Below are 70,169 nucleotides of genomic sequence, written 5' to 3' on the forward strand. Positions count from 1 at the left end.
ACCATAACAGTGGCAGACATACAGGAAAGAGTGTCAGATATGAAGACGTGGACAGCACCAGGCCCGGACATGGTCCACACCTACTGGCTAAAGAAACTCACAGCACTCCATGAGCGTCTAGCAGCACAAATGAACCAGCTGCTGTGATCAGATACCCTGCAGGAATAATGAGGTGGCCAAAGGAAGAGATTCAGACCACGGACGTTAAGACACGAAAGCTCCTAACCATGCATGGAAGGTTCCATCCCAAATCCAGCACCCTGAGACTCTACGCAAGCCGAAAGGAAGGAGGCTGGGGACTAGTGAGTGTGAGAGCCACTGTCCAGGATGAAACATTCAAGCTCCATGAATACATCAAGGAGAAGGCTCCAATGGATGACATATTCAGAGAATGTCTCAGACAATGGGGAACAGAAGACGAGGCACTGGAAGATGGACCATCATGGGAGGACAAGCCCCTACACGGGATGTACCACCGGACCCTAACTGAAATGGCCGATCTCAAGAAGTCCTATCAGTGGCTAGAGAGGGCTGGCCTGAAGGACGGCACAGAAGCACTCATCCTGGCTGCTCAGGAGCAGGCCCTGAGCACCAGAGCCATTGAGGCCCTGATATACCACACCAGACAAGACCCAAGGTGTAGGTTGTGCAAAGAGGCACCTGAGACGATCCAACACATAACTGCAGGGTGTAAGATGCTGGCAGGGAAAGCCTACATGGAACGCCATAACCAGGTGGCTGTCATAGTCTACCGAAACATCTGTGTGAGTATGGACTGGAAACCCCAAGGTCAAAATGGGAAACACCTCCGAAGGTGGTGGAGAATGACAGAGCGAAGATCCTGTGGGACTTCCAGATCCAGACTGACAAGATGGTAATGGCGAACCAACCAGATATCGTGATCATAGATAAACGGCAGAGGAAAGCCGTTGTAGTGCATGTAGCGGTCCCAAATGATGGCAACATCAGAAAGAAGGAACACGAGAAATTGGAGTAATACCAAGGTTGAAATAGTTGCAAATCTTATTTGGATTGTAAAATGTCTTCTGAGGCTGCTGGATAGGTGTCACATTAGTCTGATCGATTGTGGTTTTCCCACTTTGCAAAAGACATCCGTCTTGTTGCTGGCAGGAGCACTCTCTAATTTTCAAAACAAACACCTCCTTAGTCTGACTCAATTATTCACACTTATTATCATGAAATTAGAGCCAAACTTAAATGATCCGCATGCAGCGAACCAAGTATGTCATTTTATCGCATGTGGCATGTGCAGTCAGCTGTCAACTTGAATGAAAAAAAAAGGCTATTTCCCATCGCAATGAAAAATATACGGTACGTTTGCAAAATAACGGCATATTAGAAGATTTATTTTAGGATACAGCGTCGGCACATCAGGGCTGTCGTCGACATCTTCGTTTTCAAGCTGTCATCTGTGTGTCATGATTCGGTTTAGGGACCAACAGGTGGCACTGTAGGGCTCCCCCGGCAGCTGAACACCTGTTGGTCATTTGGTAATTACGGTAGTTGTATAAAAGGACTCCTGCCCGAACACTCGGTGTCGGGTCATTGTTTGCTCTTGCTACTGTTTGTTTGCTGTTTGTTTCAGTCATGTTTTGGTTGCTGTTATGTTTTATCTTCAGTCATGATTTTTGTTTGCTACTTTGGACTTTGTTTGCTTAGGATTTAGTTTTCTGTGTTTTATCAATACACTTCTTCAAATACACCCTGCTCCTCTCTCCTGCCTGCTTTTTGAGGTCCATAACCACCACGCAAACGTGACACTGTGAGGTGCGAATGAAAAATAATCATGTATAACATGAAGCGTTATGTGTTTGTTAACACCTTTTTTTTTCTTGGCGTTATCTACGGATTGCCTTGCAGGGGTTGAACAGCTCAATAAATCTTGGCTCCAGGTGTTGCACGTCAGGTGTCACATATTTTGAGCATTGAATAGTGTTTAAATAAAATTGTCAAACCAACGCGTCCACTTGTAGGTAACTGTGGAACTGTAAGTGCGTAAATGTACTAATTAATTAATTAATTAAATAGTTCTAAATTATGTTCGAACGTACTCCTGAATACATTTGGACGTACTTGAAAATACATTTGAATGTACTTGTAGGCTAAATGTTACAAACGTAACATTTTTTTCCAACAATGACAAGCTTTTTTTAAAAAATATATTTTCCTAACATTATACCAATATGTTTAAATATTAAGTGAGTAAGCCTTGTTTGTTCAAAATGTTATGGTTTTATTTATTCCGGTATTTTCCTCATAATGCCATGGGGCATAGGCAAGCACAAGTCACTAGCTAAACGGAAATCATGCACGCTACACATCATAAAACCATAACAATAATTAATAAACAATGTTTACTTGCTTAATATTCCAATGTCTGCATACAATATAGTTGTTTTAATGTTAAAAAAACATTTTTTTTTACTTGCGCATGTCCAAGTCAATACCCTGCGGCATTATCGGAAAAATGCTACGTTGATAGCATTTAGCTCACAAGCACGTTCAAATGTACCCACAAGTACGTTTGAATGTATTGGCAAGTTAAAAAAAAAATCCATTGGCAGTTCTGCATCTCCAGTAGATTTAAAATACTAAACTGTAAACATTATCAACACCCCGCTGCCCTCCCCCATCTTCTTAAAGCCGGTTGTCTGGGTGGCTCTGACGTATCATCAGCTATTATTCCGGATGCCTCCCTTGGGCTCATCTTCTCCACCAAGTCCTCCCCTTCATCGAGCCCGAGCCTCCCCACACCAGCATGCTTGTTAAACAGACACTCACATTAGTTGAGCTCATGTTTCCTCAGAGACCCACACAACTGCCAAGACAAAGCAGCCGCTTATCACTCAGCCTCTGCCCCGTGTTTGAGTGTACGAGCGAGCATGTGTGCATAGCTGCTCGCACGCATTTATAACTCCTGCCCTCAAATACCCCGCCCTCCCATCCCCCTCACGCATGTCCACCTTTTACCATATTGCAGCATTTTTCCTCTCCAGTGTATTGCATGCTCGAAACTGTTAAGGACCGCACCCGGAATCCATTAGTTTGTGTAGACACATGCAAATTCTTCAGGTGATAGATCGGAGCGTACTATATATGCAGACTTCAGCACAGGTAGTGTGAGGAAGTGGTGTTTGATATACGCTTCTCCACAGGTCATATCAGTTTGAAGTCCATGTCAATGAATTCTCACGTCTTTTCCTCATAGGGGTTGAGGTCAGACACATCAAATGGCGAACAAATTTGCAGAGTGTGTTGGAAACTTCACCACTTGAAATGTAAGCAGGACAGTCCTCAGCATCTCTAGACTATAACGAGTGAGGGCCTTCAGGACGAGTCCAGAAAAGTACCCAGAGTACACAGCAGGACTTGAACCATTATGCGGCCATTAGTAAAGAAACAAACCTTTTTTTGTTGCCATTAAAACTTTGGTACTTCGCCCAATGATTTAATCTTTATGGTCTCGTTTCTGTCCAGTTGTAAGCGTAAGTGTGCATCCTGGTTGTTATTTAAAAGTCACTCTAATTGGTTTGCAGCTGTTACTTGGACATTTTAAGAGATGCGTATGTTAAAAGTAAAATGTATGTGTAATGAAGCAATTAGGCGGGATTTACACGACAGGATTCAAGTGATGCCATTCCGGAATACATGGAATTGCATATTCTCAGAACTAGATCAAGCCTCTTCCAAATGCGGATATAAATATGGAGTTTTCCCTTGTGTTAATCAGTGGGGGGGAAGGGGGGGGTTGAGTTCCCGCCAAGAAAATATGTCACATTGGTATCAAGGCGGCCTTCCTGTGTGGAGTTTGCATTTTCTTCCCGTGCCCGTGTGGATTTTCTCCGGGCGCTCCAGTTTCGTCCCGCATTCCAAAGACATGCATGGCAGTCTGAGTGAACACTCGAAACTGTCCCTGGGATGGTTGTCGTCTGTGTGTGCCCTACGATTGGCTGGCAACCGGTTCAGGGTGTCCGGAAGACAGCTGGGATAGGCCCCAGCACCCCCCGCGACACTTGTGAGGAGAAAGCGGATCGGAAAATGGATGAATGGGTTTACTTCCTGGTTTACATACGGCCCGTTGGTGATGCCTGCAGAGTTATATCCTAAAAGATCGGTTGTTTGTGTTCCATGTGTTCCTTGAATGTAGACAGGACAATCATCCATAGGGTTCAGTGATGCCGGCCCACTTTTTGCACCTACAACAGCTTTAACTCTTCTGGGAAGATTGTCAGATTCAGGAGTATGTTTTGGTCGAATGTTTTACCCTTCTTCCAGAAGCACATTTGTAAAGTCACACACTGATGTCAGATGAGAAGGCTTGTGACTCACAACCAAAAGACTCTCTATCAGGAAGTCATGCGTTGCCACGTTACTCGTGACTTTCACCACAGATATTTATACAGTCGGATTCCAAGATGCAGTTTCAAAATCCTGACCTGGGGGATGGTGGTGGTAGTGTGGGGGATGGGGGCTTTCTCAGAAGTGGTCAATACCGAACCAATATTTCAGGACAAACTGTAACTCAACTGCATCACTCAAAATCACCTCTCTCAAATCATAATCCGTACAACCCTCTCTGTAGTCGATGCAAGTCATACTGCTAGAGCTTTAATCTGTGGAGAAGCATGTTGGGGGAATCTCGACAAGCTTTGTTTTTCTCTTCAGATGCAAAGATCTGAATCAAAAGCCGTGCTGTGTAACACCGATTCCCTGTACTGACTGCCCCTTGGGAATTTAAGCTAATTTTCCTTTTGGTCCATGTGGCTCTTGTCCCACCGTTTTATATCCGGGGGCACTATCCTCATCACTGATAGCGAACTTACTGCTGTTTGATGCCGGTCATGTCTCACTGCCGACCGAGCTCATCTATCACAGTAAGTGTGAATGGCAGTCAGGGACGGCGGAGGATCAGAGGAGCGCTCCTACCAACCCCCCCTCCCTCTCCAACTATATACTTAGTAATCTGTGCCAAGGCTACTCACGAAAAGGAGAATGGAGACCTTGTGTTTTGATGCTCCAGATGGGATAAAAACGACGACAACAACAACAACAGTGCGCACAACTGCTTTCTAGTGTAAGACCGCTCGTATGCTGATGCTCGGTAACGTTGAGTCAAAAATGGTCATCGCTTCTTTTGAACAATATTCAAACAAAATTATCTCTTTTTTTTTTGCTGTATTTTCTTATTTAATACTGTTCAAGGTTGCATTGTGCTGTGATTTAAATTCAATTAAGCAGCTTCACAAGATTTTTTATGGTACACTGGCTTCTAACAGAGGTATCTTTTTTTGTCATTGCTATGGCAACTACAGATCACCTTCCTTGGTGGTCTACGATAAAAATGGTGAAATGAAGCATCACAGAACAAGTCAAACTCAGGATTTCCAGAATTCAGATTTGTTCATGTTTGAATGTGATTGATATGTCATGAATGTGGCTTGATAAGTTTCTTAGTCGACACTGACAAAAAACAAAAACAAATTGTTTCCAGAATTGCTTATAGATCAGCATGTATTGTATTGTATTGTTTTGTATTAGGTGTGCAATCAGAAGAATTTATCGGCAGTTGTGAATTTCAACCGTATTCGTATGTCAATTTCTGCTCATTTCTTTGGTGCTTGTGTTCATGTCCATTTGCCTTTCATGTTCCAATGCAGTGTTGACTTTGAAGTATAACGCTTGGCTTTTGTATTGGCTTCTGCCCGCCGTGGTCAGTTTGTCGACAAATACAACACTTGATTTCTATTTTAATTCAAGACTTCGGGAGAGGCTTTGAGCATAAAACGAAAACAATTAGGCCTTACCGTTGTTCCTTGGATGCCAGTCGAATTGGATCGAAAACCTCCCACACGCTGTGCATGGAATTGATTGAGTGCGCTTGTTTCGTAACCGTTCAATACCAGTGACGAGCACGTAATTGAAACCCAAAATTTAAACGGCTTTTATTCATAAAACTACATTGACATTAGCATTGATTTGAATTGCACACAGCTTATGTACAACAAAGCCTTGAACAACGTACCATTCACTTGACAACAAATGGATCCAGCTGAAAGAGGATGCAAGCCCGTACTGTATGCGGCAAGAAAATAGAAAACATAATAAGGGGGAGCCATTAGCTACATAGTTTAGTTGCCTCGTACTCCACATAGCTTGGTTGTCCGGCACTAAAAGTCTGCAGGGCAGTGAGGATCCTGGTCACGTCTGCACTGGAGAGTTTCAGTCTGTGGCGGAGCAGACAGGCAAAAAGATCCACGTGGGAGGCCCCTGGAGGCGAGAGACGGTTTACCCTGTAGCGCAGCTCCACCAGCTGCAACAGAGCCGAGTCCTGTGATCCCTGAGTGTACGGGTAGTCAATCTGCAGAATCAAGTCCTGGATTGCCTCAGGGTCAAAATGCATGCTGTATCCAAACAGCTGCATGCTGTTCACTTTCATATAACCCACGTTGTTGGGTGGCTCCGTCACCTCCAGAGGATCATCATCCGCCGAAGTGTTCTTGGAGCCCATTGACGTGCCGTCCTTGATTCGGCTCCTCAAGTAAAAATGCACAGTCTCAAAAAAGCTCTTCCATCTGTTTCCGAGAGACAACGTCCAGTTATAGCAGTCCAAGGGAATGTCCAGTTTGGTCCGCTCCCAGTCGGGATAGCCGTGTTGGCCTATCGGCATTGTCCAGCTCTCTGAATGGCTGCCTCCGAAGGGGTTCACAAAGAGTGAAAAAGCTGGCTCGAGGGTGCTGTTCCTGGTGAGGCAAAACTGCAAGACGACTCCAAGGAGCATGTGAACTCGATTTGACTTGACCCGGTTGCTCTTCAGGGTAAGGAGCATCCGCTTCCTCCACGACGGGTCAAACCACGTGTTTATCCGCACGTCGTTGCTTACGAACACGGCATGCAGAGTGATGCGCGGATCACGCCTCTGAAGAAGGTAGCGGAGCTCCAGGTCGTGCAAGTCTTGGTCACTTTCTAGACCCAAGTAAGGGTCCGTAGGATCGGGCACAGCGTGCCTGCAGGTCCCCTGGTTCAGGTTGAAGCCGGGATTGCAGCTGGAGCATCGCGTGCGATTCTCAGCGGAGCAAGACGAACAGCGAGGTCCGTCGCCGATGGAGCATGGGATGAGACCTTGGCATGGCGGATGACTATAGGGGCAGGAGCATCTGCGACTCTCGTCGTTGTAGACACCCACTTGGTTGTTCTCGCTGCAGTACAAGATGGAGAGGGTGTAGCTCAACCAGAAGTGCACAGACCTAGAAGAGAATCACATCTTGTAAGCGTTGGACCTGATCGAATGTGCCTGATTCTTCTTCTTCTTGCATCCCTTTTTTGTCCGTTTGTGGCTAATGACTCTGAGCTCCCTTTTGAATGGCCTCGCCTTGCCTTTTATGGTACCCTCCATTAGTTTCACATTGAGGGTTTTTCTTTTTAAATGCTCCTCAGGACAAGAAAACCATTAGGACACTTCAATCCCTGAACGGTCCCTCTAAATTACAAGGGCCACTCGTCTCAGGGCTTTGTATCTTGTTAATGTATAAAGGAAAAGGGTAATGGCTGTGCACATCGTCTTTTATGTCATCTGATCAGACATTTAACGTTCTATTTAGCATTTTGCCCCCCCCCCTCAAAAAAAATAAAGAATTCAAAGAGAACCAACAGATGGGCGCATACACACAAACTGATAATCACAGTTGACACGCTTGTCTAATTACTGCTATAAAATAAAAAAAATCCATTGGACTTTCCGTTTAGAATATGACCTGTCGGCACATGGAAAATGTCATTAACCCATAAAATAAATGCTTCACAGGGACACAAACAATAAAAGAAACAAATGTACCTACTGACCCAAAACCAATATTGTCTTATTTTATTTCACAAGCGGCACGTGTGTCCTAAACAAGTGTAATTTTCATTTCAGACTAAGAAGTTTGTGTCTTATTTTGACTGGTAAGCTGCTGGTTTGTGCAACAATTTTGTTCATGTCCCTCCAAGAAAGAGCAAACCAACAGACTGCCGTCATGACCGCAGCGGCCGTGATAAGCTACTAAATCGAGCATCTGGGTGAGATCTACGCTAAAACATCAGCTGTAGCCGGAACAAAATAAGAATAGCGATAGCAGTCATGGAGGGCAACCACACAGACACGGCTGAAATTCTTTAAAAAATGGTAAACAGTAAATGGGCGCTGCATTTCTCGAGCACCTTTCCAAATTCAGACTACTCAGTGCTTTTACGGTGTTGACTTGCTGGCACCGTCATGGTGAATGCTGGCTGGAATGGAAGTAAAGTATCAGGCTCATTTACACACTCATGTCGCAGTTTAAGCTGCAACTGTCGGCGTTAGGATCTGGCCGAGGGCTACTCTGACAACATTTGGGAACTGAACCAGGAAGACAGTTGGCAACCAGATGAACCCTTGCCCTGATGCGTTTGTGTGACAATACATGCAATATTCTTGTTAGGAAGACTCAGAGGACGGCCTTGTGGTCGACTGGTTCGCACGTTAACCTCACAGTGCAGAGGTGTGGGATTCAATTCTGACTCCGGCGCTCCTGTGTGGTGTTTGCATGTTCTCCCCCATGTCTGTGTGGGTTTTCTCCGAGTACTCCAGTTTCCTCTCATATTCCCAAAAACTTGCATGGCAGGTTAATAGAAAACTCTAAATTCTCCCAAGGTGTGAGTGTGAGCAAGGATGGTTGTTCGTCTCTGTGTGCCCTGCAATTGGCTGGCAACTAGTTCAGGGTGTCCCCCGCCTACTGCCCGAAGACAGCTGGGATGGGCTCCAGCATGCCCCGCGACCCTTGTGCAGATAAGGGGATCAGAAAATTGACGGGTGGATGGATATTGAAAGTTTTTAAATGTTTCTAATCAAATATTTAATATCTTTTATTTGTGTTCCACTGTTCGTGGTGTTTACACTCATTAATTTATGTATCAATCCATCCATTTTCTGATCCGCTTTACCCTCACAAGGCTCGCAGAGTGTGGTCAGCTTATTCCAGCTGTCTTTGGACAGTAGGCGGGGACACCCTGAACCGGTGGCCAGCCAAAAGCAGGGCACATAGACATGAACAATCATCCTCACTCACACTCACATCTTGGGACAATTTAGAGTGTTCAATCAACCTGCCATGCATGTTTTGGAACATGGGAGGAAACCGGAGTACCCAGAGAAAACCCACGCGGACATGGGGGAGAACATGCAAACTCCACACAGGAAGTCCGGAGCTGGAATCGAACCCGGTACCTCTGTGCTGTGATTGCGATGCGCTAACCATTTGCTCATATATGTATAAATAAATCAACTACATATGAATGCAATCCTTTTCTGTATCCCTTTGTGTTGTGTCTTTCCCTTGTCTGTGAAGATAACATTTTTTTGTGAGTCTCGGGGCTTTGTCAGTCTTTAAATTTAATCTATAAATGCTTTATAAGGCTATAGATAGTGCTCCCTTTGGATAGGCTCACGCCGAATACTTGGTAAGGGGCTTTGTAACTACCCGAAATAATGGATTCATGTGTTAACAAGCGTTAATGAGACATTTATTGGAGAACAAAATGTGTGCAACACGTCTGCTAACACACTCGCTAACCATTAGTACATGTCTGAATAGTTGATGTGTAAATGCATGCGGGCATATCTAAATAGTTTGGTTCACCATTTGTGTACAGTACACTATCTAAATGACCTTGTAAACTGTTGACAATTCCTAAATAACTTCATCTTCATCTTCATCTTCCGTACCGCTTGATCCTCAATAGGGTCGCGGGGGGTGCTGGAGCCCATCCCAGCCGTCTCCGGGCAGTAGGCGGGGGACACCCTGAATCGGTTGCCAGCCAATCGCAGGGCATCCTAAATAACTGATTGGTAAATTATGCAATACATAATCGAGAGGGGTTGAATCTGTCATTTATAAAGTATAAAAATGCAAATCATGGAACGCGCTCCACTGATTATTAAGGATGAGTAAAACATTTGCACCTGTGTTTATTACCCACTTATTAATGATGCTCAATGTCAGAAACATGCTGGATAAATGATGAACTCAGTATTTACTAATGCTTTACGAAGACACGTACTAATGATGAGTAAAACATTTACAGTGCTTTTTGCCAACTATATTCTACTGATTATTCACGCCAGAAACACGCTTTATAAATCATAACTCAAGATTTACGAATGCTTAACTAATGCTAATTAGTGTGTACTTTCTATAAGGATACCAAACTTCCCACCCTGATCCACTGTTCCGGCATTCACCATTTACACAGCCGTCATCCTGGTCCGTTGAAGCTCTGCTAATACTTTCAAACAGTGAATATTGGCAGGAAGAGAGGACTCTCCATTCCGTGTCAGTGCTGTTTACGCCGGTCCAAATTATAATACAAATAGGATTTCGGCTCGAAACAGTCGAGTTATATGTTTTGTGGGGAGGTTTACCTCTCCTTTGTTTGCATCAAAGATGAGTCTAATTGAAAATAACTCAAGGCTGTAGCCCCAGATGTTGACAAAAGTCACACAGTGTTGTATGCTTTATGTGGGGCGAAAAGGATTTTACTGCTGATTGCAGAAGAAATGAAAATACCAGGTATCAAGAAAATCACTGTATGAAAAAACTCTGATTCAGAAAACAATCGACCTTCAATAAGGCAGTTTTTAAAACGTCTTAGCTGATAGCAGATGCAAAAAAAAGTCATTGATGAAGTCCCAAGAAGCTCTCAATGCAGGAGCCTCCAAGGAGAAATGTTTTGCGATGGGCTGATGAAGACAAATTTTCAAAATGGTTTTGTCGACTGATAAATTCTGCACGTTTTACTTTGGACATTCCAGATGGAGTTGTCATATGAGTCTGTTCATGATGCTGTTCTTGTGCGTCTCCAGCTGGTGGCAGAGGAGGGCTTTCCCTCCAGCATGCACACCTGCTGCTAACGTGTTCATCATGCTAGCCATGTATTTAAGGACTTCCAAAGCGACCGGTCTCTGTCGGATTATTGACAATGTTTGCTGCTCATGCTCAAGTGTTGTTTTGTAGACCTCTTGATCTCGTCTTTTTTTTTTTTTTTGCTCTCGTGTCTCTCGCTGATAAGTATTTATTTTGTCTTCTGATCTTGTTCTCATTTTTGTTTCGTTAAATTGGACTCATTTCGTTCACCTTGCCTTTGCAAGCGCTTTTTGGGAATGCGCTTTTGCTAATCAATTAAGATTTTTGAACGAATTTTGTTTGTGTCTACGTTTGTTTGACCCGCCATTCAGTTTGAATATGTCAGAATCTAGTTTGCACGACTTGTTTCCATAACTTCAGTGAGTTTCTCATCAACGTGATTATAACTCGAAATGAGTTGCCACAATTCTGCACATTGTCCTAATTCTTTAAAATGGGCATGTCATCATGTGCCCGTTGTTTTGCTTTGTTTTGTTTTTGCCTTTGCCACGTCCGCCTTTGCATTTTGTCGCATCTCCTTGGATTTTTGTCTCCTCTCTTCTTCTTCGCCAACCTCTTTCCTTGTATGCTTTGCTGCACTTTCTGTTCCCAAAAACCAGCAACAATTTTCTTTTGCCCATTTCCTACCAGAAAACATTCCAAGTACTCAAGTACAGGTCGTGAGGTCATCAACTGGAATAATGGGGAAAGACATGGTAGGCCAATTTAAAGCTGCCTGATGTTGTCAAAGTGACCTCTGCCTAATGTGTTTTTCACTGACCATTTGTGGTATGGCATAAATGGAAGAACCATGCCTTCCGCAAAAAGTGTCTGTCCTGGCTTCATGTAGGGAAGAGGCTAGTTTTAAGCACAACAACATTTCCTGGAATACACTGAACACTCACACCTGATAACTAACCACAACACCAGGAAAACAGTCAACAGAGGCATCACACAAGATCTTCCAAGAAGTACGGTATATTTTTAAAATCACCAAATGAAATATCACTTGATATCCTCCAAGAAAAAGCTCTTGTTTCAAAAGAAACAAACGTTACCCATAATTAGGTAGTTAACATGAGTCCCCCTTTTATTTCCTTTTGTATTTCTCTTTCATTATTTTTGAAAATTTCTTTTGTACAGGATTTCTTTGCTCAGTGCTACCGTTTGTCGTGATTATGTTTTTGTTAAGATTACATTTGGATTTTATTTCACAGAGGGAGTGTTATGGTTGCGTTTGTGACCAATAGGTCGCATTGGAGGGCATCACACCTGTTGGCCATCAGGTCATTTGTTCTTTTCATTTAAAAGGGCTGCCACGCCGACAACTTGGGGTTGTGTTCCTGTCGTGGGATTTTTATTTGGGGGTTGTTTCTGTTGCTGTCGTGTTGCTTTGTCCTTCTGTCTTGGGTTTTGTTTTTATGTATGTATGTACTGTATGTTTGTTCGTTTGTTATATAATCACAAGTACCCTTGGTTGTCTGTTGTTCGTTGATTGCTATTTATTGTTTTTATTTGTTTACATTTACACAGGTTTATTTTTCTTTTGATAATACAGTCAGTTTCGCTGCCCTTATTTCTAGCTGTGTGTGTTTTTAATGCACTGTCCGTTTGCACTGCAGTTGAGAGGAAAGAAATTTCATTTGTGTTGTAGGTTGTACATACGGCATATGTGACAATAAACCTGATTTGACTTTGACTTTGTTACTTTGGTTTCTTGGCGTGTTCGGGATTTTATTTGGATGTAAATTTTCCACCGTTTCACTATAAGTGTTTTTTGGTTAATATCGTTTGTTCGGTACACCCTGCTTCTTCTGCCTCCCTGTTTTTTTTTTTCACATCACATCATGCACCTCCCATGACACCATTTAGTTTTTACTGCGCATATACTGTATGACAAACATCTTGACTCTGATATTAATCACGGGAATGCATTCAAATGCTTTTGACTGCTGATGTTTATGTACTCTAAATGTGGTATCTGGTCTCGCCATTACATGATTCAGTCCTTTCTGCAGCTCCCTATGAACAAGGATGAATGTGACAAAATTTGCAAGCGTATTCTAAAAGATTCAATGAGCCACAAAATACTTGACTGTGTAAAAGCAACCATTGTGCACATTCTTTTTCCAACCAGCCGGTTAAAAATTCCACCTGTTTCCGTTTTGCATCTCACCTCGGCCTCTGCAGGATGATTTTGGGCTGTTGATGGCACCTTTTGCTAAGTCTGAAGAGCTTGTTGACGTTGCGGCGAGCTTTGGTGAAGAGCTGCTGGCTGTTGGTCTCCAGTTGCCTATAGCGTTGGAGTAGGCTGGCATCTGTCCTCCATAAGTGTTCCACAACAGATGTGTTTACGGCGTAATGCGTTGGCAGCTTTCCAACAAAGCTTTGGAATTCCTCTGGAAGAAGAGAGGAACATCAAGGTGCAAAGTCGGCTGTTGGATATTATCCAGAGAATCACAATCTCATCTAAAATACTGACCAGCCCTTATTGTTTGTCCCAGAAAAACAAACAGCTTGAGAGAAATATGAATAGAAATATGCCAACAGAGTGCATATATACTGTATATATGTGTGTGTATATATAATGTGTATATTAGTGCTGCCAAACGATTAAAATATTTAATCGCGCTTCAATGTATAAATGTCATAGTCAACCCATAATTAATAACAATTAATCCCACATTTTTATCTATTCTAAATTTCCTTTGATTTCGTTTTGTCCTATTTTTTCCCATTTTAATGCTCTCATCAACATGGAATCGTGGATCTGTTTTCTTTGTACAAACTGCAAATATTTACTGAAACAACAATTTTGATTTTCAATTTTACATTAACATTTTTCACTTGGTGCAGTTATTCAAACTTGGAGCTCATTTTATTATTTTAAAGCAACGTAACATCCGCTGTGACGTGGTGCCGTATTAATCTCACGATGAAAATTTTTAATCCCGTTAAAACTGATTTAAATGAATGCCGATAACACGTTAAACTGACAGCACTCATATATAATATATATATATATATATATAATATATATATATATATATATATATATATATATATATATACACAGTATATATATTTTTTTCTCACTGTCCTGTGCAGTTGGATAGATTCAGTTTGCAAATGAGTGTTTTGGGAGCTTTCTAATGCTCTTTGGTTACCCACCGTATGATGTTGATGCCCTGATAAATAGTATACCGCATTTACTATTTAAATCAAGTTGGATTTTTCATCTGTTGGACTATGAAGTATAATTTATTTATTTTTTCTTTTAACGGACATACGGTTGACAGATGGACAGGCTGGTGAAATTTACTGAGGTCTTAAAATAGCGATAATTTAGTGATGACAGAAGCACGGTCAAAATAATGATGATGGACTGACAACATAGAGAAAAGACCAGATTTGAACCCTCAACATTGTGAGGTGTATTTATAAAGAATGATTCTGCCTTAAATCCCAACAAATCCTTGAAAGTGTTCTTCCATCATACTCAAGGGGTGGGATAACCTTGAATTTTAGGTCCTGCTTTTTTATTCATGCCCCAGAACAGATTAAATCAGATTTTCTGCAAACCTCTGGGGTAAATTGTGTGCTAAATGCCGGTTGAGGTAGATAATCCAATCAGGGACGGGTATGTTGTGTTTATGGTAATGATAGCTTTGTTTCAAAATGATGCAATATTACATTTTTAGGTCCGAGGACGCGAGCCGTGCTTTGTTTGATCAGTGGACCTTTTATTTGAGCACAAGCCAATTTGCTCAATGCAAAACTGTGGGAAATTACAAGAGAGGCACAAAATGAAGACAACCAGGCTTCCTAGTGGAGGTCACGCAATCGATTAGTAAGGTCGGCGCTGTTACAGGTATATTAGCGTTAACTGCAGCGGCACGGTCCTGACTTGATTAAAGATTTTCTCATTGAATTATTCCATGAATGTTTTGAATAGTTAGTTTCAGTAACACTTTGGTAAGACAAAAAAAAAATGAACTTGAAGTGTCCTCGCGGTCCACCGAGTCCAGGCTCAAGCCCCTATCGAGAACCACATACTGAGATCTGACACCTTGAATGGCAGATCTTTTGATTCCGACTGGCAACACTTGACAGCAAAGCGAGACTTTAGAACGGGAACAAGACATAGCCTTTCTGTTCACGTTAGCGCTCAAATCCGAGTATCAATCTGCTTCTCTCAGAACACAAACACTGAAAATTCAGCACCATTTCGAGCAGCAATGCTCCCACTGGAGCTTGTTGATTGCACAAAGTCAAGCTGACATTTTCAAATTACTCCTAAGGCCAACAATAAATCACAATTCCTGACTCACCGGATGCCTCAAACTCCTCATTGGTCCGCCTCCAGGCCTCTTTGATGCGCACAAGGTTGTTTTCCAGAGTGTCCAGGTCAGCGTGAGGACAGTTGCAGTGTGGAAATTCCACACGGCACTCACACCAGCATTCACTGTTTTGGCACATAAAATGACCCTCGGATTTACAGCCGACGTAGTTGAGAGCCGCCTGAACGAAGCGGCTCCGCAAGTAGTTCGGGAGGACGACCTGCAGCCCTGTGGAGCATGAAAGACAGGACCAAGGCAATTATTACACTTGCCCAGGAAAGACGAGAGAATGAGGCTGCTGCTTCTAATTACCGTCAACAAATCGCATGACAACTCTGACAAAGTAATTGTATGGTTACAGCAAGGCCCGATGGCTGATTTCGGCCCAATGTCTGAGAGTTCAATTCATTAGGTGTAACATGGGTACATTTACCCCATTTACACTGACCCGCTGCCAGAAATTCACACTAAAAGGTACTGACTGTTCTGCTGAAAATAGTCCGAGTTATTACCTACACTTATGTCAGAGAACGTACTTGAAGTGACTTTTAAAAAGGCAAATTATACATTAATGGCCCATTAAAAACATCAATTTGCTTTCAGTGGAATTCTCAGACTCTCTTGAATACAATGACATGACACGGTTAACCCAGGAAAAGCAGCAACACCATTTTTTTTCTCATATAATGGCCGGAAAGGTTTCTGCAGAAAGGACCAGGAATTTCTTATTCGCTGTAGGTTTGCTGTGTCTAGGTGGGGGAGTGGAAGGGTGGGCGGGGGGGGCATGTATACGCGTGTGTGTGTGTGTGTGTGTGTGTGTGTATATATACACATAAGGGCCAATTCCGTGACTTGACAGAATAAAGAACTGGTTAATTAAAAAGATTCTAAAACCACAGAATGAATAAAATATCTTCTTTTCTTTGTGCCTGACCCTTATGATAACTTGAATATCGAAGACAAACACCAATTGGTGTGTCGAATTGTACTGACCAATGCACACACACGGTATCCTGTACAGATGGACAAACGGTGTGAAACAAAATAAGAATTGTGTGGCAATGCCGTGAGCTTCCAGTGTCAGGACTCGGCCCAAAACTTTGAAGAATATCAGTGAGAAAGTTGGTAAGTCTGGGAAGGGTGTTTAATTTCTTCCAGATAACTGAGGCAACTGGAACCCTGATAGACACACATTATTATATCCACGTAATTGGCTTTTGTTGTTTTTAATATAACACAGGACATGCACTAAAACCACTTCGAAGACAGGGCAAAGAAAATCTAGCGATAGATAACCCAATCTCACTGTCATTAACTGTGCTTTTTGGTGTGGAATTGAAGTGGAAGGAAATTTAGAAATGATAAAAAATGAGTGAGTAATCCCGATTAATTATGACAGTTGCGTTTTTAATCACGATTAAATATTTTAATCTTTGACAGCATATACAGTATATATGTGTAATATACCAGTCCTCGATTAATTTTTTTCTTTTTCGGCATTCGAATCATTTCATGATCTGTGTGTCACTGCACTATATGACTCTTAGGATTTATTTCTTGAATGGAATATCTTATCATAGGCAATATTTATTTAATTCTAATCCCTTTTATTGAACCTTTATTTATCCAGGCAAAGCAAATGAATGCAAATGCTCTTTTGCAACGCCAATATCTGACTGCAAACAGCAAATATGAATATAATATAAAATACAAACATATTTTTAAAAAATAGATAACAATAAGCCAAATAAAGCAACCACAAATACATACACACTGAACTTTACAATGTGTTCTACGTAAAACTGTACATGAATCATATACACCAAACGTAAAATGATAATAACATGAATGCAATCGCAAATAATCAGATGCATTTTTCTAAAATAAATAAAAATACACCATAGGTGCAGTGTTTTATTCCCCAGTCCCTCGTGGCAGTTGTTTGAAGCTTAGCTGTTAGTAGATGAGAGAGGAGCAAAAGAGTGAAGTCTCCTTTGACCCATCCGAGGGCACCAGGATCAGAGATGTCGCGATCAGAGCGTTTATGATGTCGCTCCCGGTTTGCTCTCGGCTGGGTTTGCAAGTAAACAAGCAACGGGAGTTGTTTTTTAAATTCCACTAGTTTATCTATTGGCGAGTAACACACTACAGGAAGATTGGGTCACATTTTTCTTGTTTTTTCCTTGTCCCATCTTGCGGTCACTCATGCTTTATATGCCTTATTATTATTATTTTTTTTTTTCTTTTTTTTTGCGTCCACTCTCATTCCTCTCCATATCTCCTCCGGGATGCATTTGGCGTCACTAAACTCCTGTTATACCATTGCAGACAGTCTAGCATTGCCAACATTCTCCGCTCAACAAAAATGGGGCCGACTGCACTGGTCAACAATACATTTTAATTAGGGATGGCTTTAATATGTCCCTAAATATGTTTTTGATGTCTGACGAGTGATAACGTCGTATAGCATAACACCTACAATATGTTTACACATAGGACCCTAATTATTCATGATATAATAAAAACGGCCCATTTTCTTACCTTGTAGTTGAACCTTGTTCTCCGGACTATGAACGAGAACGGAACTGACGGTGTCCAGATTGTCATAGTTGCTGCATCCAAGTGGCCCTGTCCGGGTTTCTGTTACCTGCATGCAGTAAAAAAGAGAAAAATCAGAAACGTTTGTCACATCACTATGTATTTTTTTCACGTTTTTTTTGGTTTTGTTGTTGTTTTCTTTAAACTTCAAAAAAGAATGACAGTAGACCTACTGTAGAGCGCATAAGTTGTAACGGGACACACTAACAATCACAATGCAGAAGTCAAATACTGCCACTTCCACAAGTAGAGCATAACCGCAAGGTAAGATAACGTTAAGATGTTTGTTTACTTTGGTTCTTTGTGTACATTTGCCCTGGATTGTTACACGCGTGTTGCTTATTGAATGAAAAAAATCCGTTCAACCAGTAGTGGTTTGCATCACCGTAACAAACGTACACACCCTTGCGTAGATAATTAGGGTTATTATCTACCTCGACATTCAAATGTTGATTCACTTCGCATGTGCTTCGAAATAACCTACATAGCTCATGAAAAGAACTTCATACCTCAAATCACTTTTGAATGCAAGTACAACTGGGAAGAAATCCGAAAAAGGTCTTCAATTTACCAGCTTCTTCTCCTCAGAGTAAACCATTAGAGGGAGGAGATCTACTTTGCTCTGACCATCTAACATCAAACAGATGAGCTCCTCACTTCATTCAACCAGTAATTGACTCTGCTGTCAAATCGAGATATTTCAAATGCACAAATCTCCAGAGACTCAAGATACAAAATCCATCCCGGCATTTCCCACATTGTACGGTTTTTAATGAAAAGATATCAATGGAAGTAGCTGTTTTTCGGATCCCTCATAAAGAGCGATGTTCATTCCCTCCCCGTCTTCCTCTTCGGCTCTTCATTGAATGGAAAACAGGCTGGGTGGGAATTAATGGGATGATATCGCTAATCGATCAAGCCGACAGATAACCATAAGATGTTTGTGGGGTGGCACACGTCTTCATCAGCAGCTACTCACTTTAGCATCTATGTTTTACCCTGGGGCTGATGGATGTGTGCTCTCTAATAGCTACTTTAGATGTTAAAACGGATGATTGGTGTTTCACTGGGAGGGCCTTGAAACCGCTGCACTCGTCGTCCACTCCTCTTAAACTTTCCTTCGGGGTTGGCAAGCCCATACATATGCCTTTGAATAGAACAATGAAGCATTGCTTTCACTGTTACAGTTTAACTACGTGGCTGGAGGTTTACGGGATTGATCTGACGAACATTGTTAACTGAACTACATTATAAATCTCAGTACATGGCTCAAAAGTGTAACCGACTCATGTCAGGCACACTCAGTGAACATACATGTCTATTCCAATTGCCTTACAGTAATCATCCTTCCTAATTTTACTTGTAAAGGAATAGTTGTACTTCAGGTCTAAGATGATACAGTCAACCAAAGCGGCTATATAGTGATTTCACTGACAAATTTGATTCAAGCATGTTTTAAGTGGTCTTAGAAGAAAACGTCGGATACTTGGTTTTGTTTGCCTTGCATATATTTGATAGTTTTCGGTATACTGGGGGGAAAATAAAATAACAAAACAAAAACATGACAATGTTAGGGTTTTATTTAGCAACTATGAAGTCAGTGAACAGTTCAGGAAAAGAGCTGCAACCTTTACACATATACAAAGTAGAATCAGTAGCTTTGATTGACACTGACAGCGAGGGATTAAGGTGGAGGTCTGATACGGTTACTGAATACATTTAAAAAAGGCGCGTGGAATATAAACCCAGTTAGGTTCTCAGGAGCCCAAATTCCAAAGCAAACATGGGGCATCAACATTCAGCTGTTATAATGCACGCAAATGGAATAAGCTGCCAACCGAACTGACGTTAGCCCCAAATGTAAATGCTTTTAAATAAAAAAAATGATGCTTCCCCACCACCCCCTCATACATATGAAGAGTTTTAAAGGTGTTTTAAAGGATTTCTACAATCAATTTTCCCCAAAACATGTTCTTGTGCTGCCCAATTTTTTTTGTTGCTTTTAAATGTCTTAAATTGTTTTGCTTTAAAGGGGACGTCAACGTTTTCTTTACAATATGTTCTACGAAGCCCTCCTAGCTGAAACACAGCATTCTGGTTAATATTGCATTTGTGGTCTATAAATCAGCGGGCAGCCAATTTGTCAGTTGCTTTTGACTGAAAATGACATGACAAACACAACATTATTCAGAATTTAGACAAGTGGAGTCGCATGGAACATATTACTGTTAAGAGTGTTTTGGAGTTGACTTCCCCTTAAAATATTGTACTTTGCCTTTGCCTTTGCCTTTTGTTTTGTAATCATGTGAGGTACATCACGTTACCTTGTGTATGAAATGCGCTGTTCTTACAGAACTTGTATTGCAGTAATATTCAAAATTCATCACTAAGTACCATATTTTCCGCATGAAAAAAGCATTAAAAAAAGCATTTCATTTTCTCAAACGCCGACAGTGCGCCTTATAATCCAATGCACCTGATATGTGGATCTATATTCTGGTTTCTTGGACAAAGTATTTTGTTCTGTAAAGCGCTTTGTTGCAGCTGCAGTGGTCGTGAAGTGCTCAACATAAATAAAACTGTATTGTATTCCCGTTAGTGGGGCTGCATCGAGTGGCTGCAGACCGCAACCACAGCCACGATTGTAGCTTCTATTCTATGCGCCTTATAATGCGTTGCGCCCAATATATGAAAATGGTTTTAAAACAGGCCATGCATTGAAGGTGCACCTGAAAATCTGAAGCACCTTATAGTACGGAAATTACGGTATATGTAAAGTTTATGTCGAGCAGGACAGCCACCCAGTTGCCTTGAGGCGGTTCAGACTAGCTGCTCCATCTCTCACCATACTTACTCTTTTTACATGTTTCCACATACCCGTATGGCAGTTGAAGCTATCTGGAGGTGGTGAAGCCTGCGTAGGGTACTCTCTCTGTCTATGAAGTAGGAAGCTGCCAGCTGGTGGAGTGCCTCCAGCGTAATTGCACCGGCCGTGTTGTTGCTTTTACTGCCCTCAGCCCCCACCACCGAAGATTCCTGACCCAGCTTCCTTTTGTCCACAAATATGGTTAAGGACTCTTCCCCTGGTGACAGTCACACACAGAGCCAAAGCAAGCTTCATTAGCTCTGACGGAGCAACACTAATCACCTTTCATTAGCATCTATACATATTAGATTGAAAAGTAGTAATTGAGTACTGTGGAGGAACTGACAGTTTGTATAAATTGAGGCAAAGTCACAGAAAAGGAACGGATCATTTCTTCATCATCATTAATCACCGTCATTTCAGGGTTATCATTAATGTCTCATATCGTCCTACCATTGGGTACCAATGCAAATCTGATCCCAAAATACAATGAACGTATATATACAAAAACTCATCTTTGGTAAGAATGGCATGGTTGCTGTTTTTTTGCTTACAGGAAATGTAATCACATCAGTCCCCTCATGAGGTTTGGATAAATCTCTTCCTTTAGCACCAAACACACAAATATATATATATATATATATTTGTGTGTTTGGTGCTAGATGAGTGTATATATATATATATATCCTCATCTCACCCCTCGGGTGGTGTCCGTCCCTCATTCAGCTCGGGTGCTCTACCAGAGGCCAGGAAGCTTGAGGGTTCTGCGCAGTATCCTTGCTGTTCCCAGCACTGCACATTTCTGGACTGAGATGTCCGATATTGTTCCCGGGATCTGTTGCAACCACTCATCTAGTTTGGGGGTCACTGCCCCGAGTGCTCCGACCACCACAGGCACGACTGTCACCTTTACCTTCCAGGCTCTCTCCAGCTCCTCTCTGAGCCCTTGGTATTTCTCGAGTTTCTCATGTTCCTTCTTCCTGATGTTTCCATCACTTGGCACCGCTACATCCACTACAACGGCTTTCCTCTGCCCTTTATCTATGATCACAATATCTGGTTGGTTCGCCATTACCATCTTGTCAGTCTGGATCTGGAAGTCCCACAGGATCTTCGCTCTGTCATTCTCCACCACCTTCAGAGGTGTTTCCCATTTTGACCTTGGGGTTTCCAGTCCATACTCCGCACAGATGTTTTGGTAGACTATGCCAGCCACCTGGTTATGGTGTTCCATGTAGGCTTTCCCTGCCAGCATCTTACACCCTGCAGTTATGTGTTGGATCGCCTCAGGTGCCTCTTTGCACAACCTACACCTTGGGTCTTGTCTGGTGTGGTATATCTGGGCCTCAATGGCTCTGGTGCTCAGGGCCTGCTCCTGAGCAGCCAGGATGTGTGCCTCTGTGCTGTCCTTCAGGCCAGCCCTCTCTAGCCACTGATAGGACTTCTTGAGATCGGCCACTTCAGTTATGGTCCGGTGGTACATCCCGTGTAGGGGCTTGTCCTCCCATGATGGTCCCTCTTCCAGCGCCTCATCTTCTGTTCCCCATTGTCTGAGACATTCTCTGAGTACGTCATCCGTTGGAGCCTTCTCCTTGATGTATTCATGGAGCTTGGATGTTTCATTCTGGACAGTGGCTCTCACACTCACTAGTCCCCGGCCTCCTTCCTTTCGGCTTGCGTACAGTCTCAGGGTGCTGGATTTGAGATGGAACCCTCCATGCATGGTTAGGAGCTTTCGGGTCTTAACGTCCGTGGTCTGAATCTCTTCCTTTGGCCACCTTATTATTCCTGCAGGGTATCTGATCCTCCTCTTTGTTTTCAAATCTCTGAATAATCTCGCGCCACCTTACCTCTCTGAGCTCATCCGCCCCTACACACCTGCCCGGCGCCTCAGGTCTGTGGACCAGTCTTTGTTAGAAGTACCAAGAACTAAACTCAGGCTCAGAGGGGATCAAGCCTTTTCTGTTGCTGGTCCCTCTCTCTGGAATGACCTCCCACTGAACATTCGGCAAGCCTCCTCGCTGCCCATCTTTAAAGCCCTCCTCAAAACTCACTTGTATTCTTTGGCGTTCGACTCAGCATGACTTAGATTTGTTCTTGATTTTACTGCTTGGTGCTTTCTACCGCCTTTCTTACCGATTCGTCTTACTGTTTATTGTGTATGTTAAATCGCTCCATGTACAGATTCGTCTTACTGTTTATTGTGTATGTTAAATCGCTCCATGTACAGCACTTTGTATGCAGCGATGGCTGTTTGAAAGTGCTCTATAAATACTGTTGACTTGACTTGACTTGACTGATCACTGGCAGGGCATAGCTGTTTCGTGCCCGGGTCTTATTCTTGCCATTGAGCTGGCTTCTTAGGACTTGCCTCACTCGCTGGAGGTATTTGGCCGTAGCCGCTTTCCTTGTTGCCAGTTCGAGGTTGCCATTGGCTTGTGGTATTCCGAGGTGCTTGTAACTGTCCTCAATGTCAGCTATTGTTCCTTCAGGGAGTGAGAGCCCTTCAGTGCGGACTACCCTTCCTCTATTAGTCACCATCCGACTACATTTCTCAAGCCCGAATGACAACCGATGTCGCTGCTGTAGATCCTGGTTGTGTGGATCAGGGAGTCTATGTCTCTTTCGCTCTTAGCATACAGCTTTATGTCATCCATGTAGAGGAGGTGACTGATTGTAGCTCCATTTCTGAGGCGGTATCCATAGCCTGTCTTGGTGATTACTTGGCTTAGGGGATTCAGTCCTATGCAGAACAGCAGTGGGGAGAGTGCATCACCTTGGTATATGCCACATTTGATGGACACTTGGGTAAGTGGCTTGCCATTGGCTTCAAGTGTGGTTTTCCGCATCCTCATCAAGTTCGCAACGAAGGCTCTTAGGGTCCTGTTCACCTTATACAACTCCAAGCATTCAGTGATCCATGTATGTGGCATCAAGTCATAGGCTTTCTTGTCATCAATCCAGGCTGTGCACAGGTTGGTACGTCGGGACCTGCAGTCTTGTGCGACTGTTCTGTCAACCAGGAGCTGATGTTTGGCTCCATTGGTATCTCTACCAATGCCTTTCTGTGCTTCGCTCATGTATTGATCCATGTGTCCACTTATCTTAGCCGCAATGATGCCTGACATGAGCTTCCATGTTGTGGAGAGACAGATTATTGGCCGATAGTTGGATGGGACTGCACCCTTTGAGGGATCCTTCATGATCAGGATTGTTCGCCCTTCGGTTAGCCATCCTGGGTGAGTCCCATCCCTCAGCAGCTGGTTCATTTGTGCTGCTAGGCGCTCATGGAATGCTGTGAGTTTCTTTAGCCAGTAGGTGTGGACCATGTCCGGGCCTGGTGCTGTCCAGTTCTTCATATCTGAGACTCTTTCCTGTATGTCTGCCACTGTTATGGTAACTGGGTTCTGTTCAGGGAGGTTGTTGTGCTCCGCTCTCAGGGTCACCAGCCATTGTGTACTGCAACCTCCTTCTCCCATATGCCTTTCCAGTACCTTTCAGTTTCCAGTCTTGGTGGGTCAGCTCTGTTGTTAGGAACCTGCCACTGAGCATACACTTTCGCAGGTTGTGTTGCGAAAAGCCTGTTTATTCGTCTGGCCTCATTCTCTTTCGTGTACCGCTTTAGGCAGCTGGACAAGGCTTTGAGCCTTTGTTTGGCAGTTTCAATAAATTATATATATATATATATATATATATATATATATACAGTATATACACAACATTCATGTACATATTATGCATGTATACATACAGCAGAGACGAGCTGTAAATAAACATCTGGAATATGTACCGACAAATATACTGGCCTTTCAAGAATATTACCATATGATACAACATTGGCTGTATATATTTTTTAAATGGACTGTTCCTGTTAATACATTTCCTTATGCCCCTTTCTTGTGTAGTAATAGTAATAATAATAATGTCCAGCTACTTCTGACAATTCATTTGGAAACAGTCAGAAAAGATTTTTGAGCACTGATATTTCATCAGATGTCATAAATCAGATGTCATCTTTGTTAGCTCCATAAAGCATGTTTTCTCGATTCTGTTCTCCATTCGCCAATAGTGGTCTACAGTGGATCTTGCGGTGTCAGCATTTAAAATATGTACCAATAATGAAAAGCTATCTCTGAAAAAATGTTCAAGAGGAAATAGCAGTGATGAATCTCCATTCAGGGTTGCAGGGTTGTATGACACAAGAAAAAAAAAATGCACCCATTGTTTCATGCCTCTTTGTAGTTTTTTCATTCCACCCCCCCCCCCTTCCCCTCCGATGCCCTCTACATTGAAAGTGAACGATGGTGGCCCGCGTATTTAACCGTACCTCCCAATGTGGCGGACAGTAGGAGATGGGTGCCATATTTTTTGATGAGACTCTCGGTAATTGCGTGCAGGCTTGGCCGTCTTCCCAGCTGGCGGATGGTGTGCATGAATTCGGGGTCGAGGGGCAGAGCCAGACCGCGAGTGCCACTGAGACTGTCTCGTTTCTCCACCGCCAGGCTGTTGACCTTCCATCGACCAAACTCCCTGGACACACACACACACACACACACACACTTACTGTATTTGGCTGCAGCCGACAGTGACATTTGTCACCTCCTATTCACTCCATGAAGTCAGTGTTATAGAGGTCATCGTGGGTGGCTGATGATTTTCTACAATATTTGTACTTTTTTTTCACCCCCACCCACCATCTTTCTAACCCAATTAAAAATAAAACTAAGGTTTACGTCCCTTAATCGTCCCAGTAGGTTGCTGAAGTTTTATGTACCTTTGGAATCAAACCGAGTGAGTTGAATCCGCCTTGTAATGTAATCAGTTTAACTTAGCCCAAATTAGACACTAGATGAAGAATGTAAAGTGACAGTAATGAACACACTCCAACCATTGGATGGAAACCTCCGCGCCCTCCCCATGAGTGCGAGGACTTGAATTTGCTAGGAGATGCAAACAATCTTAAGCATGACTTTTTCTCGATGGGTCTGCCTGTATAAAAGCAGCAAACAAACAACAAACAAACAACGTAATTAAATCGATGTCGAATTGGACATTTTTCTTTTTAAATTCCTTCAGTAATTGATTTTCCTGGCTACGGTGCAGTGAAGTATTGCCTAAATAAAGCTTTGGAGGATGTAGGCACTGATTTTATGCACAAAGCCTCTTACCTTATCAACAGATCGGTAAACTGTGTGAATTCTTCGCACCTTCTTTAGAGGTCGTATTTACTTTGGTTTCTACTGGTGGATTATTGGATTTACACAGCTGACAATTAGGGAAGTAAATGCGAAAGCGAGATTCAAAAATAGAGAAGAATATGTTCCATAACTTAAAAAAAATGTCCTGGTCCTCCATGTGTTTACTGCAAGCTCAGTATGTCTGTAGTTACTTCAATGAAAATGGCATCTTTTAACTTTTTTGACAGCCAGTGTGGTATCTTCAATATTTAAATAACGATATGCGTCAGTTTCCGTCAATTACGGCTTCAAAGTTGAATCGAGCCTAAATAAAATATGTCTTCATTTAAAACTGCTGCGGAATATACAAGTCGAAAATGTGCAAAATGACGACTAAATCATTGAATGGAGTCGTATAAGACGGCGCACAGTTTCAAAGGCAACAGATCTGTAAGTTAAAGGCTTATTTTTGGACCTGGATGCTTTAAACTCCTTCGAACAAAATGATTGATTTTCGTGGGTTTTATCTCTTGCAGTCAAGCTGATGAGAAGCAGGTAAATTAGCATGCAGTCATCATTCACCATCATCAGTGAGTCCCTGCCACCATTTTCCAACTGAAGCTTCATTACGACGCGCCGCTGTGATTGTGCGAACGTGACAACTGAAACGAAATGAAGTCAAATTGTGAAGTCTGTCTCGTCAACAAATCACACTTAAGGCTGAACCTTTCTAATGGAGTGTCGCAAGCCTGCTCTGGAAGGCTTTGTAACGAATCGATAAGTTGTGTCAGTCACTCCAAAAATGGACGATTTCTAAAATGATGACTTGATGATGGTTCGTTGGGATAAAAGCTACTTCAATCGAGATAAATAGTGCGCGAGTCCGGTTTGTTAAATTAGAAGAAGATTTCATAATAGGGTTCTCGGAGAATAATTATATCTTGAAAACATATCTGTGGATGGGAGACAAGGCCATGTCATTGGCTTGTGTCGGAATGAGATTTATTGATGGATCCGAGTTTGACATTTACGGGCGCAGAAGGAAGGTGTCCCCACTTCGGAATGAACACAACGACAATTAAATACGAGTACTGCAGAGACAAAGTGCACCTACTTGTTTATTTCTTTGACCTGGAACGCATGCCTCAAAGCTTGAGCAAAAAAATAAATAAACTCCATCAAGGGCAAAGAAAACGGAGAACCTCAAGCCAAAGCCCTCAACCGCATTTTACAGTGAAAAGAGTTGAGCTTCGAACTTCAGGATGATCATAAAATGCATATAAAATGGCTCATTAAATTTGCTCCATTTCAGCTGAGGAGCATTTGTTAATTGAACCAGAATGAGGAAGGCAGACATTGAAAATGTATCTTCTTTTTTCAGTGGCAACTTTTGCAATAAACTAGTGGTCTTTAGAGAGAAATGAAACACATCTTGTTTCTTTCCGAATAATGTTAGCCGGAGTCATTTTTTATTTCATAATATCGATTAACAATATACGGTGAAAGCGGCGGCCCAGTGGACGAGTGTTTAGCACGTTGATCTCACAGTGCAGAGGTACCAGGTTCAATTCCAGGTCTGGTCTCCCTGTGTGGAGTTTGCATGTTCTCCCCGTGCCTGTGTGAGTTTTCTCTGGGTACTCCGGTTTCATTCCAAAAACATGCATTGCAGGCTGATTGAACACTCAAAATTGTCCCTAGGTGTCAGTATGAGTGCGGATGTGTTTTCCTCTCTGTGTGCCCTGCGATTGTCTGGCAACCGGTTCAGGGTGTCCCCAGCCTACTGCCCGAAGACGGCTGGGATAGGCTACGGCACCCCCCGCGGCTTTTGTGAGGATAAAGCGAACCAGAAAATGGATGGATAGCTGGAATGTACTGTGAAATCCCACCCCAAAAAAATGATCCCATATCGACGTCAGTGTACATGCTCGGTCATCAAGGTTGAATCTGAATCTAGGTGAGAGGATTCTTGTTCTTTGATGATTTTTTTTTCTGGTCTTCCCAAAACTTTGACTTAATTATGCCGTTAGTCTCACAACTTGACAACAACAGTTTGGAGACTAAAAACCCAGTTTCACTTATCAGTCCAGACCACAGGTGTCAAACTCAAGGCCCGAGGGCCTTATCCGGACCGCCACGTCATGTTATGTGGCCCGCGAAAGAAAATCATGCATGTCAACTTCCATGATGTTTGCTAAAATCTGTACCAAAATGTCAAATTGTGTCATAAATAACATTTACATTTTGTAATAATAATACCCTGTTTACACTCACTTGAACAATAATTCAACAAACAACTAACAAATAGTTGACTGATTAGAAAACGTTTTTTGTGTACAAGTAATAATATGATGTGATGATTAACCATTCATTCGGTTTCACTCCATAACTTCAAAGTGGCCTGCGACAAAAAAGAGTTTGGTCTCAACAGTCCAGAACAAAGTTTTGTTCACAGAAAAGTGGAGCTTTTTAAAAAAATTTGGGGGACAGAGGGTGTTCTTCTCTGAACTGCAACAGTTGTTTAGAAAAACAAGAACATGGCCACACTCGTGTATGCCGCATTCAATTCATCTCCAGTGAAACACTGCTGTTGTTGCATGTATGCCACTTTCGATAATGAGTTTGATGAAGTTCCTCCAAAGAAATATTCATTGACTGTATCTCATAGTGACACATTCATCCCACAATTCTTATTGTCAATCCAAATTTATGCTGAGTCGGGTATAAAAAAACAATTTTGCCGGAACGATGAGCAATTGCTGCATCTTAGTGATGAGTTGTTTCTGCTTCTCTGTGTACACTGAAATTGTTTTGGCAATGTCGCTGTCCGTACATCAAACTTCAATGACACAAAAAGTCCCATTTCTACAAGATCGCGTCAAAACATGCCCCAAATCAGTGTCGCGCTGTCAGCTGTCCTCATTGAGTCAAATCAGTGAACAAGCTATGTTGGAAGTAATTGGGGATTGTTCGAGCCCCCCTGTCTACCAGCAGGCAGTCTTTCCACTTCCATCGCTTCATTTGCTACGGGATTATCACTCATGTATATAGAGCAGTGGTTCTTAACTTGGGTTCGATCGAACCCTAGGGGCTCGGTGAATCAGTCTCCGGGGTTTGATGGAGATTAAGACACACCTGACTCAATATGTCAATTAGTTATGAGTTTGTCATGCATGGGTTAATTTTGTGCTCAATTAAAAACAACTTATAGTTATGTCTTGAAATTTGATTTCATTTAAAAAAAAATGTAAATACATTCATTCATTCATTCATCTTCCGAGCCGCTTGATCCTCACTAGGGTCGCGGGGGGTGCTGGAGCCTATCCCAGCTGTCTTCGGGCAGTAGGCGGGGGACACCCCTGAATCGGTTGCCAGCCAATAGCAGCCAATAGAATATTTTTCACTAATGAAGAGTTCGATGAACGTGCATATGAACCGGTTGGGCTCAGTACCTCTAACAAGGTTAAGAACCACGGACATAGAGTATCATGAGCATAAGGAAGGTTTGAAAATAGTAAAACGTTGCGACTAAACAAATGTAAGCGCTTCCTGGACACAAATGTCAGTGAATGAACGCTGTTATTTGACCGTATTCCATTTCCCACCGAGCCACTAGCTGCTTCCTCTGATTCTCTCGCCTTCTGGGAGGCAATCAATAGCATGAGGAAAGCTGCTCAGCAGGGAAATAATTGGGGAACTGGGACAATGTGGAGTATGTCGTTACGGCCGATCGTCATAACGAGTGAACGGACTGAGTGTCCACCTCTGATGGACGGATGGGCTCTCGCCCCCTTTTCTTTTCCATAATAGGCACATACAGCAAGCCGAGGATTGTTTGCGAAAGGAATGTTCCTCATCCTGAACATGACAGATTATTACATGCACCGTGAGTCATCCATTGAGATGGAAAGAACTCAGTGCAGAAAGAAAAGAAAAGGTGAGAAGGGAGAACTCTAAAGAACAAATAGACAACGTAATCACGCGCTGCTGGATGGCTGGCAAGCATAACATGTTGGACACCGTAAATTGTACATCACAGAGGTCAGAAAGGTAGGAGAGCAATGTTAGTCCCAAGGCGGCTTCATATTGGACACTCCGTCAGTCGAAATTCACATCTATCCCTGAGGGTAAAATATACACTGAAGGACTCCATAAGGATAATTTGGACTCCAAGGTCCCTTTTCCAGGTATCACTGTAAAATTCAAGTGTCAATAGAACCAAAACAATACCTTTGAGGAGACCACCCAAATATTATTCTTGAGAGTGCTTCTCTGTTTTTATGGTCTCAAGAAAAAGTATGTGTTTTCCTAATGTAACAGTGCAGTGAATACCCATTTAGTATGCTTTATAATGTTTCCTCACTTTTCAAATGTGATATGTTCCATGACGCGGGTAATAAGTGAATTTCAGCAATTTTGAGGTTGACTTTTTGTTTTGTTTTTGTATTTACTAGGGCTCGGCACGAATGGGTGGGGACTCGAATTGAGTAGCAAATTATCCGTTGAAAACAAACGGCAAATCAGAATGTTCCCTCATTCGAACCTGTACGGGTTGAATGGCCACAGTACACAGACGTCTGTGCCACCATCACATCTCAGTGACTATGTTTACGTGTAGCCCAGATTTGTGTTGAAGTCAACATTTCGATTTCGGAACCTTTGGAAGAACCTGTTTGTAAGCGTTAACCTAATCGTGTTTACAATATTCGGGTTAGAAAAGGGGTACCCCAGGGATCTTATTCGGGGTTTTAAAAATCCGTATAAGAGTATATTTGCATTTTTGCTCCCATATACAGTATTACACTTGGGTTGTAAATGGGTGATTGACTACATGTAAATGTTGTCGGTATGTGTGACGTTGTGAATGTGGGCGTGGCATACGTGTTGTCTGAAAAGCGCACTGCTTTCGAGGCATCTACTCGGAATCATTTGTTAGTTTATTATAATATTTAGCTTGCTAATGAACAGAAAAGTCAATTGTGAAGTCAACAAAAACCCAACGAGGCAAGGTATCAACACCCTGCCTTTGTGTTCGTCTCACTTTAACATTTGCTTCGTGCTAGCTGGCTGGTCACAACACCATCCAGATGATTTGCTAGACCAATGCAATAAAAAACATGCCGGATTCTGGAAGTTGAAGTAAGCTATTTTAAACTAAAAAGGAAAACCTTTGCATTTGGTTAACTTCGATAAAGCCCCACATAAGGGCACTCCATTTAACATTTAGATAAAATTAGATTTTTCATTTGTTTGAGGATGAAGCATTTTTCGTTTTAAAGTAACAGATTTGAGTTCATTCGGTATTTGCTCGTGAAGATGAACATTAATAGCGAATGCAGATTTGGGGTTTTAGTCGTAGTTCTGGAGACGAAGATGATGACGATATCCCGACAGCTCTTCAGTCTTTTAAAATCTCGGACAGGCCCGTGAAACGGTGAGGTCAACCCGCAATAGATGAAGTGTGGTCACGAATGAACACCTCGAGATAGCCTGAAGCCACAATAACTGAACCGCTAAGTAACAAGGGAACACTGTTTTTATGTTCAATAAACTTTTGAGTAGGAGATGTTTAGCAGGGATCTTGTTCTCTTAAATCACAAATCTCGTAAAGTTTTCATCATTGTAAGTCTCATGAAAAGAAAATGATTGAGGATGCGTGTCCACATTATCAGGCAAGTCACTATTTGATGTATAATAAGGGGAAAAAAATCTCTCTGCTGATGAAAAGCATGGCATGGTTGAACATATTGTGTCTCGTGAACGCTGCGTACATTTCTAGAAAATAACTGCACAGTTAAATAATTTCTGCGTGGCTCCGAAAGCCTATTAAGGATACTTGCTGTCGGTTAAAGGTGTCAGCGGCTGTTAAAAATCCGCTCATGAGTGCGAAGCAGGTACTTAAAGCTGTGTATCACTGGAGTCGCAAGAAGCTTTCAACGAATGATGCTCAGAAGACATAAATCTGTCTTTCGGCCGGCCCTAATCCCTAATTCATGAGGAGAAATATTTGCGCCTCCTCACGCCCCCAGATGAAGTATCATTTTCATGTAATTTGGGATGTTTGACATGCGTGAAATTCTGGATTGTTGATTGATGGCAATGTCGTCCGATGTGCTGGTATGATGCGAGTCTGTTCCCTGGCTACTGTGTGGGTGTCATTGAGCAAGACCACGTCGACACCTCCTAGCTCAAGAGGCACAGCGGTGTTTGCACGCCTCTTTCACTCTGGTCTGCCTGCATCTGTACGATTGCTTGTGTGTGTGTGTGTGTGTGTGTGTGTGTGTGTGTGTGCAACATATACACTGCAGAGTGTAAGTTGAATTTCCCCTCGAGTGATAATTACCAGGATATTCAATCAAAAGTACAAAATAAAAAAGAATGTCCCAAGAGGTCCCAAAGGCATTTTTGTGTGTGTGTGTGTGCTGGAATAATGAGAATATATCATATTTGATATGATATGATATGGTAGGCCCTTAGGGTGTCTGAAGGTGTCAAAATGACCTCTGCAAAATGTGTGGAGCTTCTAACCGGTCGGAGTGAAATAAAGACGAAAGAACAGAGCCTTCTGCTGTCAAATAATTCTCATGCAAGACAACGCATCATCCCACGCTGGTCAAATTGCCACTGACGCTTGAGTTGCTATGGGTAGAAATGAAGGGCAAAAAATAAATAAAATAAGCACAGCGTAGCTACAAGAAAATCCACATTTTATCCCTTGATCTCAACCCTATTGAGAACTTGCGAGCAACCTTAGTTGTTCTTCATCATTTGTATGTGATCATGGAAATCCAATTTTTTTTGCTCTTTTTTGGCGGCGGGGGGCTTGTATAATTCGGTGCACTGTATTGTGCATACTGATGTGGTTGTGGCTTTGTTCTCGAATATAAAAATATTCACTGTATCATTATGCCGATATATATTATTTGCAACACAGTGTACAATGCAACAAACACATTCAATGCAGCGTCATTCCTCACATTGTGGTGGCTAATTGGGCCCTAGGTTTGGAGTTATTGACTCGTGGTTTCAAATATGAAAACGTAAGAAAATGATCAAACCACAGACGAGGAGTGGCATTTCTGATCTTGCAGTCAATTTTCGATTTCAATGATAGTATAAAGCAAGGGTCCCCAACTGCCGGTCCGCGGACCGATACCGGTCCGCAGGGCATTTGGTACTGGGCTGCACAGAAAGAACTTGCCTTAATTCCGTTTTATTTATTTCGGAATACGAAAGATGTTTTATTTTGAAAAATTACCAGATTCTCCGTTACATCCGTCTCCGCCACGCTTGACATGCGTTATACCGCGCTTCTGCGTCACGTGACCGATTATGCAAATTTTTTAAAAAATTAATTAAAAAAAAATTAAACTGCTGAAGATCACAAATGAGAGCGGCCTTAAAAGGACGTTCGAGACAACTGGATTAAAGTAATGGCTGAATATTCTGAGATCGCCACAGTAACACTGTTGCTATTTCCGACATGCTACCTGTGTGAGGCGGAGGTTTTCTGCAGCAACGGCGACTAAAACAAAATTACGAAGGAGACTGGACATAAAACACACATTTGAGGTGTCATTGTCTCCTATTACCACGAGATGGGACCATCTGGTTGCAGAAAATCAAGCTCGGGGCTGTGGTGAGTCGTCATTTTCATGCACTTTAAATTTGCATTGTATCGTATTTTGAATGCATTAAACGTTACCATCGTGATCAGAGTGTTGCGGCCAGATTATACGCTCCTAGTGTTTATTCTTATTTTGAAAACGCCACAGTTTTCATGCAGCTCATAGCATATTATTTTGTTGTATTATTTCCGCCACACCTTAAATGTCGGTCCCTGAAAATATTGTCTGACATAAACCGGTCCGTGGGGCAAAAAAGGTTGGGGACCCCTGGTATAAAGAACCAAAAGATACAAATGAGCTTCCGGAGTCATTTTTGTTTTTCTGAAAGAGGAGACACAAGCCACAAAGCTTTGCAGGGCAAAAGGGGGTCATATTGAGAAAGTCTCGCCTTGGGAAGGCTTGAGATTTGCCATGGACAAAAAAAACCAAACAAAAGTGTTGAACAGCACTTTGGGAAAGGAGTCAAACTTCTTGGTTTTGCATTTCTACCGGTTACGTAGCATGTGTGCACAATCATTTCTTCTTGCTCTTTTTCTGTCCGAATATGCTTGGCTGAATTTCAAACAGCTCAGTGTTGGCAGGTGTGCTACCTGTGAGGCCAAACCTGAGAGCGGGCAAGCTTTCAGTAGATTTCGTCAGCAGCTGCTACTGTCGCCGATTAATTCCACTCTGGTTTTAAGTGCTATGTCAGGTGAAATGAGTGATTACACGCACACTCACTGCACCGCTCCAAAATGCATCGATGATATATCCCCTGCATTCCTTATACAAACCGTGCGGCGCACGCGCTCGCTCACACCTCTCTCACCTGTAGATTTTGTATCTGGTGCTAAAGCCCTGCTGGTGCCTCTCTGCAGCCTCGGTGAACTCCAAAGACTGGTGGAAAGGTCCTTTATCCGACAGAAGCCATGACAGCGAGCCGGCGAGGGAGCCGCCGGCTGGTCCGGCGGCTCCGGCGGCTGCGTCTCCGGTGGTGGCTGCCCGCAAGGTCCGGCAGCAGCAGAGCCAGAGGCCGAGAGCCGCACTCGTCCATAGCAGAGACAGCCGCTTATGACTGATTCTCTGACAGCTCATGCTTCACCCAACGACACCTCATTCTCTCCGGACTGGGAGGGTTGAACGAAACACTTAGCTCAGAATTGTTCATTTGAGACCAAAACAATGAAGTAAAGTGGTTCTTTGTACTCACCTGACTTTGCAAAGAGGACCAAATTCTGGACTCTTTGGGAAGTGAAACCTGTGAATAGAAAAGGCGTGGAATTTGCAGTGCAGTGAGATGTTTCTTTCAACTCCATTTCCACTCGAGCTCAACTTTGCCACAGGGATGCAGGCGCCCAGTATCCGCGCATTCCTCTACTGGTCAAGTGTTCAACACACACTTTATTCCCGAGGTCCAAACAGCTGATGGCTTCATCGGCATACAATTCTCATACTGCTGTTGTTAAAGCTCCTTTTGTTTTTCTGGTTGTTTTTTTTCTCCCCCCTTCCCCCTTGCTATTTTCATGCAAAATTCTGCGTGCACACTGCTGCAGCAGCTGTTCTTCTCCTCCTCCTCCTTCTCCTTTTCCTCCCTCTGCTGTGTGAGCTGCTTGGTGAATGAGCGGTCTGCTTCAACACAGAGAGCTTTTTCTCCTCACCCCCCACCCCCAACTACACCCCCCTCCCCCTCACCCACCAACACCTCACTCCGAGCTGGCGAGGGAGAGGGTGATGTGTACAGTCTCGGCGGATTGCAGTTCTAAAGGCAACGGGGATGATAAGCATCAGGAACGCTTTCTATCAGTCAACAGCACCTTCACCATGATTCATCCTCATTATTTGGGATCACAGCATGTTCCACCGGCGTATAAATGTGTTAAAATGAGTCTTGTAATAGGCTCATTATCTCCTCCTATTATTCCATTTTATTGTCCTGTGCCACAGCTTTACAGCCCAGGGCTTTGCATGACTAAAGACACCTCATGTGAAGATGACATCCACGGTGCCGGATTTACCAGTGAGCGTAATTCCTGGTCATTATCAGATAGCGGGTTTCTTGACACGTTCACTTTAATTAGCACTTCCATGCACAATCATTTCTTTTTTTTTGGGGGGGGGGGGGAGTCGAGGTTTGGAAACAATGTCAATCTCTGGAAAGGGCGATGATCAATTCTCGGCTGCTTATAAAGTATACATTTTCCCAACCCCTCTCATGATGGTGATGCGCCAGACAGCTGTAGGAGCAGGTGTGCATGCAGATATTTTCTACCTTCCTTGCAGCAACATCACTTAACAGAGCTTTCAGACAAAGGTTTCAAGATATTATATAGTTAAGTAAGCTGCAACGTACATGCAAATTAAGTGGGAAGAGACAGCTGAAACATACAATCAGGGGGAAAATGTCTTGGGTCAGCCTCATATTATACTGAGAGAAGCTTTTATGGCTTTCTGAATACATAAACAGCAAGGATGGGCAACTCGCGCCCCTCAATTAATTTTGAATTCCCTGCTCAGTTTTTTTTTTTTTTTTTTTTTAACCAACCCAGCAAAATCTTCCAAAAACAGAAAAAATGGGGAAGAATGTTCCTGGAAACATCAGGGAAAATCCAAACTATGGAAAAAAAAATCTCCCAAAAAACAAGAAGAAAAAAAAATCCACACATATTTCGGGGTGAATTGTAATTTAAGTTGTAACATCACCATTCACCATTAGATTACAGGCATGTATTAGTTGCACTCCCACTGGGTCTTACACTGCCATATACTACAGTGTGAGTCGGGCTAATTGATTTTTTTTGCGGATTTGGAATCACATGCAGGACTAACGTAGGATCGTCAATAATATGAACATTTTGAAGGAGTTGATTTTTGTGGAAGAATACATAAAATAATTGCACATAAGTTCAGCAGTTTTGTGCCGCCCTTGAATGCTCATTTTTATGCAACAGAGGCCTTTGCACTGGAAAACAAAATACAAATACAAATTTGGTTATTATTATCATTATTATTATTATTATTATTATTATTATTATTATTATAATACGTAGTAATAGTAGTAGTAGTCGTAGTTGTAGTGTTTATTTATTTATTTATCCTCAAACCCTTTGCTGTTGGTTCTTCTATATATGCATTAAAAATGTACCGGTATTATCCAAAAATGAAATTGTTAAGAGCACATTTCTGCATGTATTTTCTCCATTTAGAAAATAGCAGTTTTGTCATATACCCCGGTTAGGAAGTGTGTGGTCCTTTTTTTTTGCCTTCGTTAGCATATTTGGTATTGGAGTACCGATAATCCAAAAGCAATCAAAAGTATTTAAGTTATATAATTTATTTTGCTATTTGGATTATGTTATGTTTTTTTTTTTTTTTTTAAGTAACCCTCCCAAACCTGGAATAAAAGAACCAGCTGTCTTGGAATTTTCCCGCTGCGTGAATTTTTATCATTCCATCCACAAGAATACTCTTGAGGTCCATGATTTTGGACGAGAAGGCCTGGCTCACAGAGGCATTCATCTTCTGCCGCCAAACGATTTCTTTGGCACATTGCAATCAGGCTGGTTGTAGGTTTTTCTTTTTCGTATATTGGCCAGCCAGTCAAAGTTATCCATCAGCCTGCCTGATGGGAAGTTGATTTCCAAATTCTGCGGCAGAGTGTTTACACCTGCCTCACCATTATGTGGCCCGTACGCACAAAACACCCACTTTGTAACATTTTAAAGCGTGCCATTTAAAATGCCTGAATAGGTTTGTTTGCTAATTGGAAAAAAAAAAAAACCCAACTATTTTTTTTCTTTTTTTTTGTTTAGTTTTTTTCAACACATGTTTAAAAGGTGGCATCTAATCACTGTAACACGGGGTGTGTTCAGTGAGCAATTGATGGCACAGGTTTTGTGATTGGGCTGTTTTTGAGGGTTTTGTTGTTCTAGCTGTGCTTCTTTTTTAATGCTTCCTATAGGTGCGTAGTTTAATCAAACTGCAGTTCATTTTCCTCCTTGGTGCAGTTGTTTGATCAGGTGTGAACACAGTAATCAAACTCTGGTGAGGATCAAATCAACTGCAGTCTTCTAAGAGTGTCCCTGTAGCATTCCCAGCAAATTCAGTCGTGGTTTGTTAGCGGTGAGAAAGAGTCCAACCACAATATGATCCAAGTGGCAAATTTATAGAATATTTCAAAACACTGTTTGTTGGATTCTGTTCTAATACTGGTCGGATAAAGTAAAGAAGAAATATTTCTGCACAACTTGCTGCCACTCGACATTTGGATGTGTGCGACGATTTTGTGACACTTTTGAGCACAGGTTTCAAACTGAAGGCCCGTCGGCCAGATCTGAGCTTTCGTGTCAACGTGTGGGGCTAGTGAAAGCTTGTCACAACTATTTTGGTTAGATTGTCCCTCGCGGCCTTGCCTGCAAACAAACACAGTGCAGCTCAGTGTCTGGCTTGCGGACATCACGGCTAGCCTTATGCTTTTACAAGAACGTCACATATGAAATGGCATCATGTTGTAATGGGTATTAGTATTCTTTCTGAAAAACAAACTACAGTCAAAACTTGGTTTTCGAACGTATCAAAATTGGTTTTTGACCAGAAAATTTGAAATTTTTACATCTCGATTTAAGACCAAAAACATGTTTTCGACCAAATTGAACAAACCCAAATACACCACTTGACTCCTCTCGGCTTCCGTACAAGAGGAAGTGACGCTTCCTCGTGTAGCGTTCATTGTGAGCCAGATGTGTTTGTTGTGATTTACGTAAATTATGACTGTTTTAATGTGATTTCTGCATAGTGTATTAGCCCTTAATCATGGGCTGGCAAAATCGTTTCGGATTTCGAACAAAGCGCTTTTCTGGAACGGATTATGGTCAGAAAACCGAGGTATGGCTGTATTTAAGCATTTGTGGTTACATTATGGCTAAAATGAATTGAAGTCCAGTGATCCCTCACTCTAACGCGGTTCACTTTCCGCGGCTTTGCTGTTTCTCAGATTTTTTTGTGCAGTTTTTTAAATGCTTTTAAACCTTTATAATTCTTTGCTGAAAACGTTTTTGGTTTTGGTCTTTGATTTCATTATATATGTAGTTAAGTATTGTATAATAACTGTAAAAAAAAATAAAGTTCACTACTTCACGGATTTCACTTATCACTGGTTCTTTTTGGAACGTAACCCCTGCGATAAACGAAGGATTACTGTATACGTAGATAAAAAGTACCTTATGAAGCCACGGTATTTCTTGCTTGTGTAATCCTTGTGTGTGTGTGTGGGGGGGGGGGGGCAAATAAGATTTTTTAATTGTGTTGTACACTGTTATTATTTTTTTCATTTTTTTGTGATAATACACAATGCGAACGCTAAAAAGTAATACTTGTGTCAACATGTGCATACCCCTTCCGCACTCAATAATGGGCCAATTCCGCATCTTCACTTTGATTGCGTCACCTAACTTACTGATTTCTGCGGCTCTGTCCATTCACACCACACATCACTTGAACACCAGCAGTCCAGCCCTCCGTATGTTTGTGAGTGTCGAGTCGGACCGGTACAGCAAATCAATCTCTAATTCAACTCTTGTGTTTGATCCGCACTGTTGACAACAATAGAAAAGGTTATTTCGAAGGTTGCCGCTCCATTTATGTGTTGTTTGCCAGGAGAGTCCTTTGTCTCGAGCCTCCCGGTCATTACGCATGTCATCTTCCCTGAAAAACGACGTTAAATGGGCTGCGATAGGCACGTCTGTTATCCATGACGAGGCGCAATCAATAGTCTGCTTCCATCGATCCGCTTTAGCGTTAATGTTATTTGGCAGGAACTCCTCAGGAAGACGGAGAATGATTTTTTACCCCCTCCCCCTCCATCTCAAATTAGTGCAGTCAATTCAATATCAAGAGGTCACATCTTCCAAGTCTAAATAGCGATAATTCCTGTCAGTTCTGCTGACAGACTCCCGGACTGTCTCACTTAAGCTACAACATCTCACAAACAAAACGCAGGAACTGAAAACCAAATGAGGGAAGCGGTTGGTTGTTTTTTGGTGTTGTTGTTTTTTTTAGATGAACAAGATTTGCCTCCCCACAGTATGGTATACTGGCAGTCAGGACAGCTTTAATGAGAGGAAAGCTTGCATTTGCTTGTGCAACAAAAGGAACCCTTTAAATATTCCAACTTGTAAATTGTGTTGAGAAAAGATAGATGGAATGAAGGAGGATAAATGAGCTTCTCCCTCTGGGCAGCAGACTGTTATAGTCTCTTGAAATCTGGGTCTTTGTTGTCTGCGAGTGCTGTAATTGAAAATTTCGAGCCCCCACCGCTAGTTTCTTTCTTCTCGCCTCACTATTTGGCTTCCTTCATGCTCTCCTATATCCTGATTTTCTTGTCTGACATCCCCAACTTCCTCTCTCCACCATCCAGTAATCCCCTCGCTCTCTCCTCCACACTGTTTCTTCAGCCTCTCGCCTTTTGCCTCTTTATTTGAATTCCCTGTCATCTCTTATTGGAGTTATTCTCGGCCCCCGCGCCCTCCGTGCTCTTCCTCTCCTTGCCTCAGCTTCATGCCGAGCATTAGGATGGCTTTACATGAGTTTGATCACACGTGGCCCAACCATGAAGCTTGACCGGCAGAGGGGGGAAAAAAAAAACGGTGCGAAAAACTGACTTGAGCCCAGGAACATGATGTGAGAAGATCTGACGTGGCAGCAGTTGTTGCCTGAGCACTAATGTGGCGAGCCGGGGTAACATGCGACGTGCCAACGTAATGACAAGCCAGGAATGGCCTTGTGATTTCATCCCATGTTAAAAACAAAAGTTTGTGGGTGGCAAAAACGTCGACAGATTCAAGTGCACCTCATGTGACGTGAACGGCTTTGGCAGAACGCACGCGTCTCTATTTGCGGCTGTGACTTCTTGCTTGGCATCGTTTCGGTTTGTTTGCCGAAGAGCTCAAGAGTTGTGTTTTCTATTGGCGCCACGTTGCTGTTTGGCCCACACTGAGAGCGCTTTACTGAGTAATTGCTTCCTTGAAACCTTGTATTGTGAAAGGATAAATTGTTGCTGATAAGCACAGCGCTGTAAAGCAGATCCAGGCCACACTTGTGCTGCGTTCCCGTTTGCGTGCGGAAAATCATTCCAAAATGGAAACGCAACATGTGAATGTGACTGACGGGATGGGGAGGAGGCTTTGGTCTTAAAAGCCATCATTTTATTCACCGCTGGAGTAAAGACGCTGATGCGCGGAAGAAAAGATGTTTGGAAACTGCTGTAAATTTGCAAACGCCGTTTCACCTTCGTATGCGAGCAGGCTGACCCATTCGCAGCACATTAAACATGCACTTGAAGTTATTGAAAATCAATTCATTCCCCATTTGGGCCGTTCATACTTTTATTTTGAGTAGGCTAGATGACCGTAATGCTGTCTTTAAAGGTCTTAATAAAAATCAATAAGGCGGCCGCAACTGATCCAAAGTGTTGCCCCCAGAGTTCTTATAAACACCGGTAAACTGGACCACATCACATCATTCCTCAAATCACTACGCCGGTTTTATGTAAGTCAAAGAATGGATTTTAAAATCTGGCTGGCGGTCTCGAAAAGCTCTAAATCACAGGTGTCAAAGTCAAGGCCCGGGGGCCAGATTTGGCCTGCCACATCATTTTATGTGGCCTGCGAAAGCAAATCAAGCATGTCAAGTTCCATGATGCTTGCTAAAGTCTGAACCAAAATGTCAAATTGTCATGTGTAATCCACAATAACAGTCATTATTCTTGATTTCTGATTTTAAAATTAGTTATTCATCAAATTTGTTGTGCGCTGTGTAATATGAGGAGGTCATAAAACATTTATATGGTTTCCCAAAATTCATAACGACACTCCAAGGTAAACAGTAACGACAATGTGGCCCGCGGCAAAAATGAGTTGACACACCTGCTCGAAATGGTCTTGGACCAAAATACATGCACGATGTTCGAGTAGCCTACGAACCTCTCAGGTCCTGTAGGACAGGTATCGTTTTTTGCTCCCCAGAACCAAACAGTGTAGAGCAGCAAGTTGTTCCTTATGCTTCACCTGTAGAAAAAAAAAACTTTCCAAATACCCAAGGTGTGCTCAAACCGTCAGTTCATTTAAATCAGGGCTGAAAACATTTTCGCCTACTGCAACGATCATTGAAATGATCCTTTATTCTTGTTAGAATCCCCATTTGCACACAATCTCTTCATAATCTCCACCAGGGGTCTCAAACTCCGGTTCTCGAGGGCCGCATGTTTCATCCTCCAACGCACTTCATTCTGATCATCGGGATCGTTATCAGGCTTCTCTGATCTTGCTGATGATTGAAGGAGGGTGATATCTTAATCAGGCTGGATCGGGGCTCTCGTGGACTGGACTTGGGCAACCCTGATCTGCAATGATGCTTGCTTTTCATCACTTTGATGTAATAATTTAGATGATTTGTATCCATCCATCCATTTTCCGATCCGCTTTATCCTCAGAAGGGTCACGGGGTGTGCTGGAGCCTATCCAAGCTGTCTTCGGGCAGGAGGTGGGGGGCACCCTGAACCGGTTGCCAGCCAATCGCAGGGCACACATAGACGAACAACCCTCCACGCTCACACTTACACCTTGGGACAATTTCAGAGTGCTCAATCAGCCTGCCATGCATGTTTTTGGAATGTGGGAGGAAACCGGAGTACCCGGAGAAAACCCACACAGGCACAGGGAAGACATGCAAACTCCACACAGGAAGGCACGGAATCAAACCTGGTACCCCTGTACTGTGAGGTCGACGCGCAAATCACTGGGCCACCGGGGCCCCCTTAGATGATTTGATATTGTGCGTTTGCAATGTCTTACTATTTTTCGTCTCCTATTCATTTCATGTTCTATGGAAAGCACTTTGAACTGCAAAATAAACTCGCCTTACCTTGTGCACCAAGGCAGCGGGCTTTCTTTATGTGCTAAACAAGCTTCCAAACAATGTTTCAGCTCTATTCATGAGGAAATGGGATGGGGGTGGGGCGGGAGGAGGGGGGTAATAACCAACGGAAGTGCAAATGGTGGAAAGAAAGTAGTCCCATTCCCCAACATGTACGGGTCAGCGTGGTTGAACGAGCTGCAGCTCTCTTAGTTATTCAGGTCAGAGAACACATATGTCCGAGGCTTTGTCAAATCTTTGGCTTCTGTGGACCAGCTGCTATTTTTGCTCCATCCCTGTGCATGCCCTTTCATTCTTGAGTCACACTGGGGGCATTCGCAGGGGCCGACCTAGAATACTAAAAGGCTGTCACAAAACAAGACGCGAACATCTGTGCTTCGGAGAGGTAATTTGCGGCAATGCCCAAAGAAACATAAAACTGCTTCCCTCTGATATTAAATTATCGCCGTAATGCAGCATGAGTGGAAGGACGGTCGCTATTCAACGAGAATGCATACGTTTATGCAAATAAATACATCCGAAGAATTATGGTTAATTTCAACAGATTCATACAGTGGCGTTACTTTTTACAAACCGCACAGATAGTCTTCCATGGTTGTCTACGCCCTCCGCCAGAAGACAATCGGCTTTCACATATGTACATTAGCCTACATGTTGATTTGCATGCCATATTAGACAAAATTCTCATTAGCATCTAATTACAAGAGGAATCACATTTGTTAATTCAAGCAGCCCCGCCAGAGAAAGAAAATACTGGATAACGAAATAGAATTAGTCATAAAAGTACAAATGTCTGTATATTATTATAGCTCGCTACAGACGGTTACTCACCCTAAGATCTTTTTTTTTTTTTTAACTTTGATGGATCCAGTGGAAGCGCTATTTTTCTTTGCTTCTGATATTTATATTTAATACAGTGCAGTGATTTCATATGTTTTTAAAAAAAATACATCACCGTGCTGCAGAATAGATTTTAAAATTCAGCGACTGGTCTGTAAATCACTGCATGGTTTGGCTCCTGAATCGATAAAAGGAAGGCTGAGGGAATATAAACCAGATTGGGCTCTGAAGTCTGCAGACTTGGGTCATTTACCTGAGCCCAGAGTTCAAAGCAAAGATGCCGAAGCATTTCGCTGTTATGCTGCACACAAATGGACTAAACCCCCCAATTGAAATCAAGTCAGGCCAAAGTGTAAACATTTTACGTTTGTTTTGCCCCATTCCTTTGATTAAGGTCTTTCAAACAAAATGTTTTCACAGCACAGTCATTTAGTAGTTTTACAAATCCTCTTTTATTTCACTTTTAAAAGTTTTTTTAAAAGTGTTTTGTTGATGTGTTTGTATCTTGTCAGTGTGTGTTCTCTTCCTAAATTTAGGGGAAGCTACTTTAGTTTTCTCGACTTTGCTTCTGAATGTTGTTTGCTGATGTGTTTGTAAATGCTTTTAGCTGTTGTGCCTTGACTTGCGTGAAGTGAGTTGCCTTGTGTATGAAATGTGCTATAAATAAAGCTGCTTTGCCCTGCCTCTGTTCATTTTGGAGTATGTGTGTTCCTGTTCCTGTTAACTATCATCAGGGCATCAGCAACTAGTTTGCACCCCAAAATAAAATCCCAAAGAAACAAAATTCCCCCACATTAAGAAAGTAATAATGACCATTTCAATCGATGTTGAAAAAAAATAATATGAAATTAATTGTCAGATGACAGCCCGGTGGACAAGTGGTTAGCGCATTGACCTCTCAGTGCAGAGGTCGGGGGTTTGATCCTGGCTCCTGCCTTCCTATGTGGAGTTTGCATGTTCTCCCCGGGCCTGCGTGGGCTTTCTCCGGGTACTCCGATTTCCTCCCACATTCCAAAAACATTAATGGCAGGTTGATTGAACACTCAAAATTGTCCCTGGGTGTGAGTATGAGCGCGGGTGGTTTTTCATCTCTGTGTGCCCTGCGATTGGCTGGCAACCGGTTCAGGGTGTCCCCCGCCTCCTGCCCGAAGACAGCTGGGATATGCTCTAGCACCCACTGCGACCCTTGTGAGGATAAAGCGGATCAGAAAATGGATGGATAGATGAACTGTCAGATAAGTCCCTGATTGTGTCGTGGTACACACGCTGGACTTGTGTGCAGGCAGTGTGGGATCAGTTCCTACTCCGTGACGGTATGAATGTGGGTGTGAATGTTCATCTGTCTCTATATGTGCCCTGTGACTGACTGGCGACCAGTTCAGGGTGTCCTCTGCCTTCCGCCTGAAGTCAGCTGGGATAGGCTCCAGCAGTTCCTCGCGACCCTCTTCAGGATACGCGGTGTTGAAAATGGATGGTCATTTGTCAGATCCCGCTGGATCACAAATTGTCAGATCCCGCTGACCTGTAGGACTATCGGGAATGTCCTGGCTAACTCTCCGTTCAATGGGTTAAAACTTCACTTTTCCCTCACCCGCTCTAACATGATCACTGGAAGGGACGGGAATTTTCATAAGCCGGCGTTACTGGTTTTTCACTACCTCATTTTTAAGAAGTCAGTCCTGTTGTAAGGCCTTTTATCTACCTTTACTGAGTAACCTTAATAGAAATACGGCGAACGTCAGACCACTTCCTTTTTACGGCAGCGCCCTCTGTCGATCTGTCGCGTTTGTTAAGCTTCAGATGGGTTTTAGCTGCCTGTGGTAAGACCACAAGACAAGGTCGAACACCTTCTCCAAGTTCACAAAGCACATGCAGACCGGTTGGGCGGGCTCCCATGTACCCTCGGTGACCCTGCTACAGGTGTCGAGCTAATCCACTATTAAATATTGTCGATAAATGTGCAGAAAAGTGACTCTCAGAAATTTCCCATTATTGTTTTCAACACTGATTTGTTACAGCTGCCGCTGTTGTGAAAGCGCTATATAAATCAGCATGTATTGTATTGTATTATATGTATTGTATTGTATTGTATTGTACTGATGCTAAATGTTATTGTTATTTTATATTTTCAGCATCAAATGCTTTTCAGATTATACACTAGAAGTCCCTCACTATTCATCAAGTGGACCGCAACTTTTATGGCCTAAATCCAAATGTGCGAATAAGCGCGGCCCCTGGGAAAAATATGCCTTTCTTCCGATAATTGGTCTTTGTCCATCTGGTCCATTGACAGTCAAATATTCACTCTGAATCGGTTGTGTTTTGGTCTCTGTCAACTACACAGAGAAATGCTTCAGCTGCCGAAGGCTGTGTTGTGCTCACGGGTTGATTGCTGACGTTTTCTGTTTGCTGCTCACTGCTGGGAAGTTTGTGTACCGAAGCTTTCATTGAGAATTCTCTCTGAAAAGAGCAGCTGGCTATATCTGCGAATGATACTTTGATAAAGACGTGATTGGCCAAAAATCGAGAACTCCTCAATATAGTCTTATTCTGAAAATTGCTATCATAGCTAAACTCAGCAAATATAGCTTAACCAGAAAATGCTATTTATATTTACAAATCTTTTCACCAAGATGCTACTGGACTGTCATTAACTGTCAAATTTTGGACATATGTAGTTGTATGGAGCTTTTTTTGGGGGGGGAAGAAGTGCATCTGAGAGCTTGGTAAACATTATTTGTATTCATGTTAAGATAAGCAGGCTGGATCCTGAAAAGTATTGCTTCAATAGAAGCTATAAGGATCTGATGAGACTTGCCAGACCTTTGGGGGGGGGGCACATGGATTTTTATTTTTATTTTTTCACAAGACTTACCATGACAAAAAAATCCATCACTACATTTGGAGCATAATTTGATTAGGCCTCTTTAGCACATAGGTTAATAGGTGACGTGAGCTGTGTGTCAAGATCTTTCTCCTGTCTTCGTCCTCTCTATCGTCACCCTGTCACACTTAACCAAACGAATCCACTTAAGACCGTGGCCAAGACAGTATTAAAAGTAGGAACCATGTTGGACACGTCAGACTTTTTTCCGCATCTGGCAGAATAACCCTCCATGGCATCCATTCAATCATGCAATTGCGAGTATACAGTCTGCTGGCAGTTACCGTTTGTATATTGCGAGGATTAAAGATAAAAGGACCGGTAGAGGTTCTGCTGGAATTTTCCAATTAGTGTCTTCAATGCTATCCTCACAGAAATGTCAAAAATTCAACTGGGCCCACAAAAAAGAAGCAGAAAGCATTTTTTTGATAGTTTTCTGCCTACCCTTAGGAAGATTGATGAAATTTCAGAGTGCACAGACTGAATTTCATGTTCCAATTTTATTCTGCCAGATACAGGAAGTCTTAGGTTTCCAAAATAGTTCCTTATAACTACGTTCAGACTGCAGGCAAATGTGATCCAAATCAGTATTTTTTTATTTATTTTTATTTTTTGCCGATAAGGGGACCTGGATCTGATTTTTTTTTTTAACAGTCTGAACGGCTCCGTTCCAATTTTTTCAAATCCGACATGGGTCACTTTCACATGTTGTCCTAGATCGGATACGTATCGGATTTTTTGCATTGTGAAAAGCTCACTATGTGCTCCACACAAACCGAAGAGAGTGCTTGGGAGGGAGATTGACAACTGACTGCGAATCCGCAAAGCAGTTTTGAATAAAAGGGTTGACTTTATATTTGAGTCAAATTTAATCCCACTTCAAACAGGAGGCATAATGTGGACATTTGTAGTGACGTCATCTTTACTAGACGTCTCCATGAAATGAGGACATTGACAAGCCTGGCCTCATTTCACCCAAATATTCTTACCTCCTCCCGCATCTCTCCTCTGTAGATATGAGATGATAAAAAGATGAGCCTCTTTTCCATTTGTTCCATTCCCTGTCAGCTTTTGGAGCTCAACAATCAAAAGCCATGATGTCATAAGGACGATTTTGGATATAGGTCCAGAGACTGTTGTCAGGCTGTACGAACCAGTACCACCAGTGGGTTTTTTTTTTCTTCTCCAAGTCCACTTTGCAATGGAGTCTGATGGAATTATTCGAGATAAAGCTGCCGTTTTGGTGCTTAAACACTTTGGCTGTGGCCCTCACACAATCAGGTTAATCTACGCTGTCAGCCTTTCAAAACAACCGAAGGACACAAAAAATCGTTTTTGACTCAACCTAAGCCTCTTACTTGAATTTTAGGTCTTTGTCTGTTTCATGTGCTCGATCGGCTTCTGCTCTGTGTGTAGTTTATCCGTTCATCTGTGCCACGGCTTTTTCTTCTTACTTCAAACTCTGTGGAACCAGGCAAACAGGGAATGTTGTAAACACTCCTGTTTGTCTTTCCAGCAGATAGTTAAGAACCTGAGAGCGGCAGCACATATTCACAATGGTTTTTTTCTCTGTCTCTCAGTATGCCGTCTTGTCTGCAGTATAAGTCATTATATGGAAATCCTGTCCCTCTCCCATATCCCTGTTGTCCTCATTAACCCATACGGTAGTCATTGAATGTCAGGCTGAGCAGCACACACAGCGTACATGCCCGCAACACTTTCATCCACTAAAATGTAATACTTAGTTCGCCGGAGGGACCGGGGGTAAAATTTTGCTGTCCAGAGAATGAATTATGTCTGATCCTTTGCCTGGAAAATGGATCAGGATATAGTGTGTGTGTGAGGGGGAGTGTATACTTTTGTTTATGCCACTCGCTCAAGACTATTTTGGGCAATGTGGTCATTTTAGCCAGTCGTTGTTGCACACTGCTGAGCCAGCAGTTGAGGATTAGGATGTGAGATAAGGAGTTGATTTTCACTTTAGAATTTTGCCCAGGCTAAGAGTTCAGTGCAAGACTTATGTTGAAGAGATGTCACGTTTAAGATGACAGCCAATTCCACAAGCGCTAATGCCTTTAAAGTGAACAAAGTGTTGGTTTGGGATGAGACTGTCCTTTTGGTTGAAAAAGGAATTAAAACGGCTCAACAATTTAGGCTGGATTTACGATGCAAATCGAAGAGATAAAGTTCCGGGTGACTATGTTGGAATTTTTTACACATATTTTCAAGTGACACATAGCTCGATGGTACTGCACACCATAAATGCTAGCTAGGTCCTTTCCCTAACCCACATACTTGGGTAGCTGTGGATTTTGGGCAAATTGGGGTTGGTGAATTATTTGATTCGTCCATTTTCTGATACGCTTATCCTCGCAAAGGTGGTGGGCGTGCCTATTCCGAATGTCTTCGGGCAGTGGGTGGGGTTACACCCGCCAGCCAATCGCAGGGCACACACAAACAACCGTTCGAGCTTACACATCAACCTGCCACGCAGGTTTTTGGAATGTGGAAGGAAACCGGAGTACCCGGAGGAAACCCAGACAGGCATGGGGAAAACATGCAAACACCACACAGGGAGGTCGGAGCCAGAATCGAACCCTGGTCCTCTGCACAGCGAGGCCGGCGTGCTAACTACTCGTCCGCCGTCACAATCACAACCATGTAGTGTAAATCCAATCAAGGCAAGAACATAAATCGACGGCCAATCGCAACGCATGTCATTTTCGCATGGTGGCCATTTATGCTGTTGATTAATTGCTGAACATCCATGAGCCGAATCTGTCAGAAGCGCAAGCCAAAAGAGTGACGGAATGCAAACGAGAGGGAAGAAAATTGGTTTGAAATTGCTTTTCCTTTGACAGTGATAAGACTGAATGAGACGTTATAGTCTTGTCAGCATTTCAATGTTAATTTAAGGAAACTGCGAGCATATAGTGGATGGAATGGTGACTAGGAATTGCTATGTACCAGTTAATTAATTTGCCAAGACATGAGAACATTTTAATTCTTCAATAATATCCATTCTGTGATACATGGAAACCAATTAGCGCAATAATTAGAAGAGATGTATTGAAAAGTGTCTACAGTGGAACCTGTATGGTCAAAAACGAACTGCCCTGGATTGCTGGGTGACTTCAGTATCTTTCCTATAGGACATATATGAAATTAAAATACATTCTTGTACATTACAGTCATACTGTTGGAATCATTAAATTCTTGATCGCCTCTACAGTAGAGGTGTTACGATACTTTATTTATTTATTTATTTATTTTTACCAATACTATACAATTCGACATGGTCTGGCTGCAAGACACTTCTCCGCGTATTTTCAATTGGCCTTGGTTATTAACCGTGTGTACACACCAATTTGTGTCCAAAACATGCCTGCGCAATAGTAAGTAATTCTTTGAGCATGAACATATTTATGAAAAGCCAATTCCAGAGACTAACATTATGAAAAAAGATAGAAGCAAAAACAAGCCAAACAAGGAATTACCAATACGAGACTATGAGCGAGAACGTGGAATGTTGAGGAAAAATCAGCACATGGTACGAGAGTCGTGAGCAAGGTAAATTATCCGACAATGGCTAATGGCTTGTCAGTCCCTGATGACAGTCAAGAGATGATGACATGACGGGAAACAGGTGCGGATCGGGATGAGAAGGCCCTCCTATTCCCCCTACTGGAGACAAACAGAACAGAAACGATCGCCTTTGAGTGTGTGATGTAAATCCCAGGTGCCGACCGAGATGACATGCACAAGTGAAATACAAATAAAAGTTGATTAAAGATACCATTCAAACTTTGAGTATGAAATCATTATATTGATTCAGTCGCTCACTCTCACTCAGTCAGTGCTTAGCGATATTTTGATAAGACACAGGGGACCAAGCTATGCTAAGCTAAGCAACGAAGCTATGCTAAAATAAGGTAAGTTAGCTGGAGAAGCCTGTCACAACAATTTAATCAAAGACACTTGGCTCCTTTAACGTTGCGATGGGACTTACAGTGATGAGGCTGAAGATAATTTTGTGGCCCCCCCCACCCCCCTACCCCTACATTTTACTTTTCACTGTACAGTATTTCGTGATTTTAGCAACACACAAAAATCATATGGCCTCACAGCAAAAGGCCAACAAGAACACAGACCTGAGTGTGTCAAACAGTGGATCTGTTTGAAGCTCTAATGAAGCAATGTGATGAAGCATTTTTTTTCTAAAGCACAGCCTCCAGAACCAGAAGTGAACTGAAGAGTTATTTCGTGTGAAAGCCTACAGGCCTGTGAGCACCACACGCTTCTAGGTTAATGAATCATGAAGGTGCCAACAGCGGAGTTTGGATGCACTTGAGCCGGACTGTGTCAGCTTTGTAGCCTCTGCATTTTAATGGGAAATTCACAGTTGGAAAACACATCACACATGAGCAAATTCTAAAGAAATAACCTGTCTTTCTCTCTGTTTTGTTTTCTGAAGGCGGGGGTTAAGAACAGGATTTTTTTTCCACCCCCAGGAGATGAGGATGTTTAATAAGATATTTTTTAATGGACAAGATTACATTTCTGTTGTTGATAACTGCGCTCAGATCATAGGTTTTCCCAAGGGGCAAACATTTCCAAGCGATAGCAACCTCGCCGCACTTTGATTTAGATACACTTGGAAATAGAATCTTCCAAGCGTATTGTCAGACCAAATTTAGATCTACTAAAATCATCTGTAGCGTTCATCAAGTTGAAATTGTGTTTAGTTTGAGCTGGTAGATGGTGTATGGTAGTCACTTTTTCACTTGACAACAAATATGTGGTGCCGATGTCGACCTAGACCAGTGGTCGGCAACCCAAAATGTTGAAAGAGCCACATTGGACAAAAAAAAAACTAATATGGCTTGAGCCGTAAAAAATTAAAAGCCTTATCATGAAGGCAACACATGCTGTATGTATCTATATTAGCGACATTTGCCTACTATCAACATGACTAAGTTGGCTTCAAATACACAAGCATTCATGATTAAATGTTTCCCCCCCTGCAGTTCATCCTGTAGAGCAGGGATGCCCAAACGTTTTTGACGGAGGATCTACTTTTCGATTAACCAACCTCCCACGATCGACCCGTTACCGCACACGCGCGCATACGCACACACTTACACACGCATCCCTTCATGAGCAACAGCCATAACGGCCGCTAAAATGAAAGAGGCACGGTACGCACTTTCGCAGCGTGCTAACTATCGTAGCTCACGTGTACAGTTTAAAAGTGCTTCTCTCACCCGCCCAGATTCCCATTCTTTGTAAGTACCCTTGATAAATTGTACAAGAAAGGCTGTTTTTTAAAAAAAATATTATACAACAGCCCCCTGACTGACATCCCGCCCTGCGAATAGAAATGTATGTCTCAGGCTATGACTCAAATCCTTGTTGACGAAATGTTGAAATTTGATATTTATTCGACACATTTTTACAGCATTGGAAAACGCTAAAAATATTTGTGTCACGTTTGTCCTCTTACAGAAAACATTAAATCGAAATATATATATTTCCCTCCCCCATCTTTTTCCATTTTTAAACATTTTTTGAAAAAGCTCCACGGAGCCGCATACGGCTCTTGAGCCGCGAGTTGCCGACCCCCGCCCTCACGAGCCTGCCCTAACTAGGTGTGCGGCTCCAAATTGCACCACCTCCTCTGAATTCCAAGCCCCCACCCAAAAATAAACAAAAACAAAAATGAAATCTACTGTACCCATAAGTGGAGGTTCTAAATGTGTTGGGAAAGCACACAAAATCAAAGTACGGGCATGTTTATGAATCTCATATGTGTGCGTCAAACGTGCATTTGGGGGGTTTAAGCACTAATGTGTGAATACTCTTTGTAAGCGAATGAGGCCAACTCTGCTGATGCTATTTTCATGTGACTATGAAAATGTTATTTTTCTGGTGTATCAGCTTTTGGCTATCACGATATTGGAGTAATATATTACCAAAAAAATGAATAGCAATCATATGTGAATTTCAGTTTCTTTCAAGAAACATTGCGACAGCACAATATGCACATTTAAAGGACTTAGAAGAGGCAACACAATTCCTCGAGTAGAAATGTCATCTTCACCAAGTAGGATATTGAATGTCCCAAGAATGAGGAAAAACATGGTCACCGTCTAATCCATTCCAAGCACAATTTTATTTGAAATGACTGAAAAACTTAATATGCGGCTGAGAGAGTTAGGCCTCATTTTCACATGGAAGCTAAAGATGACACATTTTGCAGATTTCGAAGCCGCGCGTGCATAAAATATACATACATTTTATAATGGATTAGTGGAGGTCTATGGGAATTCAGTGTGAATGTCAAAATAATGGATCATTTCGAATAGTTGAAGTTTTTAATTCTCATTCCTTTTTATCTTAGCATACTTCTAGATTTTTATTTATCCTTGACATGATTTATTTGCGAGTGGGTCTGGGAGAGACACCCCCCCCAGCGCTCCCCCTTTCCGTATTATGACCAAGATGGGCCTCTTGTACATCCAAGATTTTAATATAACAGCTGCAGACATTTTGCAGAGTGGCTATCTCAGTTTGCAGTTTGTTTGTTTGTTTGTGTGATTATTTTTTTTATTTTCTTTTGCCTTCCAGCTGCAAGTGTAGGTGGGAGAAAGACTGAGTGCAGTTCAGGAAGGGTAGATAGATCATCGATCCCTCTCATCTCAATCAGCAGGAGTTGTGGAAAGGGGAGAGTGCAAGTATGCGAGTTTATGCTCAAGTATACCCGCCTGAGTTTTGCCTCCGCAGGTTTCAGCTTTGTTCGTGTGCCACAAAACAGAGTAGGAATGGAAAGAAATAATCAGAAGGGTGAGAAGGATTTTTTTTTTCCATCGGGGACACACAAACAGCATTTCCCTCCTGAAGAAAAATCTATCCAGCGTAACCTCTTCAGACGTAATGTTTTATCTGCAGATGGAAAATGAGAAATCGCAGCTGGAATTTTGCGTGTGTCAACACTGCGACAAGTGTTTCAACTCTAGATCCATCCTAATGGGAACCATTTAGTGATTTCTCATTAGGAAATCGCCAAACATCAAGTTCAAAGCTGCAGCGCCAGCGTGCGAGTCATCTGCATTCCGAATGTGCAATCCAAAAGGGAGTATGACTCGAATGAACACTGATGCCAAGGCACAAGTCCCAATGCCCCACTAAGTTAAATTAAAGAAATGCTTTGTATACACAAACAATTACACCCCCCTGGACACAAAGCATTCAGACTCACACGAGCATCTTGTCAGCACAATAGAAAGGAAACCATGAAATGGCACTCCCAGGCCAGCTCCTTCGGTAAACACAATCCCCTGCAACAATTCGAAAGAACCAAAAAACTTCATGCTGTCGGGACATTAAACACAGCATGAAAATGTTATTGTTGTCGTATGTACGATTTGGACTCGAATACATAATATGACATTAAAACATTTATCGAATCCTATTGTGGATGATATTTTGAAAAACGCTGCAAATATTATTATTATTATTATTATTTAACGTCCATCCATCCATTTTCCTCACATGTCATGGGGGGGGGGGGGGGGGGGGGGTTTGCTGGAGCCTATTTCAGCTGTCTTCGGGCAGTAGGCGGGGGGACACCCCGAACTAGTTGCCAGCCAGTCGCAGGGCACACAGAGATGAACAACCATTCGCACTCACACTCACACCTAGGGACAATTTCAGAGTGTTCAATCAGCCTGCCATTCATGTTTTTGGAATGTGGCAAGGAACCGAAGTACCCGGAGAAAACCCACCCAGGCCGGGGGAGAACATGCAAACTCCACACAGGAATGCCGGAGCCCGGATCGAACCCACGGCCTCTGCGCTGTGAGGTTGACGCGCTAACCACTCGAGCACGGGGCCGCTGCAAATTCAACATACTCACTATAACCAAAAAAAAGAACTTTCTTTGACATACTCCAAAATAATAAGTGAAAGCAATGTACAATGGCGGGGAACTGACTCGAATTGACTCCATTTCATTTCGTTAATAGGTAGTGCGAAATCAGAATTCAGCTGCATTTTTGTACATGACTGCTCGACTTAAAAATATGTTAAGATCCAGTTGCCTTTTATTTCGTGCAACCACCTCACAAAATACAATCGATTAAATTCATCCGAAACGTCTTTCAGCATACCAAGAAATGATTTGCCAGATTATCAGTACAACTGTGGTTATAAATCAATGCAGGACATTTTATTAGCCACATTTTTAGAACTTTCCATCACCAGGGCTCATTGCAGCAAGTCACTCACATGACTTGGTTGGCACAGTTTCTACACCGGATTCTTTTCCTGATGCCACCCACCCATTTTTCGCCAGTTTTGGGATTGACAGTTAGCAGTTACCCTGCACTGATCCATCGAGCCGCCACAATCAATTTCTAAGAGCTCTTCACACCGCACAAGTCCAACCTTTAACCCGATAATGAACTAACCCAACCTTGGGTAAAGGTAACCCACTTTTCCAAATCCGCAGCGACCCAGTGATAAAAAAAACCCTTTTTTTCTTTTCTTTTTTTTTCCTTTTTTTTTTAGCGTGTTGACTATTTGTTACTGTGGGTTTGCCTCATGCTCATGCGTTGATCGAACTGAATTGCAAAGTGGATGCGATGTTGGAGTCGCTATTTGGCCCGGTCCTGGAAAATTGATTGATTGAGAATTTGTCAAATTGATGCCGTCGACTGCATGTTACATCTCGAGATTTGTTGGACTGTCTTTTAAATGTAAGCTACACGTGCTGTCATTTTTTTCTCGTACTCAAACCATCTTTCCATTTAAGGAAAACGGTTGCAGTCTGTTGGGTTCGTTCCCCTGCTCTGTTTTCTCTTCGCATTTAAGATATCGAGGCACTTAACGGTGAACCGCCAGGCTATTCTGTCTTCCCATGTTGGTCATTGTGTTGTTTATGTTCCTCTCGACAGGTTGTAACTGCGAAAGTAAATCCCTCGTGTGTTTTTACCTACTTGGCCAATAAATCTGATTGTGATTAGATTTATTTGCTTGTCACTCTCTTGCTGGTCGAGAAAATTGACTTTCTATTTACACGTTGGTAATTAATAAGAGGAGAGTGTGATGTCAGGTAGTTCATTGGCATTCATTTTATTAGTTCTCTGAACATGACACGAACAAAGTGGGACATAGGCAATGTTTGCAGTTGTTTATAAACTTGCCTTTCAGCCACCAATCCAAGGCACGTGCAGGCAAACGGGTGTTCACACGTACATCCGACTACAAATTCACCTCGACACAATTATTTTAGAAGGATTTTCTGAAAAGGCTTTTCATATTCGGCAAATCAACAGTGTTTTCCATTGTGTGATCCAAGGTTGAGTGGCTTTTTAGGTTTGACTTCAAGGTGGCTGAGCTTAGGTCTATGGTTGCGCTTTATGCCACAACGCGTATCGGGAGGTCATAAGGATTCTTTTCCAAATGCGTTGTATGTACAGCACTTAACGCATCAAACTCTCGCCGTCTTTTTGTCTCCGAGACGACGCAGCATCATAAAACGCTTCAATTGGGGATTGTCTTTCTTTCGGTGAGCGTGCAGTTTTCCCAAACCATTTAGCACCAAATTTAAACCTGCATTCAAGCACACAAGATATTTTGCACTTTGCTATTTTTCCATACTATTATGATTATTTCAGACAGCTGTGCATAAATATCAATAATTTCCACTTGCACACCCGAATTGTAAAAAAAAAAATAAAAAAAAAATTCTCACTGAGAGGATCTAGCAGTCTGCAGCTTTCCCTTACTGGATCTAATTTGCATGCAGAGAGAAAAAGACGTCAACAGACCAATCGCTTTCTCTCATGTTTTAGGAAGTCCCCCAACTCGGCCATATGACCTGGCCCCATTTCCTGTATTTATTTATTGACTCTTTGATTTTACACTTGGCAGTCTCATTGATGACAGGATTCAAAGTGTAATTTGTCCATTAGAGACAAATCGAGTCGGAATGTACTAATGTAATAATAAATTAGCTTGAAGCGGTTTCCATTTAACCGGATCGTAAAAGCGTGTGCACTTTCAACTCTCTGTTTCTCATCTGCACACACTGGTAATGGCTTTTATTATTGCATTATAGCTCGTATATAGTGTTGCGTTTTGAACCTGGAATCATGCGGTATATTACTCACCTTTTTTGTTTTAATTTTCACCGTAAGAATCCATTCACACCACTCTGATGCATTTGGCGTGCGCCGAATGCATGACCACGTCAACAAAAAATAAAAAATAAAATCTTGCATTGCAGGTGGGAGTACGCGAGCCAAACAAGCATTAATTTGCAGTGGGAGATGCATGTTGGAATCACATTTGCATGACTAGGAAAACACCCAGAGCTGAATGATTCAGACAATGACACGGCTGCACTGGCAACACTCTCCGTCTGCATCTTGTCCTTACAAGAATTTCAAAATAAAGACTATGCAAATCTGAGAATTATTTTACATTAACAACCAGGCTTTTTTCCCCCCAGCATTATTACCCTTCCTTGCTGTGTATTTGTACAGACGTAAATTACAAACTACAAGCTCTCCAGAAACACAGTAGAAAGTATTAGTTGTTTTTGTTTTTAAATAATTTAAAATAACTGTGGCTTACACAATGACACACCTTATTTCGCTAATTCTCCTCAAAGTTTCTTATTTATTTTTATGAATGTTATCGGTTTATCCTAATTGTCATTGGCAGTGAGAGAAGTCCTGTCGCCCAAGGCGCTCTCGTTAGGAATGAGCTCACTTACTGTCTTAGCAACAACTCATTTAGCGCGGAAGACTTTTCCGCTCGACAAGATTTACACTTAATACCCCTGCAGACGTTCACATCGTGGCGTTCATGCATCTTGTGTGTGCGTTTCCATGGCTACCTTTCAAATTTCACAAAGACAAGAGTTGAAATGGAGGGTCATTGATAAGTAGGAGAAGCGGAGTAATAAAGAAATTCTCACAAAAAGGTCTGAGATAGCGCTGCTATTGTTAGATCAAGTATCTATGAGCTTGTTTGAGAAAGTGGTTGAATGAGATTCTATTGAAATGTGAATAAAAGCAAAAAAGATAATAGTGTGCCAAGTTTTTTCAGAGAACATTCGAAAGAATAGGGGAGGGCCCATCTAATTTGCCACCGTCTCGTTGTGAATTACGTGATGAATTAAACGCCTCCCTCTCGCTTGGTCATTTTGGACCGCGGCGCATTTCTGAAGGTCAAATTAAATGATGAATTTTGATTCTCTGTGAAACACACTGGGTGAGTGATGAGAATGCCTTGTCAACCAATTAGAAAATTACATAACTCCACAGGTCAAGGTGGATTCAAAGTAATGTTTATTCCATAACATTCTTTTCGAGTAGAATTTTAATGCAACTCTGATGTTTGTTTTGATTTCTTTGGACTGTGGTGACAAGTCGAGGCCATGTGCACTGTGTTTTGGCCAGCTCGTTATAAATACTGTATTGGCCCGAATATAAGACAGTGTTTTTTTGCATTGAAATAAGACTCAAAAAGTGGGGGTCGTCTTATATTCAGGGTTATGTCCATTCACAACGCTAGATGGCGCCAGATATCATTGAAGCGAATGCTGAACTTGACTCCCCAGGCCAAAGTAAACCTCTGTCACGAAGAAGAAAAATAAAAAATAGCGGTAAGAAAGAAAAGATAAGAAAATAATGGAAGAGATAAGAGAAAATGGAGAAACGTAACGACAATCTGGAGAAAAGTGGGTCGAAGATCGGCCAGGTTAACCGGCAGCTGAGAAGAAGTTAGGATGAAATTTACATTTCAAAAACCAGAAGCCATTCATTTACGAATGTGATTGCACTTTAGTTTACATATTTATATGTTCAGATATTAAGATTTTAAGGAGGCAAAATAACATGCTTTTCCTCTCAAATATATTGTTATATTCATTTGTTTCAGATGTACATTACTTATTTTCTGTATAAAAATTAATTTGGTGTTCAAAAAGTATTTTTTTCAAACTTGAGTCTTGAAAAAGACAGGGTCGTGGAGTATTAGTTTCCGCGCTGTGTGCGAGGTAATGCCCGGAATCCAATAATTTTTTTGCCTTTTTGGAGCTCCCTGATTTCTTTCAAGACCATTTAAACCAGGCATGTCCAAAGTCCGGCCCGCGGTCGAATTTCATCCGGCCCTCGGCCCCTGTCATAAAATCTGTGCCGTCTGGCCCGCAGGTTGGGCGCAATGGAACACGTGTTGCATTGACTGAGGTCTCGTAGACTGGTGAGTGATGTTTCATAGAGTACTGCTTCCCTCTAGTGGCTAAATGAGTAATAGCATTCACTAAATGAGTAATAGCATTTAGACACTAGAGGGCATCACTCACGATTTAACAAGACATCACTCCGTGTTTATATTGACTGATATGTCATATTTCAAATGATCCTTGCAGTTGTGGCAGGGACGTGCGGTCAGGGGAGGCAGGTGAGGCAGTGCCGCACCTCTGAACGCGCATTGCATTGCGCAATCATCACAAACTGGGTTGATACATGCAACTGGCACGTCCTGCTTGCCGTACATCTGCACATCAGCAATATAACATTTGCAGATACATTTATTTGATCTGCTTTTCCTAAGTCTGGCTAATGTTTTTAAACCATTAAAGTTTAATGTTTTTTTTTGTGACATATTTAGATTTGCTGATGGGAAATAAAACCGCAGTGAAAAGGCATAGGTTGCGGCAGATCGTTCTCTGCCGCAATTAAGAGGGCGTACGTGAGCAAACAGGTACGTTGCGCTCTTCTTCTGTGCAGAGGCGCCAGGCGAGTCAAGTGCGATCTTTTTTTTTTAATTTGCTACGTCGGACAGCCAAAATGGAAGAAAAGGATTATATATCGAAGCTTAAAAACTTCTCAAAACTGGACTTTCAGTCAAAAGTGGACGTGATTAACACAGGTAGACCAACGCCGGAGTGAAAAGGTTTGCTTCAAACTACGGGACAGTCCGGACAACTTTTCAAACGGAGTGGTAAAGCCGAAAAGAACGGTGATGTGGCTGTCCTTCGAAAACCCGTCTTTACTGTTTTCCCTGCTTTTTGTTCTCAATTTGTCTGGATATTGTGATATAAAAAGCGCAAGGATCGATTTGGCATTGAACGAACAGCGGAGGTTCAACGTTAGCATCCGCAATGCCAAGGTAAGGGAAAACCGAGAGATTGTGAAAGACCTCATTCATGCAACCTGCTTTTTCGCTAAACGGGAGTTGGCATTTCGTGGTCACGACGAGAGGGCAAGCTCTTCTAATCGTGGCGATTATGTAGAACTATCACAGTTCTACAGCTTTTGATGAGAAAGATGAGAGGTTAGCTGGACATTTGGACTCATCCAGTGTGCTTTCTGGCTTGTCCAATAGAATACAGAACGATATAATTGAAGCTTTCGGTGATGTGATAATAAATGAACTAAAAAGGGAGATCAATGCTGCCCCATTTGTTTCCATAGAGTTGGACGAGACTACGGATATCACAAACAAAGCACAGATCTGTTATTTTGCGCTATGTTGCCAAAAGTGAAGTGGACTGTGGTGGTGGAAGCATATTTAGGATTTGATGATGTAAGTGATGATAGGCGAGCCCCTGCTGTAGCTGCGTATGTCTTGGAAGTGTTGGAGAAAACGGCTGTGTTAAAAAACTAGTAGCGCAAAACCTATGATCCCGATCGCTGGGACAATGATACTCAAATGATGGTCACTGGATATGATCGATGGCTGTCAGAAGCATCGACATGCTTTTTAATGATGGCGTATGAGGGCATTTTCAGTGAAACTGATGCACTTTTTAGAGTGCTGCAAAACAAAGTCATGGACATTGGATATTGTTGTGCGCGAACCCACGACACCATCGGAGTTGTTGAACGCATGAGACGGGACTTTAACACACTGTATGAGCGATTTGAGCAGAAATGCAGCACACTTGGCCGAAACAACAGTGGAAGAAATCAGTCGGTCAGAGACGAGAGAAAACAAATGTTCGACAAGATTATGGTCAACATCAGTGTTCAGATGAAAGCTAGGTTTGATCATTTTGTGAGCTAGCTTTCCTCGGTTTGGTCGACTGTACAAAATTTAATGAGATGTCACAACATTTTGATGACACCAAACTGCAGAGCCTGTCAAAATCTTATAACAAAATAAATTAGGCTAAGAAAAATACAATAGAATGTTGTATTTTTACCCATCGGGTCAAATTTTGGATATGAAAATTTGTAGCCAGTAGCCAATTGAATAAGCTACTGTTTTTGGTTGATACATTTGTAAATCTGACACTAAAGGAGTCGGTGCCTCACCAACCATGAACCTCACCGCACGCCACTGAGTTGTGGATATGTGTATTGCTTGTTCATTTCCCTGTTGTTCGAGTCAAAGGTTTTGTGACTATTGAAAAGTCATGGTGATACATTTTATGTTTCAAATCAATCAATTTGCACTCAGGAGACTTCTGTTTAAGAAAAAGTCAAGTGAATAAGCAGTTGCATGTGATACCTGTTTCAAATGAACCAAAAGAAATTCTTAAGATTGTTGAAATTAAAATAAAAATGGAAATGTGAAACAGACTGGCTTACTAAAATTTGTTGAACAATATTGTTGTTCAATGTAAAGAATATCAGCCAAGGTCGGCCCCCCGACATTTTACCACATAAAATCTGGCCCCCTTGGCAAAAAGTTTGGACACCCCTGATTTAAACCAATGAAATCATTCAAAAATAAATAATTTGGGAAGTTTGGGAAATGAAATGCATCGCTTTCTCACTCCACTTGAGATGAGGGAATCAATATTGCTCCCATGTATGAGTGGATAGAATAAATTCACTTTGGGTTATTTTAGATTAAAAAAATATTATTTGCCATACATGAGAGTCGAACCTGAAAGTTGAAATTAAATCAATATGTGTTTCGGATGAAATGCATCCAAATGTTTTCCACTGCGGATGATCTCCACCCTTTTGAGTGTAAATGTTTGATTCCAAGTTGTTGTTGTTCAAGCCGCAAGGGTTATATCCCACATGTGTTCAATTTTAGCTCAGGAAAGTGTTTCTGTGTCACGAGGTCTTATAGGGCAACCATGATCATTTTATTGTAATTTTTATTATGCTCAAGACGTTCCCTCAAGGGGAACTTCACTTCACACTCTGCTGTATATCTTGTTTCAAACCACACGGGAAACCAGATCGCACACAGTGCTCAGTACACGGAAACAATCAGGGGGAATGAGGATCGCACCACCCAAGCAGGGGGTGGAAACTGTCGCTCAAGGGCACCTCGACAGTCAACAACAAGCAGGCCAGCATCTCTCCAACAACTGGTCTAACAACACGGATGCTCTGATCAGGAAGGGGCTTTTCCTGCTCAGAAAACAGAGGTCTTTTGGAGTTCAAGGGTCACTCCTGAAAACCTTCTATGACTCTGTGGCGGCCTCAGCCATTTATTATGACATAGTCTGCTGGTCAGGCAGCATCTCAGCCCGGGACAGAGAGAGAGACTGGACCTACCGGTCAGGAGGGCCAGTTCTGTCCTGGGCTGCACCCTCAACACTGTAATAATAATAATAATAATACATTACATTTGCAAGCGCCTTTTATAACACTCAAGGACACTGTACAACCAAGAGCAATAATAAAACACAGATAAAATAATAAACAAAGAAAGAAAGATTTAAGGTGGATAGGCAAGTCTGAATAGGTGGGTTTTGAGCTGGGTTTTGAATATGGAAAGAGAGTCAATATTACGAATGTTGGGAGGAAGTGAGTTCCAGAGTTTGGGGGCAGAGCAACTGAAGGCTCTGCACCCCATTGAACTGAGATGAGCAGAGTGTAGAAAAAGGTGGAGGGAGGATGAGGACCTGCACATCTGCAACCTGTTAAACACTAATGATACTGGCAGCAGCAACATACAGGCACACACGCACACACTTCCGGGTTGAGTGAACGCTGGCGCGTTTTGGCTGCCGCTGCTCTCCCACAAACTTTTGTGTTTTATGGTGTTTTTACGGTGTTTTTACGCTCGATTGTTTTACTGTTTCGCACGGAATCACTGTGGAGAATGCTAGATTAGCTAACAGCTATGATGGACAGACCCTCCAACCCCCTCCAGGCTACCCTGTCAGCACTGGGCAGATCCTTCAGCCAGAGACCATTACACCCGTGCTACAAGAAGGAGAAGTACCGCCGCTCGTTCCTGCTGACTCCTGTCAGACTATTGAAAGGACATACCTGAAAACCTGGATTCACCCCCACTCACCAATTTTTAATATGCTTGTATTTCTATTTTATATTTATTGATATTCTTTTTGTCTTCTACTTTCTCCCTTTCGTAATGCTGCTGCTGTAAATTGGGATTTTCTCCATTGTGAGACAAATAAAGATTTCTTATCTTATCTTAACCAATTGACATTTTCCTTTTTTTTTTTTTTTTATTTTTTGCCTGCAGCGCGCTACTCAATATCCGTGACGCTCTGGCTTCTTACGGAGGAGCTCCTGCCACCGCATAGTGCAGTGCATTTAAAAATGGAACAGCTTAACCTGGTTTCTCTTGGTAACCTAGTATGGTGTTCGAAGGTCAAGCTAGATCAGACAGTCCCGTGTCAGTTTGGATATTGTTTAGCACACCCTAACTGTTATTGTAACACCCCGAACCGTAACCTATCTTAAAATTCAAACAGACCAATTTTTTTTTTTTTTTTTTTACACAAGTGTGTGAAATTAATGTTCAAAGAATGTGTGAGGCTAATGTGTCTCCACTTTTCATCATTAATGTCACTCACCTGAATTTTTAATTGAGTGACACATTGGTTACATTCATTAAAATTACATTGGCTCCCTTTTCTTCACTGATGGGCGGATCGATCCAAATATGGAAAACATCGACACCAAGCCATTATCAATATCTGATTACTATTTGTATGAGATCCTTTCAGTAGTTTCAATTCGGTTCCTGTTTTGCACTTCTGCAGTTTCTTCATACAAGTGACAGCTAGCTCGATGGGCTCACAAAAACCTGTAACCAAAAACTTTGTGCTGTACAGGGTGGACTGATTTTTAACTAAAGTCTTCAAAGATTGTTTAAGTTTTAGCTTGATAATAAAACAATTTCTCTTCTGGAGATCACTTAATGCATTTTGTTTATTTACAAAAGAAATTAGAGACATACCAATATAATGTGGAAAAGTAGCAATTTCCTTTATGCTAGCTCATTGAACATGCTCAAAAAAATTTGTTTTTATGCACACAGATGAAAATACAGAATTTGCTCACAAGCATTCGTCACTCAGTCAGATCCAATCTTTAGTCACAAAAAGGAAACATCAGACCACAACTTTTCTTTCACTGGCGTGACCATTAATTACCGGTATTTCAAAAAAAGTCTTAAAGCATTGGCTGTACGTAATGGCCTCATATTGTTTGACCCTGAAGTTTACTCATTCAACTGTCATCATTTTCGATGGGCAACGATCCGCGGATGTCACGGCGATTGACTGACAACCTGTCCAAACTGAGCCTGTAAATCACCAAATGTTTCTGACGATACACTCCAGCCCTCCACGATACAGCAATACACGGATAAGATGTTTCCAGATGATGGATTGCACACATCAGAGAGTTCTTTTTCTGACTCACACAAACCATAGACCCACTCAGGCAACATTAACATGTAGACATGTGACTTTTACTACCATCTGCTTCTTCATTTCATGGGGGTATTATGAGAGGCAGCAACCCTCATACATAAAAACATCAGCTCATCAGGTATGCCACACTGCTGGATTGTGTGTTAACTTTTCCGACCCTGAGGTGAATTCTACCTTTGCCGTCTCTGCTCGTGGGGCCGCATGTACTGTACAGAGCTAATTTAGTTACTGCGCCGTCTCCACTGTGAGTATTAATTTCAGGGTTGCTGCGATTCGTCATGGGGGAAGGGAGCCAAAACTATGCTTAAAACGCTCTCACATGTTAAAATCGGGTCCAGTGCCACTCAAGTTTTCTTTCTTTGACCCACTTTCCCGAGTAGTTGCGCAATGTCTTTTGAGTTATGACACCAAAGTGATGAATGCAGCCATCACTCACAAACTGACACTCAAGTAAGCCACACGCCGCATAAGCCAGTCTTCATCTGCAATTTCATTTAGCGGGTGCAAAAAAAAAAAAGTTCAAATGTCAGGTTCAAGTGAGGTGAAGGTTAACCACTTTATGCAATGAGTAGTGAGTGTGTCCGTGTTTCTTTGTGTGTGTGTGTGTGTCGAGAGGTAAGTAAGTGATGCTGAAGGATGGAGAAGTGATGGATGGACATGGTCAGAAAAAAAAACAAGGTCCTATGTCAAGTATCCACAACAACATTGAACGCATTCCAGCATGTTTTTTGAAGCCGAGGTAGTGACAGTGAAAAGCAGGCCATGAATGACAGATAGCAGTCCGAAGTTGAAGGGAAAACTGTCCTAACTCATTGCATTCATTTGTCAGTTTGGCAGTGATATTAATCTTAGATACCGGTAATAGGTGTCCTTAGGAAACCTTGCAATAAAAAAACAGTAAAATACACATTAATCCTCTCATGTCAAATGATTTTTTTTTATGACATGTAAATGAATCAAACTTCTCAGCCAAGTTTTTCCTGAAAATGATTAAATGTCATCAATTGTAATCCTGCTTTTTACGCCTACAGACAGTGAAGGCTGCAGGCTCATTTTATAATGCTCTTTGTCATTTTAATATATGTATTTCAACATGTGTATTATTTTAAAAGTGTGTTTATTAAAGTCCTTAAATGGACTGTTGGTCATGTGTACATTGTAATTGACAGAAACACACTGTCATATCGGTCGCGTGTGTGGGAAATATGTCAATCTCACACGGAACTTTTTTGATGAATGGGTTGCACGGTGTTTGCGCTTGAACCCATGTAAACCGGTTATGGGCCTCTTAAAAGTGTTGTATATCAAAGCAGGGATGAAGGCTAAACTTCAATGCCATCAGCTGGCGTGTGGATGCGTCGCTCCCTGTGGATCCCTTACCCTGATCACGACTTCCACAAAAATAATTTGACCTGATCGTAAAAGAATGATGTTGAAGCTTGATTCAATTTTATCCTAAACATTGAAAAGTTGGCAAATTTGGGGTTATTCCAGAGGAGGGGAACAATTTTGGCATCAGCAGTTTTGAAAAACTAGCAATTAATTCAGATTTTTTTTTTTTTTTTTTTTAACGAAAAACAAGTAGTAAACCATCATATAATTTGATTTGTCCTCCTGAACCATCAACAGTCCGCTTTTACTGTTATGTGTTTTGCAGATCCTTGTACCCAGGCACTATTATTTCTTTTTAAAATATTGCAGAATAACTCCTTTACAATCCAATAAAAAAGTATGATTTAAAAGGACACTCATTTAATTTTGGCAGCACTCTATCAACAGAGGATCAACCATGTTTTTGCTCCATATTACGTGCTGTATCAGTTGCCATGCTAGTTTGTGTACAACAAATTAAGATACCTGTATATAAATAAAGAGGACAACTTTGGTCTTTTCTTTTTCCTAATAATATGATTGCTATGAGTGAAAGAGATTGCAGTTGAAAACACTGAAAACCATGAAAAATAGAATTGAGGACTTGCATTTGGTGAGAGCAGTTAGCCTGGTGATGTAATTTCAACTGAGTCATGTAACTCATTTTTTATATGTTTATGATACGACAATATTTAGGAATTTGGCTGCAGTTACACTTTGTCTCTTTCATTTCTGCCACAAGTGAATGTTTTCTGATTTGTGCATGGATTTATTCATGGGGGCTATTTTATCTTTAATACACAGATCGATTCTAGTCATTTCAAATTCTACAATACACAAATTTATGTTGATGACGTAAACTTATGGGAAGTACTACGCTTTCCTCTGGAGTGAGAGGAACTTTCATCCTGATTCTCATTCCTTTGACAAAATTCATTTTCGTTGTTGACATGTCTGGTATAGAGCATTTTTGATGGACTTATTGGGCACTTATTATCAAGCTTATGATAAACCCTGTCGAGCAGACCATGCAAACGTGCAGCGTTTGTCACATTTTCGGATTCCCTCTAGAGTTAGTGATTGGCTGATTGAAAGATGTTGAATGCGTGTGTTACAATTACACACACACACACACACACGTATTTTTTTCTCCTCAATTTACAGCACAGCTGACATAGTCACAGTTGGTTAAAGACTGAGCGCTGTCAGCCAGGCAAACATTTTTAATGAGACAAACCATGACGTGCCGGAGAAATGAGGATGCGCGTATACAGTATCGCCTTTTAGCAACTGAATATTCTTATGCATTTGTGTGAATGTCCGTAAGAAGGGTTAGAGAGGCTTATTTGGCCAGCACTTGACTATCGTGGCCACCTCGAAAAATGTAAAATGCAATAACAAATCAGAAATTAGTTTAGAAACGTACATCCATCCATAAGAATGTTACAGGTCACATGAAGGATCCACAGGAGAAATACTCACTGACGATTTGACAAGTGTGACATTTGCAAATAAATCTCTGGGGGGGCTGTGAGAAAACACATTTTCCTTCCTGACAGACGCTGATGAAAGCCAAGAGAGCGTAGTTGGTTTTCTCCCTGTGTGTGTGCGTGTGTGTGTGTGTGTGTGTGTGTTCATGTGCATGTGGGCATTTTAGTCACTTTCCGTCTTGTCACTCCGACACTTGTGTGACGCTCAACTTTTGGCTGGTTGGCTGATTTCTGCCCACTCTGTCAAACAAGGAGGATCGTCCATCTGTGTCGCTGTCCTGTTTCACGTCATTTGACATGGACGACATTGTCCTGACAAGCTTTTTATGTTCAAGCATGTTTATCATTAATACACGAAACAAGATGAGACTTTGGGGAGAAGGTTCATTGTGCCATAAAGGCTGAGAACCAAAAGGTTATTTCTATTGCGATGGACAAGGAGTGAATGGCTTTGTCTTCAGGATGAACATCGACCCACTGCCGAGTTAAGGTTTTGTGTTGTCAGTCAATGATGAGTTTAAAGCAAGGCATTGTTATTGTTAGCACATTTCATACACAAGACACCACAATGTGCTTCACACAACCAATTGCTCAAACTGGATTGGATATCATTTGAACTTTAGGGCTGATTCTGCTTCAGTTGGCAGTTTATTCCACTTGCGTGCAGCATAACAGCCAAATGCCACTTCACCATGTTTGCTTTGATACACAAGGCACCTCAATGTGCTTCACAGAACCAATTGCTCAAACTGAAACAAGAAAAGCCTTTTGTTTGTGATTTCCCAAGGCATAATTTCCCTGTCACGATGCCATTTGATTATAGCTTATCTATTCTGCGCAACATAGCGGAAATCATATTGGATTGTGAATACGTTCGGATCTGGTCAGAACCCGAAAATATGAAAGTTCCTAATGATTACTTTAAGGGAAAACTTTGCAATTCCTCTAAAGCTGTTCATATGTGAAGCACTGCATTATGGTACCCACATTCACTGTAATAATGACAGCAGCGGGAACTGTTTGAAACGCCTCATCAGCGATGCATCAAATTCATGAGCTGAAAAATTACTGCAGTTATTACGAGCCTTGTAATATTTCATTTTACACGTCCGACTTAAGCATTCCCCAAACATAGGACTGGGTTCATTGCATATTTGTTCTCAATTTAGACAAGCTGTGGCAATCTGTCACTGCCAACAGAGAGCATCTTCTCATCTTCCTTGCAGCAGGAAGTTCACAGAAAACAGCGGTCATGTGGCCTTGCCCCGTGTCTGCTGCCATCTGGAGATGCTGTCATATCGAGACTGATGTCTGGGATTAGCGATAGATCAGTGGCCACAAAGCCACATTTAGAAGTAGCATTTTGTTCTCGACCGTCATGTTCTTCCCAATGGAGTAAAAAGGCAATCTGCTGGTTGAATAGTTTTGGTTGGCTCATTTTTTTTAGCTCGTCTTACAGAAAATCTTCTAAAACATGTGGCTCTCCAGTAGCACAGAAATAAATTCAAAAAGAAGTTCAATGGAATACTGATGAAGGATGTTGTGGAGCTCAAGTACATGATAGCCACGGGTGGCCATGACATTTGAACTACTTATTTAAAGAACACTGTTACAGTTGATTTGTTTTTCAACTCTATACGAATCTGTTTGATGATTCTGATAGTCAATGTCAATCAAAATGATAACTTTTACATCATAGCAACCAGCAATGTGGCTGAGAAGACTTTGTTTATCATGCCATCCACAGTCACGTGTTCATGAAATAAAATTGAAGCAATTGTAGCGTCATTGCGCTTTTTTGACGTGATTTGAAAGAATGAGCCCTGCAATGCGGTATGCAGAACGATCATTTAGTGAATGATCACTCTGACTGTCTGTTAGCTAGCAAATGCAAATCATCGCATGAGGTAGAAATAATAAAGTAATAAAATCACAATATGATGTCAATGACGCTCAGCAAAATGTTGCTTTTGATTTATACTTGCTTATATTATGTAAGGGCGACATGGTGCTCGACTGGTTAGCAGGTCTAACTCACAGTGCAGAGGTGCAGGGTTTGACTCCGGCTCCGGCATTCCTGTGTGGAGTTTGCATGTTCTCCCCCGGGCCTGCGTGGGTTTTCTCTGGGCACTCCGGTTTCCTCCCACATTCCAAAAAGTTAACAGGACATTCTAAATTGTGCCAATGTGTGATTGTGAGAGCAAATGGTTGTTCGTCTCGGTGTGCCCTGTGATCGGCTGGCAACCAGTTCAGGGTATTCCCCACCTACTGCCCGAAGACAGCTGGCATAGACGTCTGAGGATAAGCACATTAGAAAGTGGATAGATGGATATATTATGAGAATGTTGAGCAAGGCTCTCTGGATGTGTGTGCAATGTATTTCCTGAAACACTGACTGTGGAAAGTATGATTTAACAAAGACTTCTCACTTACGGAGGTTGCTTCATTCCTGTCATGTTTCGGTTTGTGACCAACAGGTGGCACTGTAGGGCTCTCCTTGCAGCTGCACACCTGTTGGTCATTATGTCATTAGCTTTTTAAGATTAAGATATCCTTTATTTGTCCCGCAATGGGGAAATTACAATCAGAATTCAGAAAGGAAAACGCTGGGTAGGGAGAGGGAAAAAACCCCACGCTCGAACTATCCTCTTCCGAGGATAATTTAAGTCCAGGATTAAAAAAAACCCTAGCACATAAATAAGCATATGACAGTTACAAGTCACAAGACATAACATGTAATAAGGGGGGGGGGGGGGGGGGTGAATGGGAAGGGGAGTGTGAGGGGGGTAAACGCGACGCGGCCGAAATGACCAGCTGCACGGTCACCGTTGTGCTCCGCATATCGAACCACGTAACGGGGGAAAAAGAATCGCCGCGATGAAGATGTGTATGCGTGTACAGGTCATAGCTGCTTCGTCGAGGTCTGCTCATCATGAAGACAGTCCCGGCTTATCAGTCCATGACCGAGACGGAGGGGGGTGGTGGTGGGGGCCCTAGACTCCATGCGTACTTCCATCCAGGGGAAAGGCCAGATAGCATTGTTTGTTTGTTTGGACGGCCGACAACAATTCCAGACAGCCTTGAGTCCTCGGTCTGTATCTCCTAACTGGCGCCGATCAGTCGGATCCGAAAATTCTTTCCGCAACGCGGATTCCAACTTCTCCATGGTCTTGTCGATCGCGCGGAGTCCCTGCAAAACCGCAACATTATTGCGGTTGAGCTCAGTCACCGCTTGAGTCTGAGTGTTGGACATTTGCGCCAAGCCATCCAGAGTGATCGGCAGCTTCTTCACTTCCAATAGAGCGGCTCCCGTTGGTTGAATTTTGCAATAAAACAGCAAGCTGCCAACACCAAACAGCAGCATACCTGTTATCAAAGGGCCAATAATGTAGATGTCTTCCACATCATCCACGGACAGTACTGCAAGGCACACCGGTCTCCACTTTCTCCATGGATCCAGGGCGTA

General features: G+C 42.2%; 1 protein-coding gene across 1 annotated transcript; it reads right to left on the bottom strand.

Moving 5' to 3' along the window:
* Positions 1-5,938: 5,938 nt before the first annotated feature.
* LOC127616834 (BMP/retinoic acid-inducible neural-specific protein 3-like) lies at positions 5,939-35,151 on the bottom strand. The gene is made up of 8 exons (XM_052088629.1): positions 34,733-35,151; positions 34,352-34,649; positions 25,069-25,271; positions 20,753-20,958; positions 17,819-17,924; positions 15,269-15,505; positions 13,114-13,336; positions 5,939-7,265 (listed from the first exon to the last, which is right to left on the bottom strand). The coding sequence occupies exons 2-8, from the start codon at positions 34,615-34,617 to the stop codon at positions 6,137-6,139; spliced, it is 2,370 nt and encodes a 789-aa protein (XP_051944589.1). The 5' UTR covers positions 34,618-34,649; positions 34,733-35,151; the 3' UTR covers positions 5,939-6,136.
* Between the last annotated feature and the right edge of the window lie 35,018 nt (positions 35,152-70,169).

This window comes from Hippocampus zosterae, chromosome 15 (genome assembly GCF_025434085.1).
Source record: "Hippocampus zosterae strain Florida chromosome 15, ASM2543408v3, whole genome shotgun sequence".
NCBI lineage: Eukaryota > Metazoa > Chordata > Actinopteri > Syngnathiformes > Syngnathidae > Hippocampus > Hippocampus zosterae.

What these genes read in the sequence shown, in the direction of transcription:
- LOC127616834 (XM_052088629.1), bottom strand. Translation starts at nt 34,617, where the DNA reads ATGAGCTGTCAGAGAATCAGTCATAAGCGGCTGTCTCTGCTATGGACG. An exon ending in TGAGGAGTTTGAGGCATCCG is followed by an intron (nt 13,337 to 15,268) that starts GTGAGTCAGGAA and finishes CTCTTCTTCCAG; the next exon opens with AGGAATTCCAAAGCTTTGTT. An exon ending in ATCATCCTGCAGAGGCCGAG is followed by an intron (nt 7,266 to 13,113) that starts GTGAGATGCAAA and finishes ATTCTCTTCTAG; the next exon opens with GTCTGTGCACTTCTGGTTGA.